This window comes from Episyrphus balteatus, chromosome 1, assembly GCF_945859705.1.
Source record: "Episyrphus balteatus chromosome 1, idEpiBalt1.1, whole genome shotgun sequence".
Classification (NCBI taxonomy): Eukaryota; Metazoa; Arthropoda; class Insecta; order Diptera; family Syrphidae; genus Episyrphus; species Episyrphus balteatus.
The window spans coordinates 31,044,179-31,116,267 of NC_079134.1; the positions used below are offsets into that span (position 1 = coordinate 31,044,179).

Sequence of the window (72,089 nt, forward strand, 5' to 3'; positions counted from 1 at the left end):
TGATATTTTTATTTGCTATGTTTTGATTCATACCTACCTAGGTACTTTACTTATGGTATCCGCGATCATCTCATCGCATATTTTGTCTGTGGAGATGTATGTATGTTGTACTTGGCACTTCTATAGGTACACAGACTCATCACTAAAGAAAACAAATCTTCCTACCTGCACCCTAAAAACAATTCGCGATTTGAACAAAAAGCTGCCATAAAAGTAAAAAGGGTACCTAATGTGTACTCGAGTGACACGCGACACAAGCAACGCACCCCTAAATTACTGATGAAAACGAAAACAAAACTCTCTTGCTACCTACACAAATAAAAAGGGCAATAAAGATGACCTAACGGGTTTACTTTCTTTATCTGCATGATATATTATATCACAACAACAAATCGATGCAAATAGATTTTGATATATTTTCTAAAAATAGATGTGTGCTGTGCATACATACGACCCATGTAGGTACCTGCATACAAAAGTTCGGTGGTTGATAAATCTAGAAATTGTTTGATTTCTAAACGAGCAATTTAAGGTATGCAATTTTTGTTTCTGTTCTTTTAACTTCAAAGTAATATAGGTATAGGTACATGTGTATGTACAAATGTAGATGCACGAACCATAATACATACTTTCGTTTATCATATTTTTTTTTTATAAAATCGGTTAGTAGGTCCTAGATAGGTCTGTAGCGTACCTACCTACTATAAAAAGAATTTTCATTTCTATATGTACCTATCGACTGTCTCCTTTTTAAAGACATTAATGCCAAATAACAATCATGCGTCCGCTCAATCATAATTAAATTTAGCATTGCTTTATAGGCATAGGCACCCAGAATCAGAGATACTCATCAGAATCATCAGTCATCACAAATAAAAATTTAGACGTATAGCTACTTAAAAAGAAAAAACAAAACGGCGCGAGATTATAGGCACCTAATACAAAACAACATTATCTAGACTTCTAAAAAGAAATACTAAGGATCCTGTGCGCCTCGCCTGTGCTGAATGGATGGATCACAAAGCTACCTGCGGCATAAAAACAATTCTCCATCTGAACGAACAACAACAAAAGGGGTAATGTGTAGTGACAAGCAACAAAAATAATGTACCACTAAATGACTGAAGAAAACAAAATTCTCACTACACACATAAAAAAAGGGCTATGAAGATGACCTAACGGGGTTTTCTTTTCCAACAGCTGCACCACCAAGTTGGTCGCATAAAAAATAGGAAAGGAAAAGATGGGATAGATTTCAAGCAAAATAGATCATTTGCGTACATACATAGCTAGTGCAAAAAATACTACCATCTACCTACATCGAATTATACATTTCGGTGGTTGATGTATGTGTACGCGGCCGCGACACCATTGGCCGATGTCTCTTGTTTTGTAGTTTGAGGTTGAATTGTATTTTTAATGTACCTAATCGAATTTGTACTGATTTTTTGCTTTTCCTTATTGGAAATATAATTGGGAAAATCTTTCATGTACCTATGATGAATCTGATTTGTAAATAGGATTTTAATTTATTTTAACGCAGAAATTGCTTGAGTTCTTGAGTGTAATATTAAAAAATTTTAATCTTATGCACGCATGCGGATACATAAAAGATAAATATGATTGCATCATAATAATTGCAAAGTATGTTATGTACGTAATATATAAGGTTTATTTTCATTAATTATTTCATATGAAACAATATGCGCCTAAGATGTGTCTTTTGAAAGGTAAAATTGATCGAAATGAACATATAACATGCCCTATGAATGCATTACATAATACATACATAGGTAGGTATTTGTACCTACTGCAAAATGGAATTATTTTTTTTATAATTAATTTTTTTTTTATTTTGTTTTTTGGCTTGAGAGTGGGTATTAATGTGCAAAGGTAAAAATATATATATTTTTTAATATTCGCAAAATCAAGCAAATAATAACATTTTTAAATGAAGAAAGAGCGACATTTTTGTAGGTAGGTACATAACAAAATGTAATGTGTACATACTGAAGTGTGTTTTTAAGTATGGTGTTTTGTACCTTTATAAATCGTTGGGAATTGATATTTCAAAATGTTGTTTTGTGTTTTATAGCTCAAGATATGTATATGTATGTAGTTTGAATATAATAAAATATGAAAATGGTTAATTGGAATTGATACATATTACTTACTTATATATTTTTATTTCGTAGCTGTTAGCTACTTATAATTTAAAATGTGCAGGTATGTAAAATGCTTTCACAGGAATTTGCCCAGTTGAAATCGTGTTGACTACGCACAGCCAGATCTGCTGCTGGATTTTCACTTTCGCTCAATTAACATAACAAACAAACAGGGAGTCCTTGGAGATCCATATGTGGCATAGTTGAATTACATTCATAAATTAAATGCATCTATTGATATTTTTTGTTTGATTTTATTTTACACTCGTAGGTATTTCTTTTATAGTTTGTTTCAATTTCTGTTATCCTTTTTGTTTCATGGTGGTATTTCGATTTTGTTTTATTATTGTTGTTTTTCTGTTTGTATCTTTTTTTTTTTGTACTCGCGAGGATTTTGTTTGTTTTTTTTTTATGAATTTTTGCACTCTCACTTAGACTAAAACGTAATTTTAATAGGTGCATAGCTCAATATTGGGCTACGAAGGACCGTGAACAATAATCTGTTCATAACTTTAGCGGACTGTATAATAAATTCGTAATTATAAATAAATAAAACACAAGTTTATATTTGCAATAGGACTGGACGTCCTCTTTATTGAGAGATCTTGTTAAGACTGACGAGAAGAGAGGGAGGGAAGAATAAGGAAACACACACGATCGTTGGTTGGTGTTGTTGGTTGGCATGTCATGCGTGTGTGTTGGTAGTCTTCTCCGTAGTAGGCACGGATTATTGAACAATAATAATTGATATTTAATGTTCATCTTTTTAACCGCGACACGATCTTGACTAAAATAAGACTGATCTTGAATGGCTATTTTCGAATTTTACTAACATTGGGTTTTGCAAGACCTTCCTACAGATATGCTCCTTAAACATTTCACTCGCAACTCGCTCTTTAAAAATTTTGCTTTCCGATTTATCGGAATTTGGTTCTTTTAATCTGGGACTTGATGGTGATCAGTGAGCATAAAATAAAATGAAAAACAATTAATAATTATACTTGAAGACTAATAACCAAAAATTTTATCTGAAAATTAAAAAAAAAAAAATCAAAAATCTTATTCCAAAAAAAAATTGTTTGCTTCTTTTTGCCATCTGAGACCTTTCTAAATAGAGAATATTTTACTCTGGAACCTATAAGAAAAGAAAACAAAAAACAGAATATTTTATTAAGAAACATATAAAAAATAGATAAGAAATCTGAATTTCTTCTGCAACGTAACTTTATAGCAATACAAAATTTTTCTTCTTAAGAAGTTGAAATATAAGAAGGGACTTTGAACACAGAGAACAAAAAGGACGTTCATTTAATATGATAAAAAAGTTACTTTTCCAAGAAATTATATGCAATATAAACGTCTTGTACATGAAAGTTGTACATCTCCTCAAATAATATTATGATATCAGCAATTTTCATAGAAAACATAATATTCTTTGTCTTTGAACCATTCTAAAGATAGGCTTGATTTCCAAGTTAGATAAAAAGAAACTGAAAACCGACCAGTGTTGTCGAAAACTAAAAATAATAATTAATAAATCAAATTGCTTATTTCTATGTACATCTTTGAAATGTATACATACCTAAAGGTGAACAGTAATAAGGTCTTGATAAAGGATTGGATTTTCTATATTCACTCTTCTGCTTATAAAGAAAAAACTTCAAGATTGCTCCCAGCTTCAAAAAATTCATTAACATTATCATTAAAGAAAATTTCGGTATGAGTATGAACTTAGCGAATTTTGATTTTATTGATCCGTTAATTTTTGTGTTTTGGGTATTTTGCTCAGCAAATCCAAAATGAGTATATATTTTGTTGCTGGATAACCGTAAAAAGGCCTATTTCGATAGGTTTTATTAATTGATGTAAAAATGTTAGAAAACATTTGTTTTAATAGAAAGTAAACTTGATTTCTTTAAAAAATAAATGAAGTTTTTAAATATATCCTTAAATTTCCTGTAAAGTGTAAAGTGATCCGTTTTTGAGGCCAAATGAAAGAAGTTTGAAACAAAAAGAAACTTAAAGTTTAATAAATAGCCGTTCTAAATAATAATAATTATTTTATCTTAAAAGAAAAATAAAAACAAAAAATTGAAAAATTTTGGTTTTTGGATGCAATGATTTGCTATTTCACAATTTGAAATAAAATATTGAAAACGCATATCGTAAAACAATAAGAATATAGCTTTCACATGATTTTTGTGATATTATGATACGATCATTTTTTACTGAGATATAGCCTATTACTCCAGTTGTTTTTTGACCAACGTTGATACTTACGACTGTACGTATTCGACGAAGGTTCAAAATTCATAAAAATAAGAAGTCGGAAGCGGTGATAATTTTATTAATAAATGTAAGTTTTATTATCCGTTTAATTTCTTAACAATTATTGGATAATGCTTAATTAATTAAATTTCATATAAATAACTATTTTCGAAAGATTTGTGCTTGACGTATATTGTCATCGAACACTTTCCAATCGAATTTTTAATTATAAATACTACTTTATGTTAATTAATTACTAACGATCACAATTAAAAAAGGGTTTTTCGAGATTATGTTCGAACGACGTATATTGTCATCGATCGATTTCAATTTCGAATTCCACCTTTTCTTTACTATTTAGTGTTAAACGTTAATGTTAAAAAATATATCAAATTATATTTGTTTTACGTATATATTCGTAAAACAATTTCAATTTGATTTACAACTTACAATTTTGTTAGAATTTTACAATTTTGGAATGTCGGGAAAAAGTGAGTTTCTTCAGAAAATGTTCGCCCTTTTATATTCTAATTCGAGCTTTGGTGCTGCCATTCAAATTTGTAGAAGTTTATTGAAAATAATGAGCCTTGGCAGCATTTTTCTTCCAGCTGCTTAGCTTGTTTGTTGTTGTCGGTATATATGTTTGTCTCTTTTTCACTTATTGGATCTATTGGGAATTATAAAATATTAAATTATTAATTAATTATTAATATTTTTTATAATTCATTACAAAATTATTGTTCCCCAACTAAATATTTGTATTGTGAATAAGTTTTTTAATCTCGGTTTATAAAGTTGTATCGTCAAAACAACTTTGTTTATTCGCGCATGTTTACAAGTGACGTTTAACTTTATTTGTTTATTTTATTCGTGAAATATTTGTGTTTTGTTTAATTTTTTATTGTAAAAATATTAAAAGATTGTTAAATTAATTAAATTTAATGTGTATTTGTTCAGGGACATAAATTTATAAGTGAAATTTTAGTAAAAATAATATGTGTACTTTGTAGGTTATGTTTTGATAAACCTTTTTGTTGTAAATTTGTTTATTTAATTGTTTATATACAATTAAACATTTTCGTTTAATCATTAAAGTGATTATATTTGTTTATTTTAATTGTTTATGTATATTTAATACAAAAAAAATAAACTTGTGACGTTGTGTGTTTTAATATAAGGGTTGCAAATTGCAACTTCAATGTAAATTGTTAATTTTGTGATTTATGTGTTGTTTTTTGTTTGTAATTTAGTGCTAATAGTTTACAAATATGAAACTAAGCAATTTAATTTAATTTTTCTTTCATTTGCAGGTTCCAACTCCCTTATTAGGCAATTGGATTTTGCTGGCGCTCCAATGGACATAAATTTGCAATTTTTTTTATTTACATTGCATTTATAAAATAGGGTAAATTGATGATATTTTACCTTTGCAACATATAATAAAAATTTTTTTTTTTCTTTTTCAGGATTGAAGCTGAATATTAAGAATTTTTATTAATTTTAAGCTTAGAATTAAGTTAGATTAAGAATTTAAAATGCGATATGTAATATGTGATCTTAAAAAAAATGAAAAACAAGATTTTTAATAAATTATTTAATCTTTTAATTCAGTGTCTAGTAAATTCATTTCTTTTATAAAATTATACAATATATTTTAATTTGTATTTAAATTCATTTTAATGTGTGGTTGAACATCTTCCCCCCGTTGAACGGTTACGTTCAAGTATTCTGGCCTTTATTTTTTCTATGCCCCGGCGATGGTGGTGATGAAAGACAACCTTTCCAGCCTTGTTTACGTTTACCTTGACTTGGTACCTGTCAGGTAGGTTTACCGAAAATTGCTTCCTCTTACTATGTATTTCGGATCCTTTCAAAATCAATCCTACTAAGAGTATCCCTGTTAATGAAGAGTTCTTCCCCTTCGCGGGTTATAAACTTCTGGTAATCATTATCTATCCTCATTTTTATTTCTTGGATAGTGGAGGATGGGCGTAATCTATCGAGGGAATGTATCGTCGACCCATTAATAGTAACCGGAATCGGTATGCCTTCGTTTCTATGGATTTGTATTTGGGGTTCGGTAAAGCCTTCATTATTTTGAATAAATTCGGATTCATTCTCCACTTCAGCCGACCACCTTAGGTTTTCCTGTATCAATTCTACCAATGGGGTTGAAATGTTAGGTGGTGAAAACCTTATATCCTCAAGAATGGTGATATAATCCATATCGTCCCAGTTGGATTGCATATTAAACTGTAAGAATATTTATTTGTAGAAATTTGTATGAAAGTTTTAAAAGAACGACACTACAAACAACACATGGACAAAGTATTAGTATAAATTGGTTTCATGTTGTCGTGATAGTTTCGACTTGGTCGATCGGCAAACGACAAATTTTTACAATGGGTCTTTGACAAGTACTAAATCTTGTTCGAACTGTTACAACTCGTACCAATCCATCCTTTCCAGGATGAATCATTTGTATTATCCCTAAAGGCCAAGCAGTCGGTGGAGTGTTTTCATCCTTTATTAGGACAACATCTCCAACCTTAAGGCTTTGTTCGTTGGTTAGCCATTTAGGGCGTTGTTGGAGACGGTTTAAATATTCCGTTGACCATCTTTTCCAAAAATGTTGATTCATTTGTTGGACATGTTTCCATCTTTGGTTGAACGAAGAGTTTGATGCTGTTAGGTCAGGTTCAGGGATTGCATTTAAAGCCTGACCGATGAGGAAGTGACCTGGGGTTAGAACCGCCAGATCATCAATATCATTTCTCAATGCACATAAGGGTCTTGAGTTTAGACATGCTTCAATTTGAGCAAGCAATGTCGCGAGTTCTTCAAATGTGCAAACCGTTATGCCTAGCACACGACGCAAATGATATTTGATGGATTTTACACCTGCTTCCCATAATCCTCCGTGATGTGGAGCGGCAGGTGGGTTGAAATGCCAGTTAATGTTTAAGGCTGGCAAATAATTTGCTATGTTTGGAGCTGCTTCCTTGATGGCTTGTTCTAGATCGCGATCCAATGTTACCTTTCCACCCTTGAAGTTTGTTCCGCAATCTGAATATATGTCCGAGCATAATCCTCGTCGAGACAGGAACCTTTTTAAAGCTGCTATGAAAGCCATTGAGGTCAAATCTGATACGACCTCTATATGTATAGCTTTGGTTGCCATGCATACTAAGATACAAAAATATCCTTTGTAATGTTTTGCGCTTCTGTGAGTGGACATTTTAAGTTGTATGGGTCCAGCGTAATCAATACCCACATGTGTAAAGGGTCTTGTGAGGTTAACTCTAGGTGCCGGCAAAGCTCCCATTAGTTGTTGCGTTGTTGCTGCTCGATGTTTTGCACATATAACGCATTTATGAATTTCCCGTGTTACGACTCGTTTTCCATCGAGGATCCAAAAATTATTGCGAAGAGTGTTAAGAACCAATGAAGTGCCTCCATGCAATGTTTCCTTATGGGCCTTATCAATAATCAAGTTACAGACGTGATGATCTCGGGATAAAATGATGGGGTGTTTCATATCATATGGAACATCTGCGTTTTCCAGTCTACCTTTAACTCGGATCAAACCATTTCCATCTAAAAATGGGCTGAGCGTCATAAGCTGACTTTTCTTGGATAGAGGTTTTTCTGCCTTAAATATATGTAACTCAGATTTAAAGGCTGAAATTTGTACCATTTTTAAGATCAACGTGCTTGATTCATTCAATTCCTTAACGGATAACGGACTTGTTCGTTTATTTTCACGGTCGCGACAATTTTCGACGAATCGCAATACCGTAGCTATTACTCTGACAAGTTTAGTGTATGATGAATACTTTGGCAACCAGTCGCTTGAAGACGTTGAAAGTAATGCATTTATAGATGGTGCCTTGGCTTCTAAGGTTGTTCCTTCGAGTTGAATTGGATTTCTTGGCCATTGGGTTTGATTTTGGCAAAGCCATTCAGGTCCATGCCACCATAGATCACAATCAAGGATTTGCCTGGTTGTTATTCCCCGCGAAGCTAAATCAGCTGGATTATCCTTTGTGGGAGCATGATGCCAATACTCAGTAGGTGTCACATCTTGAATTTCTGCAACTCTGTTTGCAACATAAGTTTTCCATTTCGATGGATGCTCTCGAATCCATTGTAAAACAATAGTAGCATCCGTCCATAGAAATACAGGAAAGGTTTCAAGTTGCATGTCTTGAATCGTAGCTTTTATAAGTTTAGCTAGCAATAATGCGCCGTTTAATTCCAAACGAGGTAAAGTTATTGGTTTTACTGGAGCAACCTTGGATTTTGCAGTTAATAAATTGACCTTGATGTTTCCATTTTCATCTTGGGTTCGAATATATAGAACTGCGGCATATGCTTTAATAGAAGCATCACAAAATCCATGAATTTGGTTTGTTTGGTTGGTTTTCGATATACCAATCCATCGTGGAATTTTTAGTTTATTCAGATTTTTTAAATCCTCTTTAAAATCGTACCATTGTTGTGTGATATCTTGAGAGACCTTGCTATCCCAAGAGTAACCGCCGATCCAAAGGGTTTGAATAAGTATTTTGGCTATTATGATGATAGGCGAGATCCATCCAACTGGATCGTACAATGATGCTATTTCCGAGAGTATGATACGTTTGGTTTTGGCCTGCGTATCTGATAAACCTTGAACATTAAAAGTGAAGTAATCTTATGCAGGATACCATCGAATTCCCAGAGTTTTTACAGATTCCGTTTCTTGTAGTTCGAGTGAACCTTGTAGCTCCTTATCTTCTGTTGGTAAGTGTGATATGACTTCTACTCGGTTACTTGCCCACTTTCGGAGTTTAAATCCACTCTTACTAAGCATATCTCGTAACTGCCTCTGTAATTTCAGGCATTCATCGATGGTTTCTGCTCCACTTAGTAAATCATCAAAGTAAAATTCTGATGAAGTTGCCTTCACTGCTAATGGATATGTTTCTTGTTCATCTAGTGCTGCTTGTTGTACTGTGCGAACGGATAAAAATTGTGCAGGGGACACGCCAAAGGTGACGGTCTTAAGTTGATAATCTTTAAGCATTTTTGTTTCTGGATCTCTCCATAGGATGCGCTGAAACGTGCGATGTTCTGGGTGCATCCAAATCATTCGATACATTTTTTTAACGTCTGCTGTGATCACTACCTTATGTTTTCTCCAATTGAGAACAGTAGAGAATAACTTCGGTTGTATAGTTGGACCGATCAATAATTGCTCGTTCAGTGATTTACCATTTGTAGTTTTAGCAGATGCGTCGAAAACTACCCGTAGTTTGGTAGTGGTGCTTTGTTTAAAAACCGCATGATGTGGTATGTAATAATGTGGTTCATTTGGTTTGGGTGGTTCATATTCTTCCATGTGACCCATGGTTATATATTCATCCAAACAGGCTTCATACTCGCGTTTAAGTTGTGCGTTCTTGGATAATTTCCTTTGTAAATATTCATAACGCCTCAGCGCGAGTTCCCTTGAGGAACCTAGACTTGGTCCATTTGGATCTGTGAATGGTAATTTTACCATATATTGATTATTTGGCAGCCGTTCATAGTTGGTTTTATATAACTCCTCACATTTTTGATCTTCTGGAGTTTGTGTGTTGAAGGTTTGCACTTCTTCCATCTCCCAGAATTTCTGAAGTAGAAATCCGAGTTCGTTGATGGGGTTTGTAGTTGCGATGAATACCTTCACTGAAGCGTTAGGTGAGATAAAATTATTTCCTAATATTATCCATCCAAATATAGTGTTGATGGCGACTACGGATCTACCTGGAGCGTAGCGTATGCCTTCGCGAATAATATGGCCATATACATCGGCTCCAAGTAAAATGTCTACTGGATTAGGTTTCCAGTTCAGTTTAAGATTTTTGAAATGTTTAAGACTTGACTTGATGTTTCTTTAGCTGGCAGTAGGTCAGTGATTGTTTCTAATACGAACATTTTCACTTCTACCGCCGTGTGGTTGTTTTTAGTAGATTTAAGTCTTAACTGCACCCTTTGTTTGGAACATGCAGTTTGGTTTTTGCTTAGACCATGAATTTGTATTGATGTGGGTGTTCCACGTATTTGCATCCTCTGACAGGCGTTTTCTGTGATGAATGAGGTTTGCGATCCTGTATCTATCAGGCATCGCAATATTGTTGAACGACCATTGCGGTCACATGCTGTTACCAATGTGGTTGGCAATAGAGCATTACAATTTTCCATTGACAGGAAAGTGTTTGTCCTTTCAGCATCATTACTGTTAAACCTTTCAGTATTTGAATCCTTTGATGAAGACTCATCGAAATGAAGTGTAGTGTGATGTGATTGATGACATTGTTTGCATTTAAACTTATTTCGACACTTTGCGTGCGAATGTTTGTTTGAAAAACAGTTAAGGCATCTATTCGATGCTTTAATTATTTTTTTGCGTGTAGGTACATCCATATTTAAATAAGTTTTACAGGTCCCGACGTAATGTTTTTCGTTGCAGGCGGGGCAATAAGAATTAACGAGGGTGTGATAGGTTTGAATGTTTTCCCTTTTGATGTTGGTGGTACTTGGTTTTGCACCAATAATACTACCGATGGATTCCAATACTCGAATCCTTTTGTTTAAAAATGCTAAAAATGTTGAGTATTTTGGAAGTTCTTGGTTATCTCCCAATTCCTCTTCCCAGAGGCGCAATGTCACAAATGGTAATTTTTGAACTATCAAAAATATCAACAATGCATCCCATTGACTGGTGTCTATTTTCAACACCTTGAGCTGCTGTAAGCACTCTTCGGTTGTATCGACTAACATTTTTAGGCTCTTTCCCGATTCAGCAGTAATTTTGATTTGGTTGACTAGGGTCTTGAGGTGAAAATTTGCTAAAGTTCTAGTATTTTCATATCGCTTTTTTAATTTACTCCAAGCCGGTTCATAATCTTGATTAGTGATGGGAGTATGTTTTAATAATTTTTCCGCATCACCACTAAGACATCCCTTTAAATAATGGAGTTTTTGTACCGGTTGCAGCTGGTTGTTATCATGAATTAATGATGTGAATAAATCGGAAAATGATCTCCATGAATTATAATCACCATCGAATTTTGGCAATGTAATTTTTGGCAATTGAGTATATTTGAACTGAGGTTCTGCTAAAACCGTTGAATTTGGGTTGGTATCTGTAGCTGTTCTATTGATACCATCTTCAAGCTCGCCCATATACTCACACTGAGCCAAAAAACAACGTAAAATCAATCGAAACCACTTTGAATCAATGGAAAATCACTACATTTTTAGCCTAAAGTGGAAAATGATTGAATCAAAGTAGCACACTTTAAATCAAAGTTGTTCACACATTAAAAAAAAATAAAAAAAAGTAAAACTGGCATCCGCTGGGGATCGAACCTGCTATACCTGGGTTGACAAGCTTGTGCTTTACCACTGTGCCATCTCACTTATAAAAATTGATGTGACAAACTGTAACTTAACCATAGGACGATTTTTAGAAAATTAATGAATATATTTTTCACCATTGATTCAATGTAGAACGGATTAAAAATTACTATGCGTTTTTTCTCTGGGTGCATCGTATTTGATTTCGATTTCATCGAATTGTTGCTTTTTTATATAAGCATTCTCGCACTCAGCCTTTGATATGATGATGGCTTCATTTATTTGTCGATCTTGTTTAACGAATTCATGCCAAAACTCACGCATATCGATCATTTTTTGTTTGTAAAAACCAGCCGTTCGTTTTTCCAATCTGGTTTTCTTGCCATTTTCGATTGTTTTTTCAATCTTCGTTTTCAAAACGAGTTGATTGACTAATAGCTTGTCAAGATCATTCATGATTGAATGGATATAAATGCGATTAATTTGTAACCCGGTCGTGTAATTGATTTTTTTTTGCTGTGATTAGCACAGAAAAAAAAAAACAAAGTGAACAAAAAAAAAATAATAAAAAAAAAGAAAAGTATTCGGTTTTAATAAACTAACAAATTATTAATATTTATCACCGTTCCTGGATGGAACCACCAATGTTTTTTGACCAACGTTGATACTTACGACTGTACGTATTCGACGAAGGTTCTAAATTCATAAAAATAAGAAGTCGGAAGCGGTGATAATTTTATTAATAAATGTAAGTTTTATTATCCGTTTAATTTCTTAACAATTATTGGATAATGCTTAATTAATTAAATTTCATATAAATAACTATTTTCGAAAGATTTGTGCTTGACGTATATTGTCATCGAACACTTTCCAATCGAATTTTTAATTATAAATACTACTTTATCCAATATATTATTATTTTAATAATTTTTTATTATTTTTGTTATTTTTTTTTTCTTCGTTAATACTACTTTATGTTAATTAATTACTAACGATCACAATTAAAAAAGGGTTTTTCGAGATTATGTTCGAACGACGTATATTGTCATCGATCGATTTCAATTTCGAATTCCACCTTTTCTTTACTATTTAGTGTTAAACGTTAATGTTAAAAAATATATCAAATTATATTTGTTTTACGTATATATTCGTGAAACAATTTCAATTTGATTTACAACTTACAATTTTGTTAGATCCTTCTCGCTTGGAATGTCGGGAAAAAGTGAGTTTCTTCAGAAAATTGTCGCCCTTTTATATTCTAATTCGAGCTTTGGTGCTGCCATTCAAATTTGTAGAAGTTTATTGAAAATAATGAGCCTTGGCAGCATTTTTCTTCCAGCTGCTTAGCTTTCATATGATTGTTTGTTGTTGTCGGTATATATGTTTGTCTCTTTTTCACTTATTGGATCTATTGGGAATTATAAAATATTAAATTATTAATAAATTATTAACATTTTTTATAATTCATTACAAAATTATTGTTCCCCAACTAAATATTTGTATTGTGAATAAGTTTTTTAATCTCGGTTTATAAAGTTGTATCGTCAAAACAACTTTGTTTATTCGCGCATGTTTACAAGTGACGTTTAACTTTATTTGTTTATTTTATTCGTGAAATATTTGTGTTTTGTTTAATTTTTTATTGTAAAAATATTAAAAGATTGTTAAATTAATTAAATTTAATGTGTATTTGTTCAGGGACATAAATTTATAAGTGACATTTTAGTAAAAATAATATGTGTACTTTGTAGGTTATGTTTTGATAAACCTTTTTGTTGTAAATTTGTTTATTTAATTGTTTATATACAATTAAATATTTTCGTTTAATCATTAAAGTGATTATATTTGTTTATTTTAATTGTTTATGTATATTTAATACAAAAAAAATAAACTTGTGACGTTGTGTGTTTTAATATAAGGGTTGCAAATTGCAACTTCAATGTAAATTGTTCATTTTGTGATTTAGGGGAAGGTTGCCTAAAATGGCCCCCCTAAGGAAAATGTTTTATATCTCGAAAAACAGTAGCATTCAAACTTAAATGCTATATACATTTCAAAGTTTAATATATTACTGTCACATTTTTTTCATTTGCGAGTTGAAAAAGTTCCAAAAAGTATTTAATTTTTTTAATTTTCAAGACGTCTACAAATTTCACTGATCAAATTTACCCGGGTAAAATGGCACACTGTCCAAACATACGTGATTTTAAATGCAAAATTGAGTCAAAGGGATTCTTTTCAATTTTCTTGGAACAAGTGGTGCTTAATCCCCCCAGATCTTTCATCGAGTCTATCAAAACCCAGTTCATGTTGGTTGCTCGTCTCGTTTTTGTAGTTTTTGCAACTTTGAGTGTTTTGGATGCTTTTTTCCAGGTTTTTGACGGAATCAAGGGCTTTCCTCAGTCCAGGACTTCCTCTCAGTACATCGTTCATAAATAGCAACTATTTTCACTTAAAAAAAAAATAAAATGTGAAAAAAAATTTAAAATGACATGTGAAATAGGTATGCCATTTTACCCGAGCACTAAGTAGGCCATTTTGCGTTTTTTCAATTTAATTTTTACATCAAAAAATTTAAAATCGTTTTAAACCAACTTATTTCAGTAAATTAATAAGAAATACTTCATGCGTACACACATTAACTTCTTTTTCCAAAAAACAATGTTTTTTATACTTTTTTTTGCAAAAAAAATTTCACAAAATTTTAACGAGTGTACTTTTTGATGTGGATAGAGACAGTTTGACCTGTCAAATTTCAAATAATAGCTTGAAGTTCCTGAAATTTCGTATATGTTGGTTTTGCCAAATAAACTAAAGAATCGCGTTCATAAAAGTTTCTTTCGAATCTACGATTTCTAGCAAGGGGGCCATTTTACCTTGGGGTGCCATTTTAGGCCACTTTCCCCTATGTGTTGTTTTTTGTTTGTAATTTAGTGCTAATATTTACAAATATGAAGCTAAAGCAATTTAATTTAATTTTTCTTTCATTTGCAGGTTCCAACTTATTTGTCTATTGTTTCAATGTTATCATTTGTGTGTATGGCTATTTTAGGTTTTAATACATACATATATGTGACACAGCTGTGCAATTCATTTTATTTAAGATCAAAAAATTTTAACAAAAAAAAACCATATGAAGTTAAAAAAAAATAGACAAATTAAGGCTAAAAAATTCACTTGATTAAAATTAAACAAAATTTGGAAAAAAATTCGATTCTTCAATTCTTTTTTTTTTTACTTGCGATATAGGTACTATACCTCAAGTTATGCATTCGTACAAAAAAAAAGTTGAGATAGCATTTTTCCAAAACATTACGATGGTAGAGAATGCCAAAAAAGTGGGTCCCGGAAGTCCGTCTGTCTGTCCGTCTGTCTGTCTATAAACGAAGCTAAAGCCTAAACGGATGGACTGATTGATGTCAAACTTGGTATGTAGCGTTATTTGGCGACTCTACAGAGGGGTTTTTGGAATTAATTTTTTTGGACCAAAAATGATTTTAGTAAAATTGAAATTGCTCGAAAACGGCTCCAACGATTTTGTTTAAAAAATTCTAATGTAAGTTTAAACACAAGGTCTATCTCCTAATAAAATTTTTTTTTTTTAAATCATTATTAACGGTACCTGCTATAGAACCGTTTTTTTTTTCAAATCCGATTATCTCGGAAAGTACTTATTCGATTTCAACGAAACTTTTTGTGAAGAAGCATTTATATAATTTTAATATAAGCCAGAAATATTTTGGAAAAAATAATTTTTGGATTTTTTAAAAAATTTTTGAAAATCTTTTTGAAAAATCAAATTTCCGAAAACGGGACATTGAATTTTTTTGAAATGTTGTTTTTAGATGTTAATTAGTGATTTCTACAAAATGGCATACCAATTTTATTTTAAAACTTTTTTCCGAAAAATCATTCATAAAAACTGCATAGGTACTTGTTTAAAAACGAATTTCATTTGTTTTATATTTTATTTTTTTTTTTGTACCTGACATTTCCCAAATTTCTATATAAAAAGTCTTAACAATTTAAGCAACTTGAACTCTAAGAGCAAGTTCGTGAGACCCAGTCGTGCATTTTATTTATTTTAAGTTTTATTTCTTGTGATTGTGCAATAGCGTAAAATTATTTCTAAAAATTGAAAACATAATATGAATAGTTTTGTTTTGACTAAACTGAAAATCTTACCCTTTTAACGTCTTAAAATAAATGCCAAGCCCTGTATAATTTTGTATATATTTATATTAAAAACTCGAATAAATTGATCTGCCAGCTGTAATTAAACTTAAAAAAATATGAATTATATATGTATAACTAAATGTTTGTACACATTTACAGATGAATAAAGGTGAACAAATTAAATACCAAGAAACAGTTTCTGCATATCAACTTTTATTTTTAAACATTTTGAGAGTAATTATGTATTCTTCGCCCCTCATCCAATTCGTATATCTATTTTCGGTTTTTCTGTTGTTATTTGATTTTGCTTAAGTTCATTGAGTTCTTTTTTTAGGTCTTTTATTTCTGTCAGTAGACTTAGAAACGTTTTGTTTGCTTTTTTTCTTGGAGCAATCGTCCTTGGGGAATCTGTGTTGGCTGAAATAGAAGAAGATACACGTAAATAAGCCATTAACTTATGAACTTGAATAACTTAAAAGGAAAAACCAAAAACATTGAATTCCGTAAAAAAAAAATCAAAAAGAAATGTTTGAAATTAAAAAAAACAGAAAAATCCTTTTTTTAATCAAATCGAACAATACAAAAAACAACAGTTGGATTTTAATGCAAAAGTCACAGTCACACTTCCTTTTTTCTGTTCTGATCTAGTCCTTATTTTGGTTTTCTCGACGTTGAGAAATTTGGAGGAATCAACACCTAAACACCAAAATTTCCAAAAAAAAATTCAAAGTCACGTTTTTCATTAAAAGATAAAAACTATTAGTCGGATTTTGTAATCAAAATCGTAGGAGCAGTTTTTGAGAGAATTAAAAATATGATTGGGTTTAGTCCGGACATGCATGTATTTTATATGTTTTATTTTATTTTTCATGCTACTCACATGCTCGTTTTGATAAAACATATTTGATTTAATTAACCAAAAAAAAAAAAAAAACATGAATACCCTGACTAAACGCCTGGTTCTAGAAAAATGGTTTATACTTTTTTGAAAACTGTGTTTAATGTAGACAAGAACCTCATTAAAAAATTTTACTTTCAGGCTGTAACGAAAAAAATGGCGTCATAAGTCAACATATACCTATTTCAAATAAGAAAAAAACTCAAATCCTCTTGGGGTGCCATCTAACGTCAAAATAAAAATTTGAAAAAATTACAAATTTTTTTTTATTTAGAAAGAGTTTTTCTACATAGCAACTTGATTCAAAAATAACGAACGCTTTAATGTTCCCTTATAATCTTATATGCACTCTCTCCCTGAGAGCGAGATCATTCATTTTGATATCCCGTTTAGTTAGTTTAACTTTGCAAATTTTTGTGAAAACTGTGAAACAAGTGCTTCTATTTTAGCTCAATTCAATAGCCCTTTTTTATTGGTTTTTGTGTGTAAATAAAAAAAAGAATACAAATGCAAAAATGTTCTTGAAATTGCATATTATCAAAGGATTTTACCTCTACTTTATACCATTTGTACAAAGTTTGATTTAGTAAAAAAAAAAAATAAAATCGTCAATTTTTTAACTTTTTTGTCTTTGATTTTAGGTTAGAATTTTAGTCAAAAATAATTTTTAAAATTTTTTAACCATCTTAACTTGACAGAAAATTTAATTTGCTATGAAAAGTGTCTTTGAACCATTTCAAAGTTGGGCTAAGTTTTCGAGTTAAATAAAAAAAAAAAAAACTGAAAACCGACCAGTGTTGCCGTTTTCTCAGAAATGCACCAATGGATTTAGTAGCACTTTTGGCTGGAGTATTCTTTTATGTCAAGGAATCATAATCAGCAATAAAAACTCTTGAACGAATTTGTTCCATTCAAAATTGTCTATTCAATAGACTATTATGTCTACCTAGGTAAAAATATTTTTTTTCTCGTACCTATCAAAAAAAAAAAAATTAGGTACTCAAACACAATAAATTACAGTAAAACCCGGATAAGTGCCTCTCGCTTAAGTGCCTAACCCGCATAAGTACCTTTGTTTTTTTAGAACCATAATTTTAAGGATTTTTTCATATACAACTCATCTCTTAAGTACCTTTCGCTTAACTACCTTCCCCGCTTAATTACCTGCTATTTCAAATACTTATAATTGAATTTACATGCAGAAATTTCTTTTAAGTACACATTTGAAACAAGTTTCAACAATAAGAAAAACTTCGTTTGCTATAGCGCTTCAAAAATTTTACTAAAGGTAGAAACTAACTTGTTTGCTATTTTAAACTTTCAAAGTAAATTTTGTTTGTGAAGATAATTTTTTTAGTTATCAAACATGTTATTTTTTATTATTGAATAAATAATGAGATAAGTGCCTATTAGCAATTAAGTGGGTTCTTGTAAGTACCTAACCCGCTTTAGTGCCTATCAAAACGAAGCATTTAAGGTGAAGTACTTATCCGGGTTTTACTGTACTACAAACACAAAGATCATATTAAAATCGGTATCACTCTTTACTCACAATATACATCCAATGGACAGTTGTAGAACCATTTAGCTGAATTTCCTCCATAAGTACCAAAGCTAAAATATTTTATATTCACGGGATTCATATCCAAATATTTTAAAAGGGGTACTCTATGCCCGGGTACATTTACAATAAGTTCCCCTTCTGAAAATAAAATCACACATTAGTTAAGTATACAAACTTTTTTATTTTAAGTCAATCACTTTTACCATTGGTTTGAATTATTTCAACTGGTATTGGATCCAAAGACGATAAGATGTTGGGAGAATTAACTTCAGTATTTCTAGAAATTCCTATAGACTTTCCAGTACTTATCCAAGAAAGCGTATTTCCATAACCACCAAGAACTGTAAAATTATAAAGAGGCAAATTAGCTTTAAGAATTTTTTTTAATGACAAAAAACTTCAATATGTTACCGATTTCATAACCACGACCATGTTTTGCAGCTACAGATAAATCAATACAACCGAAATGAAAATTAAAATAAACAGGGAATTCCCAATTGGGGCTATTATTTTCTGAAAGCAATATGTGGGCCTCCATCGAAGTCATTACGTAGAATTTCATATGTAATCGTTCATTGTGTTTTGGCAAATTTGTTTTTATTGAAGAAACTTCAATAAAATCTCTGTAACCATATGCTCTATGTTCTAAATTTTGCACATTACAAGATTCTAAATTTTTATTTGCATTACAAAACTGAATAAGAATAACAACAATCGGTATGAATTGGTATTTAAGATTCATGTTTTCAACCGTAGTCTTGGCTAAATCGCGAGTGACTGATCGTAAGTAGCTACTTTTGAATTGGACTAACATTGTTTTTTACTTTTGATAAGAAACATAATTTTGTAAGTTGATTTGAGCTTAAGTTGCGATATTCATTTATTTACCAAATTGATTATGATGTTTCGAATGATAGTCTTCATTATATTAACAAATAGGGTAAAATCGTTATTTTAGGTCTTTTTATAAATATAAAATTGAACAAATGAGAATGCCATGGCATAAACTATCAAAAAACCCAGCACTCTGACTGAATATAATCAGACATTATATGGGTTGAAAGGGCATCAATCGAAAATAACAAAAATTTGAAAAATTATTCTAATAAAACCATCACCGGAAGTTGTAATGACGATTGTTCAATTAAATTTAAAGTGGTTTTTTTGGTAATAAACAAAAAATAAAAACAAATTTTAATCAATATAATTTTTGAGACGATAGAATAAACCAAAATTAATAAATTTTATTATGTAGGTACCTACCTGATTAATAAATTTTAAATAATATCTAATTCACCTTTTTTTCTTTATTTTCCAGTTGTATACCTACCTACCTATCCATCTGTATTTTTTCGAAGTTTGATTTGTTATTTTGGTTTTGCCTTTGGATAATATTTTTTTGACATATTGGGGTATGTTGGTAGATTTGGTCAGTCGTCGTTCATGAAATTGCAGTTCCCATAGGTGGACCGTTTATATGGTGGGTTGAAAGATCGTAATTGAAATTCGTATAAGAAATGTGGAAGACTTTTGAAGTTTAATTTTGACCATAAAATAAACTAAAATTACTGCATGAGGTTGGAATTGGAATATATTAACAAATCACGTCAAAAAAAAAATTTCCTGTACGATTTGACATTCGAAATGAGTTAATTTGTGAAATTATCTCATTTGGGCTTTATTGAAAGCATAAGCTATAAATCGCGCGACGCGACGCACATAAGAGTATTTGCAGTAAAAACCTGGTCATAAGTCGATTTTGTGAAAATCAAAATTGACACCAAAAAGTTTGGCAAAGTGGGTGCAAAATAAACATGTGTCAATATGCTGCACTCATTTTTTTGTTTTTCGATCGTGTCTTGTAAAAAAATGAGTTCAAAGTGAACTGTTACATCTACCTCATTTTTATTTGAATGCGAAGTATTTTGATAAGTGTTATTCTACATGCGATATCGAAGTGTTGTGATAGAAATCTAAAAAAAAATTAAATGGAGAATTCTTCTTCAGTTATTTATATAAATTGAAAAAAAAACAAACAAAATAAAAATATAAAAAAAACAAACAAAAAAAAAAAAAAAAAAAAAAAAAACCTGAAAATAAAAAAAAAAACCGAAAAAAAAAGAAGAAAAAAAAAAAACAAACAAACTAATTTTTAAATTAAATTAATAATGTTTCTTTTTTTTATATAGATAGAATTTACGACGAGAGAGTTCTCGTCTACCGAAGAAAGAGGGGAATGTAACGAAGTTACAAAATCACCCCCAAACTAAGCCAACTAATAACAACTGAGAACAGTGTTGCCATGAAAATGTTTTGAAAAATCTGTAGAAACGACGAAAAAAAATCTGCAATGCAGATTTTTTAAAATTTGGGATACTCATACTCAATTTGAAAAAGTTTGCGAACAGGTGTCAGCAAAATTAATTATGGGAGTATTTTTTCTCGCTTAAATCGTTAAACTTTCTAAATAATTGTATTGTTAAGCTTTTTCCTCTATAAAATAAAAATCGTACTGAGTGTTTGTTAAAATTTGCATTTGAGAAAATGAAATCTAGATTTCAAGAAGGAAAATTATAGAATGTTATGAACAAACTCCAGCTGATTCGAAAACTAAAGTAATAAATAATAGGAAAAATTGATAGTTTTGGCAAAATAAATGGTGTCTTAATTCGTCCTTGGCCTTAATTAATTTACATTTACAAGATATTTTTAATGAAATCCATTTCTGTTTTTGAAACGTTAATACTACGTTTCCACCTACCCTAAATCCGAGATTTAGCTGAGTAGATTTAGCACAAATCTCGAGTTTTCTTCTATATCTCGGATTGAAAGTAGGTGAAAATCTTAGATTTAGAGCAGCTCAACCCAAATCTGAGATTTAGCGAAGTAGATTTAAAATAAATCTCGAGATTTATTCTAAATCTAGTTAGCTAAATCTCGGATTTAGCGTAGGTGGAAACATAGTATAAGTTTCAGTTGCAGATTAAATCTGTACTGCAGATTTATGGTTCTTAAAAGTCTGGGAATGGATTAAAAATCTGCAAAATGCAGATAAATCTGCACTAATGGCAACACTGACTGAGAACCCAGAAAACCCCTCAATGGATGCTACATCAAGATTCTACAGCTGCAGTCATATCCGAAAAATTGTTGCATACCGTGGGGCGCCCACGCAATTCTTGTTCTTGTTATAAGCCTGGTACGCTGCTCGCGCTAAATTTTAGCTCCCATACAAATTATCGAAAATTTTTAGCCAAGATAAAATGGATCCCATACAAGTTATCGATAACTTGTATGGAAATTTTATCTCAGCTAAATTTTAGCGCGAGCAGCGTACCAGGCTATACACAGAAATATGTTATTGTTATTAGTTTATTGCAATGCACAATAACAATACAAAAGAAAAATGTGTATCTGTTTCTATATTACTCCAGTCAAAGCGTCGGAAAAAAGGGCCTCACCTTGCGCTGAGAGGCTCTGTCTGTTTTTATTTCATGGATCGATAGGGGTATATTTAAAAGGCTTAAACCCAATTTCTCACCACCTGATCATTCTTTTTAGCGGAGTTATTCACAAAAATGCATTTTTTGGGATATTTTACTTCTAAGCTAATATCTTTGCTCCAGATTGTCGTAGACCAAAAAATAAACATACATTCTCTTTCTTATAATATTTTCTATTGTTGTATGTAATTTCATTGTATTTGAGTGAGTAAATATAAAATGGCAGCCATTTAAAGTCAAATTCTTGTTGTTAAAAAACACATTTTTGTCATTATTTCGAAAAAAGCTTATATCATGATTAACATTTTTCTAACCTATTTTGTAGCCCTGTTCATGTCCTGCATTTTAAAGAAAAAATGAGCTCTTTATCGCCAAAGATGGCTGAGCTATTGATAAATGAACGCATGCAAAACCGGTTCGAAAACACCCAAAAATATCGTTTTTTGGGAATAACTCGACTTCAGAATGTCCTACGGCATAATATAAAGCAATGAATTGTTCTTTACAACATTTTCTATCAATTTAATGAACAATCTTTTTGTTGAAACAAATAGAAAATAAGTAATATTAAGTCAAAGTCGTTTTTTTGTTTAGCAAACTCTTGCCTTATTATTTTGCAAACGGTGCGAGTATTGGCTAAGAAAATAAGATATTATTGTAGTCCTTTAAATTATCTACAATTTAAAAAAAATTAGCTCTCTACGACCCACACGAGCCGAGAAATTAATTTTTTAAAAAAGGTCCAAATGACCAACGAAAAAATATAAGACAAATTCTCTTATAACAAGAAACAATGAAAACAACCCCTCTCACTGAGAACTAGTATTCGAATCATAAACAAGGGAAATTTTTGAAGTTATACTTCTTATGGGAGGGTGGGTATGAAAATTTACTTTTTGACAAGAATGTCAAAGGGATTATGACGCGATCACCCTGGGTAGCAGGGCTGTCGTTTTACCTTTAGAGTAGGCAGTACTTTAGTATTTAAAAATGCAGTACGCCGCAGTACGGCAAACATAAAACACACAACACGTTGCAAGTTACATGTTTCATGTGGCAAGTTGCATGTGGCAAGTTGCATGTGGCAAGTTGCATGTGGCAAGTTGTATGTGGCAAGTTGCGTGTGGCAAGTTGCATGTGGCAAGCTGCATGTGGCAACATGTGACAAGTTGCATGTGGCAACATGTGACAAGTTGCATGTGGCAACATGTGACAAGTTGCATGTGGTAATTTTCATGTGGCAAGTTGCCAGGGTTGCAAAAAGCTCACATTTCAGTTTAGGTAGCTCACTTTTGAGTTAGGTACCATAGCTCAGCTCATTTGAGCTGAGTGAGCTGAGCTGAAAGTGAGCGCCCCAACTTCCAACGCCTTTATCTCGGAATTTTGAAGAAAATGAAAAAAAAAAAAATTTTTGATGCTAAAAGGTAGCGGGGACTCTAACCTACATTTGGGTACAACTCTCATCCCTGTAGGTCCACGCGTTCTCAAACCGGGAGAACTTAAAAGAAAAAAAAAAATAGGCATGATTCTGAAAAAATAGGCATGATGTGGCGGTTTAACATGGAAGGCGCTTTTTTAAAAATCTGACAATGTGCAAAGCGTAGGCCCATGACACAAGCTATCATTTGGCATCACTCCCAAAAATTGCTCTCAAGCGGTTTAGCTTCCAGGAGCGTTCAAAGATTTGGGGATTTTTCGAAAAAAAAAAATTTACCCCAACTTTCAAACGCGATTTTCTCGGAATTTTGAAAAAAGTCGAAAAACCGGATTGTACCGGAATGTTTTTTTATGATAAAAAAAGAAATATTTTACTAAAAAAAATAGAAATATATTTACTATTAAAAAAACCAAGAAAAAAGATCACGAAAAATTATCTGTTTTATTTATAAAAATATCCATGTGCTAAAATAATTCCATTAATAACTAGAACCAAACATCTTAAGCTATGGTGTTTTATAAAAGTTTAAAATATCTTCATATTTCATTATACTTTCCAAATAAAAATCAATGTATCCTCTCACCCATCACAGCTCAGCTCAGCTCACTTTACTTTAGCTCACCCAACAGCTCAGCTCAACCATCAGCTCAGCTCACTTTCAGCACAGCTCAAATGAGCTGAGCTATGGTACATAGCTCAAAAGTGAGATGGCTCAAAATTTGAGCTGAGCTGTGAGCTGAGCTCAGCTAACTTTTGAGCTTTGTAGCAACCCTGCAAGTTCCATATTGCTACTACTAGTGCTGAAGCACACACAATTCTTATAAAATTACATATCGCACATTTTATGAGCAATTCATTTACTTTCGTTAACCATATACCGTACTTTCTGAACCGCACAACATGAGTAAATTTCACAGAATAAATTGAAAACTACATGGACGCAAGGAGGATGAAAGAATTAATTTATTGTTCACTTGATAAAAATGTAAAAAAACGAAGTGTGGATTAATTAATTTAATAATAGAAATTAAAAATATCAAATGAAATTCATTTACATATACTGAATGAGAAGTATAACTTCAGTCGCGTGTACATGTGTACACACACTTTTTTTTGAATTTTCGTACGGATTAATGCTTTCTTAAAATTATAATAACTCGGCTCCCGTGGGTCGTAGAAAGCTAAATTTAAATTGTAGATAATTTAAAGGACTACAATAATATCTTATTTTCTTAGCCAATACTCGCACCGTTTGCAAAATAATAAGTCAAGAGTTTGCTAAACAAAAAAACGACTTTGACTTAATATTACTTATTTTCTATTTGTTTCAACAAAAAGATTGTTCATTAAATTGATAGAAAATGTTGTAAAGAACAATTCATTGCTTTATATTATGCCGTAGGACATTCTGAAGTCGAGTTATTCCCAAAAAACGATATTTTTGGGTGTTTTCGAACCGGTTTTGCATGCGTTCATTTATCAATAGCTCAGCCATCTTTGGTGATAAAGAGCTCATTTTTTCTTTAAAATGCAGGACATGAACAGGGCTACAAAATCCAATCAAGAAGGAAGCTTTTTTCGAAATAATGACAAAAATGTGTTTTTTAACAACAAGAATTTGACTTTAAATGGCTGCCATTTTATATTTACTCACTCAAATACAATGAAATTACATACAACAATAGAAAATATTATAAGAAAGAGAATGTATGTTTATTTTTTGGTCTACGACAATCTGGAGCAAAGATATTAGCTTAGAAGTAAAATATCCCAAAAAATGCATTTTTGTGAATAACTCCGCTAAAAAGAATGATCAGGTGGTGAGAAATTGGGTTTAAGCCTTTTAAATATACCCCTATCGATCCATGAAATAAAAACAGACAGTGCCTCTCAGCGCAAGGTCAAATGACGCTTTGACTGGAGTATATGTATGTAGTTTTAAGTTTTGAGCGGTAGAGTTTATATTTAGTTACTACCAATAGTATTATAAGTAAATGTAAGAAATGCATTGAAATTTGTCTTCTATCTCGCTACCGATTTTTGTTAATAAAAGCATATAAAAGATAAAGACCTGAAATTAGCCGAAGGTTGTGCAGTGCAATAAAGGCATTTTCAAAAGGAATTTTTGAAGTAAATATTTTGTCTGAAGCGAAAAGCTGACGGCGGGAAATTAATTTCCATTTAATTAGCAAAAGGCTATTTGTCTGAAGCATAGTCGGATCCAGGGAGGGGGGGGGGGGGCAGGGGGGCACGTGCCCCCCCCAGAACTTAAAGTTCATACTTAAAGGAAATCAAACTATAAGAGTTTTAAAAATATACACAGAGAAAAATAGACCACATAAAATAGAACAAAAACAATAAGATTTCTCTATGGTTTTCATCCAAGAAGGAAACCTTATTAAAACAATCGGGTTTTCCTTATTGTTTTAAAATCTGCAAAAAAATAAAAAAAACGATGGCCAGGCTGGGAATCGAACTGGAGACTTCAAATCATTAGTCGCCCACCTTACCACCTGAACCAAGCTGCCATGAATATATTGATCGCGATTTTTGTTCTAGTGCTAAGTTGCAAAAAAAAATCAACTTTTCAGTCAAATTTTAATAAGATTTTCTTTATAAAAATAATAAGAAATCTTCTTAAAAAAACCTTATTAATCGTTGATTTTAATAAGATTTCCTTATGAAATGTATGGACGGTAAAACAATATGGCAATCTGTTAGTTTTTAGCGGGTCATATTTTTCTCTGTGTATGAATAATAACAGAAAGAACTTGAGTGAAACTCTTGTCTATTTCTGGCTGAAAATGCGAATTTTGTTGATATTTGCATCCCTTTCCCATGAAAAGCTCCACCTCACAAATAAATAAACGGCTATTTGTTGGGTACACACGAATTTTTTTTTCGATTTAAAAAAAAAGTGAATTTTCAAAGTGATTTTGGTGAAAAATTTTGATATGGACATCGAATGACATTGAATGATATAAAAAAAATAATTGTAGGTATATGCAACTCTATTTTTTCATACAGAGGGGTTAAAAAATTTGCACTTTTTTCGTTGTTTTTTTTTTTAACATTAGTGTTTTTAAAATAGCATAAACATAAACAAAATTGCATAAACCATATATTATAGAACTGCTGGATATGTAGAACAAACTTGCATTTCAGAAGTTTGCTCAAGTTTGCACCCCGAAAATAAAGACCAATTGAAAAAAAAACTCCTCAAAAGCGACCCTTATACTTTTAGATTTTTATAAATATTATTTTATTGAGAAAATTTCTCCAGGGATACCTCTAAAAATATGTAAAAAAAATAGTGTTCCAAATTTCAAAAGATTCGGTGCAGTAGTTTTGAAGTTATGAGGAGCACCGGCGTTGAAAACATTAGTTGTGGGGATAACGATTTAAAGTTTTGAACTCTGGACTAAAAGACTAAAACGTTCCTAAGGGAAGTATTAAAATACTCATAACTTGGTCAATTTGGCTGCAAGAGACCTACAATTTGAACACAATATTCTTGAGGTATAAAACAATTTAACCCCTTGTAGCCCCATGTGACATTTCTGTAATCAACCGAAAAAGATTGCATAAAAGCTCTACAAACTATTTTTTTTTTTTTTTTTGAAGCTTCTAATATTATAATCTTTAAGTATTGCTTTATCGAAATAGTACTTCAAATTTCTAATAAATAGCACCAATAGTTTTTAATTGACAGTTAATGTTGAAAGTTGGGCTTTTTTTGAAAATAAGCAAATTTGTGTAAAAACAACGAAATTCAGAAAAAAAATAGTTTTTGTTAGTAAACCCCACGGGGTTTTATTTTTGGATTTTAGGAAAGTGCCTAAAAATTAATATTAGATAGTTTTTTGCTTGAATTTTTGCATTTTTATATAAAAATAAATTATTTGAACTTTTTTTTTACTCCCAAAATATCGAAATAACTAAGTAAATAATAACTTTATTGAATTTTTAAAAAATACGTGTTTTATTAAAGATAAAGGCCAATCGATTGACTTATTAATTTTTAAATTAACGACCTTGGGTTACAAAAGGTTAATGCAAATAAAAAAAAAAACAAAACTGGGTTTCCCGGCAAAAAAGTATGATTCAGTTTTTTTTGTTATTCTTAGGAACTTTAATATTTATTAGAATGAAGTCTTTAGTATTTGACTAAAAACTACTAGGTCATTAACTAATGCTATAATTATGTCCATAATATTGCAAAATTTTATACAAAATCAATTAAAAAACGTAAACATTTTTTTTTTCAAAATTTCATCTTTAAAACTTAATTTCTCAAAAACTATTTGGTGAAACAACTTAAGTCAAAAAATTAAATAAAGAATTGTACGTGCATTTTCTGATTTTTTATATTTTTTTTCTTCCGGCTAATCCAGGAGTAAGAGGGTTAGCACTTAAGTGGCTTTTACTGTAACAAGAAAATGAAAATTTTTCCTTCCGAATAACTTTTTGGTCATTTGGTACCTATTTGATGTGGGAAATGTGCCTAAATATTTTTGGCCAGGTTTTAGACCACTGTGGGTCGTTAAAATTTTCTGCTTGTTAGTCAGTCGTATGGTACTTCACTTTATTTCTAACTGTTATTGCTGTTTTTTTTTTTTGCCAATCCAATCCCTTGTGCCCCCCCCCCCCCCCCCCCGAAAAAAATCCTGGATCCGCCCCTGGTCTGAAGCGAAAGCTGACGGCGGGGACTTAAGTTCCATTATAGGGTAATTTGCCTGAAGCAGTAGCTGACGGTGGGAGTATTATCTCCATTCATTTTGCCTGAAGCGTAAGCGGACGGTTTAGGGTTATTTGCCTAAAACGAAAGTGGACGGCGGGAAATTAATTTCCATTCTAGGGTTATTTGCCTGAAGTGCAAACAGACGGCGGGAATATTATTTCCATTGTAGGCAGCGTTACCACTTGCAGAAAAAAAGTCGAAGTAGATTTGAAGAAAAAATTGAAGTAGATTGAGAAAAATCGAAGTAGATTTCAAAATATCCTTTTTTAATAAAAATCAATCTTAAATTTATTTATTTAAGTTAAATAATTTAATTAGTTAAAACAACTCAAAAATTTGAATTCCTTCAAACTCCATATTTTTGGTATGAATATATATTATTTTATAACAATTTTTAGTCAAATATTTGGTTTTCTGCAAAAAGAAGTAGAATTGGCTTATATTTTGATAATTTGAAGTATATTGTAACAGAGATTTTAAAATGAAGTAGATTTCATTATTTTTGTGATGGTGCGAAGTAGGAAGTAGATTTAATTTTTTTTTGAAAAAAAGAAGTAGATCTACTTCAATTGAAGTAAAGTGGTAGGTACCACTGATTGTAGGTTATACGAAATACTCTGTTAGTGTGAGGTCAATTAATAATATTTGTATTAAAAATTGTAAATAATTAAAGAATTTTTAAGAATAAAAATATTTATTTTTTTAAAATAAAAATCTTGTCTTTTGGTGTTATTTGGACTTTGATAACCGAATTTTTGCTGCTTTCTTCGGGTTCACCCTGGCCCCGCTGAGTCCTACCCCAGCTGAAAAGAAAAAGCATCACAAACGATATTAATAAAGTTTTGAAAATGTTAGATGGTTTTTTCTATTTTAATTCGGGCTAAGAAGTAGTATCTAAAAACTTGATATTTTTGGTAAGTTATTATTTGAACTTTAATGATTTTGTTTTAATATACCACTTTATTCTGCAATGAATTGAAACTTATGAGTTAGTTTATATATTCTTTAACACAATGCAACAAAAATTGGGTGCTCTTAGGTGCTCTTTAGAGCATCGAGGGTCAATTAGTTTTTTACTTTCTGATAGAAAATACTCCTTACTTTATGCAACGTGTTTTATTTTTAAATTAAATTTACTGATGTTATTAGTGTATTTTATTTTGGGTGATCTTAATTAAGTTTGGGGAAGAGAGAAAAGAAACTGGGAATTGCGTATTAGGGATGAGGAAAAAAATTTGAGAAAAATAATGTCGACAGCCGGAGTACATGCCATTAATCAATTTTTTTAGTTTTTGGTAAAAAAATAAAAATAACAAAAACTAGGTTTATATTGTATTTTCTTGTAGGAATACTCATTTTAAACAGAAATAATAACAAAAACCACGAAAAATAATTATGGCCAGGTTTTTGATGACAATACTCCTATGTGCGACGTGTCGTTGACCACACTTGTCCAAGTTGATTTTAAGGGCGTTCATGAAAGTGTTTGGAAAATTCTTCTTTGCGATGCGGTGAAGTTTCCGTCGTTTCATAAAAAGGTAGGTACTACTGAAATGACTAAAGAGGATGGCATTATATTAAAAAAATAAAAAGTAAAAAATAGCACAACGAAATTTTGAACGAAAAATTTCGATATGTTTTTCGTTTTTTCCGTCGCTTGTTAATTTTTGTGATATTGATGACAAACGAAATGAGATGGTTTGCAATGAAAACACTTTTTGGGTATTTCTGAAATTATCTCAATTTGGGTATAAATATGCATTAAAAAATGTGTGAACCCCAGGGTTGTTAAAATATCAATTGAAAAACAATGAACTTGCAATTTAAAAAATCTTTATTGCAACTGTAAAAAAAATTTAATCAAAAAATAACCGTTTTATTGCAACTGAAAAATATTTGCATTAAGAAAAAAGAGGTTGTCTGTAAAGCCGGTTTACGGACGATGTTTTAACGTGATAACGTCGCACACTGGGGCCTACTATATGGGGAGGATACCCAAAAGTCCATTTCTTAAATTATAACTTTTACGTTTTTTTTTATTTCATAAGTATATGTTCTTCCCTATCTATTTCGAAGCTTTATATCATGAATTAAGCACAACAGCTGAAAAAGTGAAGCATCAAAGTGCAAAGTCTGATACCATTGATTTCATCAAGTTTTAGTGGTTAATCATGGATATAATTTTTTCTTCGTATTAAGTGAAAATAAAAATAACTAAAGATTATCAGCTATGGGCCAAGGTAAGTAGAGTTCACTGAAGTGTTTTTTACAATTATACTTTTGAAAATATCAGAGATATTTGAGGCTAAAGTCGGAGGTCTTTTTTCGAGAAATTGTTGATTTTCCTGGAAATGCGCAAGGTTCTTTTAAAACTATTGCCTGTTTATAATGCATAGGGGTGCTCTTAACACTCTTATATCAAATGAATGGTAATATTATCAGGATGCTTATTAAAATCAAATTTGTATTTGCTCCAGATCAAAAGATATAATCAGTTTAAAAATAAAACTTTATTTTACCGTTATCTCAAAATTGTGACTTTAAAATTGTATGAAATTTTGCAAAGATATAGTCCTGTCTATTATCTATTTACAGTATAAATTTAATTCATTTATCTGTTGGAGAAAAAAAACATGAAAATAATAAAACTGTTAAAAATGGTCAAAAAACTTGGGACAAAAAAAATTGTTTTTCCCGTTATTCGGTCAAAAATCATTTTAAAATACCAATTTTTTGCATATGTATGCGCATGATCATAGACTACATGATCTCTACGAAAAATTAAAAAAAAATAAAAACTCACCCAAAAATACCCCAAAATAAGTAGGTGTGTGTCAAATTGTCAAAAAAAATTTCCCCAACCTATAATCACTAATTCGTCAAAGTTCTACCTCATGTTTTAGTTTTAAAAAAACATTTATTACTTGGTTTTGAAATTTTTTAGAATTTTTTACAATACCCGTGTCAGTCTTGCAATGAATTTATCTATCGATTATAAAAAATTCAACTCTTTAGAAAATAGCCAATTTTTTGCAATTTTGTTTTACCTCTATTTATCCTATTAAATGACGTTATTTTAAAAAATCCTTCATTTGTCTTCAACTTTAGGTTATTATCTTTCAAATAAGCTATAAAAGATATTTGTATCTCTAATAGTTTTTTTTTTTAATTTTATTTTTTTGGTTAAGTATAATAATGGCAGAATTTTGAAAAGCAGAATTTTAAAAAGCAGAATTTTGAAAAGCAGAATAGAAAAAAAAACAGAATTTTGAAAAACAGAATTTTCGTTAAAAAAGCAGAATTTTGACCCGATCCCGATTTTTGCTCTTCAAAATTAAAAACTTTTATAATAAAAGAACTTGATTATTATGATCACGCCTTAAAATTCTTCGAAGTAGAACTAAACTTCTTTGAAGATCAGTTCATTTAAATCAAGGGGCACGGTAGTGCCCAGCCAAGTTCTCTAGCAACTTTGGCACTACACCCTTATTTACAGGAAACAACTCAGGCCATTTTCGACCCCCCTCTAACTTCCACACCAAAGATGATAGAAATTTCAAACTCGCTACATTTGTTGAGCTGGTCAAAACCAAACACCTCGCTTCCTTTCAGCCTCCTACGATGAGTAGTTTCTGAGATATAGGGCTTTAAAAATCGCAAAAACCGTAACTGACTCACTGACTCACTGATTCACTGACTCACTGACTCACTGACAGATCATCAAAATTATGGAGAACTTCCCGATATCGTAGAAACTTGAAATTTTACACGGTGATAGGACTTGTGGTGTATACAAACGAAAAAATCGAGAACTTGAGATTTTCAATTCAGGGGGCGTGGCATCCGCCCATTTCCGCTGAATTTTCATAAAATATTATAGAGCACTTCTGATTATCGTAGAACCTTGAAATTTGGTAGAATGGTAGAGGTGATAGTTTATACAAAGGAAAATAGCTTTAAAAATCGGTAATTTAAAGAAAAATTGTCAAGAGAACAATCAACATTTTATGTATACAAATTTAAAGCCAAGCTTTAGAACTTGGTACACTTTTACATTTCAGTACTTTTTGTGCTAGCATAACTTCAACATAGGAGAACTTGGCTCTTTTTTTAACAGTAATGTTAATGTTGTGATTTGGTTTCCTCAGGTGGGGTCATTACTCTATAACTGAGAAAAACAGAAAGTACTGAACAAAGAATGATTTTTAGTATCGTCTTAATATTCCTTTTTCTTCGAGTATTGTTGTTACTTTCAACAAGTTTATTTTTACAAGTTTTATTTTTAATACCTACAAATATATTTTAAAACCTTAAATTAAATAAATTTGTTTTCATAGCCTTTAAAGAAGAACCCAGAAATTCGTTTTTTGACTGAGTACCAGTATTGCCACTTCGAAAAAAAATTTACACGATAGATCCATAAAAAAATGCAGTAGATTAAAAAAATTCGCAGTAGATTTTAACAAGCAAAATTGCCGTATGTTGAACTTACAGTCAGAATACCTTTCTTTTTACAACCAAACTCATGTACTAAATTTAAATTAAGCATTTGTACTTCCCTTTAGATTTTTTTTTCACAAATCTAGACTCTATCTTTTTATGTTAATCTTGGTGTTTTGCTGCTTTTTTAGAGCTGGTTTTGAGTTAAGAGCAGATTTTGTACATTTCAATACCATTTATTACAAAGAAATTGGTTTATTATTTCCTTAAAACGCTTGGAATTTGATTTGAAGAAATGCAGTAGATTTGATTAAGTGGCAGTAGATTTATTTTTTGTTAGAAATGCAGTAGATCTACTGCGATTGCAGCAAAGTGGCAACGCTGCATGAGTACTTTCTGTTGTAGATATCTACAAACAATGATTTTGAGATTTTCCTCAACTACACCATTCAAACGATTTTCGATCATGGTTGATCTTAGCAATACGTTTTGACTCTATTCAACGTTCTTTCAACCGAGCTTGTGGTACACGGTAAGGAAAGGGCAATATGGAGATGGAGAGTAAGTTTCGTTGTCGGGAAAAGTCGTCTGCTTCTTGTACGATATCGTATAAATCAAGCTTTTGGAGATCTTCGGTAATTAATTTTTTATCTTTCCAAGGAGTGTACCACAGTTAAGTCTCTCCAGCAATTTTTTTAATCCGGGGTAAAAGTCGACAAAATTTTTTTGATTTTAACTTATAATTATTTAAGCTTAACTTAAACATAGGTATTCACTGGATGCAAAATATGTAAATAGAGAATATGTTGGTATGTTGTCATCTGGAAATCTTGATTGATGTAAATAGAGAATATGCTGGTATGTTGTCATCTGGAAATCTTCGTTCAAGAGAAGATATCACGAATCTAAAAAACTCAAACTCAACGGCGGCGGCGGGCGTTAAATGAATGATGGTTTGAGCGATGTGGTTGGCGTTTGACTATTCTTGGTGTTTGCAGTTCTACTTCAACTTCTTCAGTCATAAGTTCTTCTACTCCCGAGTCCGTTGCCATATTAATAACACTGGTCTGCAAAATTTAACTTTTTTTTTCTCCTTCAAATAATGTTTTGATATTATGAAAGATTAGACTTTCCTGAATCTAAATCTGGTTTAAGAAAAATTCTATCAGGTACCATTGTTGTAAAAATGATTTTTGAAAAATGTGGGTAGTTTCTAAAAAATCACCCTTTTAGATTAATTTGAACTTGTATAAAGTTAAAACTACTGTCGCATTGAGCTCAAATTTGAAGAACTTATTCCTCATAATATGATCTATCGATTGACACCAAATTATGTCCTTTTACATTAATGTTTACTCATATTTTATTAAAATACTGATTGACAAAAAAAAGCAGAAATATCGAATGCCTTCACTTTTTAGTAAATCCTACATGAACAAAAACACCTTAATTAAAGAAAATGTAAATATCAACACCAATTATATTTAAAAAGTTAAATATGTAAAGAAAACCATAATAAAATACATTAAAAAAAATTTTTACGTGTTTTGTAATTTTATATACAATTTTTCTATTTAGAAATATCGTATTTGTAATAAACCATTCGATAAACTGCCTTGTAAAGCTTCAGATTTGTTTCTCCTAGTAACAATAGTACACTTTTCTTATAGTTTTTCATGTGCTGAGTTAGAATCCGAAGTCAAAAAAATTCTATCACGTCACGATTTTAAGATATTCGCATTAAAGTATCACAAAATCAAGTTTTTTTTTTAGAAAATCTCAAAAAAAGTACTATATCGCAAAAATCAGAGCTGACCGAAATTTTTTGAGTTCGGATTCAAAGGAGAAAGATATATTAATTTTAAGAGATCAGTTTTTTTTTATGGTAAGATATGCCAAACCTACTAAACTTACTTAAATTAAAATATCTCGGAGATGAAAATAGATATTGAGAAGATTGAAATTGAATTTGAAAGAAAAAAATAAGTTCTTTCATAAACCGTTACAATTTTAATTGAAAAAGATTACATTATGCCAAAATATTTCTTAGAAAACAGCAAAAAAATGGGGTTTCAGATTTTCTAACGGGAATATCTAAAAAAAACGTGACGTGCTAGATCAATTCTGACTTCAGATTCGGAATCAGCATACAAAAATCCTTTAGAAAAGTATAGTTTTATTTGAAGGAGGATTTCCTTGCAGACCAGTATAATTGTATGAATACCTAACCTATGCTTGGTGTATGCAAGGAGGCCTAATTTTTTGGATTGCAAAATGTTCACAACTCGTCCAAGACAATCTGAATAATATTTTTCTATATGAGGATTAGGCATTTTAATAGTAATAGGAATATTAATAGTATGTAGTAATAAAATATTTTGTTTCTAATTATAACGGACTTGGAGAAACCCACTGCCCTAAAAAAGGCTAATTAAAATCATTTTAGGTAATCATTTTTTTTTTTTTTCAATGGGGTCAAACATTTCTAGGGGGTCATTATATTTACTAAAAAAGAGGTACAAGTCGTTCTGATTGCTTCGTCTATATTATGTAGATACTTCTCCATGAATCCTCGGATACTGTGTCATAACGTTCGAGAAGTCATTTTTCATTAAGTGGCTTTGCCTATTGTTTCAATGTTATCATTTTTGTGTATATCTATTTTAGGTTTAGTCTAAGAGCCCAGAGCAGATTTTGGGAGTTTTTGGATAACCGAAAATGGGTCATATGTATGTGTAGGTAATAGCGTCCTGATGAAGAATTCGAGAGTCTGGCAGGTTTATTTCACGGCATTCTATGGTTTATGGGGAGTTGAAAAATGCATTTTTTCCGATTTTTGTGTCGAGTATATAACCACTTAAATTCATATAGAGCCCATAGAGGGCGATACCTTGATTGCAATAAATTCGGTCCCAGACGTTTTATTCGCGGCATTACCATTGCCAGACGTCCTTGAAGATTAGCGAAATAGCGATTTTCATACAAAAGTCAGAAAATTATTTTTTGCAAGATATATAACCGACTGGTGGTACCTTTTAAAAAATCACCACTACCCCCTGATAGGAAATAAATTAGTGTCAGACGTTTTAACCACGGCATTACCCCCGCCAGACGTCTTTGAAGAGGTACCACCAGACGGTTATACATCTTGCAAAAAATAATATTCTGACTTTTGTATGAAAATCGCCATTTCGCGACTCTTCAAGGACGTCTGGCAATGGTAATGCCGCGAATAAAACGTCTGGGACCGAATTTTTTGCAATCAAGATATGAATTTAAGTGGTTATATACTCGACACAAAAATAGGAAAAAATGCATTTTTCAACTCTCCATAAACTATAGAATGCCGTGAAATAAACCTGCCAGACTTTCGAATTCTTCATCAGGACGCTATTACCTACACATACATATGACCAATGCCGTCTTTACCATAAGGGCACACGGGGCCCGTGCCCAGGGCCTCCATTCTCAGGGGGGCCCCGAAGGAACGAATATTATATTCTCAAAACATTTTTGTCGGTCAGACCATCTACCAAAAAATTTTAAACAATCAAATAAATTTTTTTCTACACCTATACGGAAAATATATGTTTTCAAAAATAAAACAAACTGTGTGACGTTGTATGCGGACAAAATTTTAAATCCAAATCACCAAACCCAAATTCAATTTTCAAAAAAAAAAAAAAAATAAGACAATAATATTTTCAAAAAACAAGAAAAATACTTTTTTTTCCACTATAGGTAAGATTACACTGGTTAACAAGGGTTCTGTTGCCGAAACAAAAATATACTTTTCTGAAGGTTTTCAGTGTGCTGAACTCGAATCCGAAGTCAGAAAAAATTGATCAGCTCCCGTTTTTGAAATATTACCGTTAGAAAATGCAAAAAAAACTTTTTTTTGACTACTTCGGACCTTATTCTTTAACATAAGGAAAATTGTTGGAAGATATTTAGTAACGGTTTCTATAAGAACTATTTTCCTTCTTTCAAGAACTTTTTAAATCTTTCCGATATCTTTGTTATTGCACGAGATATCTTAAAATGAAGTTAGTGGCTTTGGCTTTATACAGGGTGTCCCAAAAGTAATGGATCAAACGAAATATGCTGATAGGCCAACTTTAGGGCTCTCAGAATTTGGTAACTTGTTTATCCCAAATCCTTACGGTTTTCGATTTAATGCAGTTTTTGTGAAATTTCGAAAAATCCTGACTTGGCAATAGTATTTTGCTTCCTCTGCCCATAATTGATTTTTGTTTTTTACAATTCTTTCACTAAAACATTGCCTAATAATAAGAAATAACTAATTAATCAAAATATTTTTTATTTCATATGCCATTTTGCTGCAAATTAATTAACAGTTCCATGTTTAATAAAAACTCAATTTCTTACTTTTATTTCAGACCATCATCCCAAAAAAAATTTGTATGGTGTGACACTGGTTTATTATTTTAAAAACTTGCCGTGTTATTGCAGTTTTCAAAAATGTAAAAAAGTTTATAAAGTTGAAATTAGAACGAAAGATATTACAATTTGAATACAACAAAACAGGGCTTTTCAGAGAAAAATAACAAAGAAAAATAAACAAATTTTCTCGACTGTTGTTTGTTTATTTATTTTTGAATAAAAGACTCGATTTTTGTTTGTTATTTTGCTCTGAAAACCCCTGTTTTGTTGCATTCAAATTGTAATATCTTTCGTTCTAATTTCAACTTTATAAACTTTTTTACATTTTTGAAAACTGCAATAACACGGCAAGTTTTTAAAATAATAAACCAGTGTCACACCATACAAATTTTGTTCGGGATGATGCTCTGAAATAAAAGTAAGAAATTGAGTTTTTATTAAACATGGAACTGTTAATTAATTTGCAGCAAAATGGCATATGAAATAAAAAATATTTTGATTAATTAGTTATTTCTTATTATTAGGCAATGTTTTAGTGAAAGAATTGTAAAAAACAAAAATCAATTATGGGCAGAGGAACAAAATACTATTGCCAAGTCGGGATTTTTCGAAATTTCACAAAAACTGCATTAAATCGAAAACCGTAAGGATTTGGGATGAACAAGTTACCAAATTCTGAGAGCCCTTAAGTTGGCCTATCAGCATATTTCGTTCGATCCATTACTTTTGGGACACCCTGTATATCATAAAGGATATAATGACGTTATAATTTCTATTTTAGATATAATGAGCCAAACAACCGAAGATATCTCGGGCAGTAAAAAAGATATCGGAAAGATTTAAACAGGTCTTGAAAGAAGGAAAACAGTTTTTATAGAAACCGTTACTAAATATGTTCTAAAAATTTCCTTATATAAAAGAATAAGGTCCGAAGTAGTCCGAAGTAGGATTTTTTAACGGTAATAATATTTCAAAAACGGGGGCTTATCAATTTTTTCTGACTTCGGATTCAAATTCAGCACACCGAAAACCTTCAGAAAAGTATATTTTTGTTCTGGCAACAAAAAAAAATTTAATTTTATTAACCAGTGTTATTTATTATTTATTAATAAAAACAACGAATTCTCTTCCATTATCTTTTTCCTTAAATAATAATTTCGTTTGAAGTTTCCAAAACTGTCAATTTTGTAGTGCGTGTTGAAATCAGTGTAAAAATATGAGTAGATTCGTATTAAAAGACGAAAAAGAATCAATTCGTCGGCAAAAAACATCAATACTTTTTCCGTTGGAAAACGTTTGAGAAAAAAGTATTGCCGGCTCGTCGACGGTACATCAATGTTTTGGTTCAATGGAAAACGCCATGGTACAATGGTTTTAATTTGAATTGCGAATTGCTCTCGTATTTAAAGATTGACACATAAAATTCATTGAATAACTTTAAAAAAAATTGTTTTTCAAAAAAAAAAAATTAATTTTTTTTGTTTAATCCAAAATAATTTTTTTTTTAATTTTTTTAGTTTTAATATCAGTATAAACCTTTTTATGTAAAAATTTTCATTAAAATCGGTTTTGTCGTTTTCATTAAGAAATCGGTTCTATGGCAAGTACATAGGTACCGTTAATAACGGTCCAAAAAATATTTTTCTTCTTTCAAAAGTGCGGCCTTATTTTTAGCAAAACATATTTTTTTTTTCAAAGCAAAATCGTTATCCGTTTTTGAGAAAATTGCAATATCTCGAAAACTTTATACTGGAGATATCCTTTGAAAAAGAGACATTAAAAGAAAAAGGCAAAAAATAAAAAAAAACGGCTCTTGAAAATTACGTAGAAATCGTCTGTACCGAGTTTTTAGCAAATCTATCAATCCGTTTGAGCTCTTTTTTCCAATTCTTCAAACTGAAACCTATAACGGATACAGGGTACAATTATTGGTAGTGGAAACGATGTATGTCTCGATGCATGTATTATTGGCACCCCCTTTACTTTATATGAAACGATATATTGGCATCCCTTTTTATCCATAACCATTGCCTTTAAGCCAACCATTGTACTTATTTTACGTTCCAAAAGGGCCCCCAAATTCTTGTGTGCCCAAGGGCTCCAGGATAGTTAAAGACGGCCCTGCATATGACCCATTTTCGGTTATCCAAAAACTCCCAAAATCTGCTCTGGGCTCTCGGTCTAGTTTTAATACATGGTTTTTTAATACGCCCGCCACCCTGGTTATATGGCAAGTCTGATAGTCGTAACAAAAATATTATGTCAAGAAAAATAATATTTAAAAATTTAGATACCTATTCAGGATTTTTTTTATTTTAAATTTTAGTAGGGTAAACTGAGGTGAATTTAGAAAAAAGTTAATAAGCTTTACACCTTAAAAGATGAATAAATGTAAAAAAAAAAACTAAATATCAAGAAACAATTCCAGCATATTAACTTTTATCTTTAAACAATTTGAAAGTAATTATTGTATTCTCTGGCCCTTTTCCGCCTCTGATCCAATCCGTATATCTATTTTCGGTTTTTCTTTTTTTATTTGATTTTGCCTAAGTTCATCAAGTTGTTTTTGCAGCTCCTTTATTTCTGCAAGAAGACTTAGCAACGTTTTGTCTGCAGTTGCTCTTGGATCAATCGTCCAATCTGTGTTGGCTGAAATAGAAGAACACACATGTATGTAAGCTATTAGTTTATAGAACAAAGAACTTGAATAACTTAAAAGGAAATACGTTGAAAAAGTTTCCGTAAAAAATTGATAGGTATAGTATCCTTGGCATAAAAGTACCTATACTTGAGTTAAAAATGCTACTAAATAAATTGGTGCATTTCTGAGAAAAGGCAACACTGGTCGGTTTTCATTTTTTTTTTTATTTAATTCGAAAGCCAAGCCTAATTTTCAAATAGTACAAAGACACTTTTCATAGCAAATTAAATGTTCTATCAAGTTAAGGTGGTTAAAAAAATTTTAAAATTAGTTATGACCAAAGTTCTAACCTAAAATCAATGAAAAAAAAGTTCAAAAATTGAGGATTTTATTTTTACTAAATTAGGGGGCATTTAGTGTATAAACTCGGTACCTACGTTCAAATTTTGTTCTTATAAAATAAAGTAGAGGTAAAATTAATTAATTAATGCTAATTTTTAAAAAGGTACATTTTTGTCGTTTCTTAACAAAAAAAAAAAAAATATTAAAAATTGCATATTATCAAAAGATTATACCCCTACTTTATTTTATTAGAACAAAGTTTGAACGTATCGGGTTCAAACACTTAATGCCCCCTGATTTAGTGAAAAAGAAATAAAATCCTCAATTTTTGAGCGTTTTTTTTTTTTTTTTCATTGATTTTAGGTTAGAATTTAAGTCAAAACTAATTTAAAAATTTTTTAACCACCTTAACTTGATAGAACATTTAATTTTCTAATCGACCAGTGTTGCCGTTTTAACAAAATATGCTGGTGGTTTTCATGCTAAAATTTTACATTTTACAGTTTTTTTTTTTTTTTTTTTCAAAAACTACGAACTACATACACAAAAATATCATGTTAAAATCGAAATCACTCTTTACTCACAATAAACATTGAGTGGACAGTTGTAAAACCATTTAGCTGAATTTCTTTCAGAAGTACCAAAGCTAAAATAGTTTATATTCACGGGATTCGGATCAAAATATTTCAAAAGGGGTACTGAATAGCCGGGTATATTTACAATAAGTTCCCCTTCTGAAAATAAAATCACAAATATAGTTAAGTTCAAATATTTGTATTTAAGTCAATCACTTTTACCGTTGTTTTGAATTATTTCAACTGCTATTGGATCCGAAGACGATAAGATGTTGGGAGAATTAACTTCAGTATTTCTAGAAATTCCTATAGACTTTCCAGCACTTATCCAAGAAAGCGTATTTCGATAACCACCAAGAACTGTAAAATTATAGAAGTAAATTTGCTTTAAGAAATTTTTAATCACGAAAAAAAAAAGACATCAATATGCTACCGATCTCATAACCACGACCAGGATGCATAATTAAGGAACTCTCAAGAAAACCGATTTGAAATTTTAAAACAGGGAATTCCCAATTGGGGTGATTATTTTCAGAAAGCAATATGTGGGCCTCCATCGAAGCCATTACGTAGAATTTCAAATGTAATCGTTCATTGTGTTTTTTCAAATTTGTTTTTACTGAACTAACTTCAAAAAAATCTCTATAACCATATTTTCTATCTCCTAAATTATGCACATTACAAGATTCTAAATTTTTATTTGCATTACAAAACTGAATAAGAATAACAACAATTGGTATGACATAATTAGATCCAGCAAAAAAAAAAAAAAGAACTTGTTATTCATGCGTAATACATATTATTTATGTTCATAAGTAAAGGATAATATAAAAAAAAAATCACTGTTCTGCGTCTGCCTGCCTAGCATTTTTTTTTCACACATCCCATGAATGAAACAACAAAAATGTATCTCCTTTGCCGTCTGGTTTTTTGCGTCGTATTCTTGTGCATAGAGGTATTTCTTTTCTCTATCTTCTTGTGTGGCTTTCCATTTTGTTTTTGTTTTTGTTTTCTTTTTTTGCTTCACTTTGAGGGAAAAAAGAGTCGAAGAGCAAAAATGTTATTCAAAGCTGTGAAATCATGGCAAAGAGAAGTGCACTAATACATTCAAATTCATTTACATGAGATTTAAGTTGGCTGCTTGGGTAGACCTGCCCTTAAGATTCATGTTTTCAACCGTAGTCTTGACTAAATCGCGAGCGACTGATCTTAAATGGCTGCTTTTGAATTGAACTTTTTTGACTGTTTTCGTGATAAGAAACATAATTCTATAGGTTGATATGTGCTGAAGTTGCGATATAAATAAACGTAGGGTCAACCAAATTGATTATGATGTTTCGAATGATAGTCTTATTTGTCTTCCAATTAAAATAATTTTAAGAAGATTTTTGGGATCAAGTTCAACAGACAATTCTAATAAAAAATAATTTTTTAATCTTAATCTCATTTGTTTTAATATTTGATTCGTTAAATCAGAAATCCCCGTTTTGTTTTTTTTTTTTTACATAGTAGGTACAAATTTTATTATGTTGCTTATTTAATCATTATAAATAAAATATATTTTCGAGAGTAATATACATAGTTGATTACAACAAATTGATGGGGCTCTCCCAAACCAATGGCGACAAAAAAGCGTTCCACGACATTCAGTTACACTTACCGAGCGTCTCATGGGATTCCCCCACAACAAAAAAAGGCGGTAGATATTTGAAGTCGGCGAGTTGTAAATGTAATAATCTTAATCACACTTCATAAAGGTCAACTGATTATATTATTCATAAGAAAATGAGTCAACCATGACTTTTAAAACAATCTCGTAAAAGACAATTATATACCAACAAGCTATAAGTATACTAGTAAATATTTATTCGGTATTCTATGAACAGAAATTCTCAAAAACTCTCCACTAACCGATAAAAACACAATTTCTTTGGTATGGGAGTATTTCAGAATATATGCATCACATTATTTATTCTTAATTAATCAAAAACTGGAAAATCAAGTGGTGAGATATAATTTGTTATAAAAATAGATTTAATAATGTTAACAATAGAAGCAGTGCCGTATGCAGGGGGATTATTATAGAACAGTGCAAATAGTTGTTGACAAAAAAAAAAATTGATTAGATAATTGAAAAAATCGATTGGATGAAATCATATTGTCGTAGGTAAGTATTGTGGGCGGAGGTAAGAAAAGAAGCGCGATTGTAACTTTTTTTTACATATACCTCAAAAATATTGAGAATAATATACAAAAATAATAAATATATACAGCCTTATTTATTAGATTTCGCTAAACAGCTCTAAAGGGCTGCATAGTTATACAATGCATAAAGTTTTACGTAGCCTCCAGGGGCGGACTGGGAGTCAAAGGGCCTTCCGGGACTTTTAGGAAAAGGGCCACAAAATACTTACATAATTATTTACTTACTCGAAATATTTAAAAATAAAAGTTGATATGCAGAAATTGTTTTTTTATATACAGTGGTCGAAAAATAATTAGAAACAAGCTCTTTTTTTTCAAAATGTATGTATGTTCTTAATATAAATAAAAAATATTAGAAATATTTTTTAACAGAGACATTTGAAAAGCTTGATGTTTTATTAACGATCTCGTCTTTATTGCACCTTCTTTTTCTAAAATATAAGGGGTTGGTCTGTCAGGAATATTTGTTAAGGACGTTTTATCTATTTTTTTGGAACATGTGGCATTTTACGAGGACTGCAACCACATTAACTGACTTATAGAAATTAGTCGGTGATAGTCCTTTTTATTAATTGTAGGTACCTACTTTTAATTAATTGACCAAGTTTGGAAAATGTAAATGCTAAAAATCATTTATTTTTTCAAATAAAAGCATTTATTTTTAAAAGTTTTCGTGAATTTATCCAGTGCTTTTGTTTGTCATGTTAAAGCTTCACAAGAAAAAGTTTTTTGAATATTGAACCCTTTAAAATTTCAAAACTTTTAATAATTACATGTTACAAAAAAAAAAAAATAATATTTTTAACAGTTACTAACAGTACCTTTTACTGAACCGGTAAATTAGGTACTTCGACAAATTAATTAAATTTTATATCATTTTTTAAATTGATATTAAAATTCTTATAAAATTAAATTAAAAATATTTTTGTGAGTTATCAGGTACATAAAAAGCTTTGATATTCTAAGCAACTTTATCTATGCATTCTATTACGATTTTATAATGTTTTTTGTCCCGGATTTTGCTCCCAGAAATATGGTCACCGACGGTGACTCACCGTAATTATACCACAACTCGTGTTTGCTAAAAATTTGTTAAATATTTTGTATACAAAGGGTGTCCCAAAAGTAATGGATCAAACGAAATATGCTGATAGGCTAACTTTAGGACTCTCAGAATTTGGTAACTTGTTCATCTCAAATTCTTTTTTTCGATTCGATTTTCGATTTAATGCAGTTTTTGCGTAATTTCGAAAAGTCCCGACTTTGCAACTGTATTTTGCTCCCTCCACTCATAATAGATTTTTGTTTTTTACAATTCTTTCACTAAAACATTTCTTAATAATAAGAAATAATTAATAAATCAAAATATTTTTTGCTGCAAATCAATTAAGAATTCAATATTTTTTAAAAACTCAATTTGTTACTTTTATTTCAAAATTTTGTCACCTAAATCTCTAATTAGGGGAGATTAGGTACTGTTGAAGCAAAGGACGGTTGAAACAATACAAGTAGCTCGAGAATCGTTAGTGATACAGTATGACTTATAGGGAATCGAATGTATTTGAAATTTCAATTGTTTGTCAAAAGAGCTTTTTTTTCGGAAAATGAGAGGAACTATGTGATCGAAGAGCTACCTTACGGAAAGGGTATGAAATATTGTTACAGTGTATGTATTTGTTTTTAAAACATTGTGAAAATCGAAAGCTTGGTCTTGTTCAAGCTTTTTTAAAATGAAAGAGAGATATACAAACAAGCTACTAGGGGGAAGAAGAAAAAACATCGTGTTTACTTTTTTGTACTTTTTTGACTTTGTGTTTTGATAGTTCAGGCTTAACACAACAAATAAAGTACCTTGGCACCACTGTTTTTATCGAGAGAAAGTAAAATCTGGATAATTATCTGGATTTTTCAAAAATCTATACAGATAAAGTTTTTGTTGTTTTTTGCCTCGAAAGATTCATATAGGGCCCCCAAACAGAATTCGGTAGGCCTCCAAAGATTCATAGGAGGCCCACAAACAGAATTAGGTAGGCCCCTAAAGATCCATAGGAGGCCTTCTATAAACATGATTCTGTGGGCCTCGAAAGATCCATATGGGGCCCCCTGAAAATCCATAGGGGGCCCACAAACAGAATTCGGTAGGCCCCTAAAGATCCATAGGAGGCCTTCATTGACTTAAACGCCATAAACATGATTCTATGGGCCTCGACAGATCCATATGGGGCCCCCTGAAAATCCATAGGGGGCCCACAAACAGAATTCGGTAGGCCCCTAAAGATCCATAGGAGGCCTTCATTGACTTAAACGCCATAAACATGATTCTGTGAGCTTCGAAAGATCCATATGGGGCCCCCTGAAAATCCATAAAGGGCCCAGAAACAGAATTCGGTAGGCCCCTAAAGATCCATAGGAGGCCTTCATTGACTTAAACGCCATAAACATGATTCTGTGGGCTTCGAAAGATCCATATAAGGCCCCCTGAAAATCCATAGGGGGCCCACAAACAGAATTCGGTAGGCCCCTAAAGATCCATAGGAGGCCTTCATTGACTTAAACGCCATAAACATGATTCTATGGGCCTCGACAGATCCATATGGGGCCCCCTGAAAATCCATAGGGGGCCCACAAACAGAATTCGGTAGGCCTTTAAAGATCCATAGGAGGCCTTCATTGACTTAAAGGCCACAAAGATAATTCTGTGGGCCTCGAAATATCCATATGGGGCCCCCTGAAAATCCATAGGGGGCCCACAAATAGAATTCGGTAGGCCCCTAAAGATCCACAGGAGGCCTAAGTTGACTTAAATGCCGCAAACATAATTCTGTGGTCCTCGAAACATACATAGGGGGCTCACAAGCATAATTCTATAGGTCTTGAAAGATCCATAAGGGGCACAATAGATTTATACTGACTAAAAAGGCCAGAAACCGACTTGAAGCATGACGTGAGTGAATTTAAAAATTGAATTTCAAGTGCTTTTAAGAAATGTTTTCTTGCCCGAGGGCCTACCGGGAAAAATCCAGAATGCCCGGTGGGCCAGTCCGCCCCTGGTAGCCTCTATGCGACGTTACATATATTTCTATTTATTAAAACATTTTCTAAGCCATTATAATTATGCTAGGTTTGTGTCCAAATAAGTACTAAAAAAGCAAAATAAGTACTTTTTATAACGACAAACAACTCCATCTGTCGATACAATAACTACATCTGATTCGAAAATAAACAAAAAACAAAAACAAAAACGTGAGCAAAAGTTCTCGTCATATTGAAGGAAGAAAAATTCTAAAAGAAAATACGATTTTTTTGTTGACAATTAAGAAATATTATACATTAATCATTTCTGTGTAAAAAAAACAAAAGGCTTAAAAAGAGAAAGATGAAAAATGAAAACACACATTTGGCTACTGCGGGCAAAAGTTCTCGTAAAGAATTCATACCAGGGAAAAATCTCTAAAAAACACAATTTATTATTTATTATTTTAGTTCATTACAAATTGTTCACTTCGATTATGAAATAAAGAAAGAAAGAGAAAACTAAATTCGTCAATAAAAATTATACAAATCATTGTTGTGTTTTTTTTTTGTGACAATGATGTGATGTTCAACTGACATTTGAGCAAAATATATTCTTATTCAGGCTCTAAACAACCTGAAAACGCGTTTAGCTTATACAACCTCTATTAAACGTTGCATAAATATTATAAATCACAATTTTTTGTTTAAAGACATTATAAAGAGTACATAATGCTATGCACTCTCTATGACGAGTTTATAAATAGGGCTGATAATATATACAGCCTTATTTATTAGATTTCACTAAACAGCTCTAAACGGCTACATAGTTATACAATGAATAAAGTTTTATGTAGCCTTTATGCAACGTTACATAAATTTCTATTTATAAAATATTTTTTTAGCAATTATAGTTATGCTAGGTTTGTGTCCAAATAAGTACTAAAAATGAAAAATCTGTCGATAAAATAACTCCATCTGATTTGAAAATAAACAAAAACGTGAGCGAAAGTTCTTGATGTCATATAAAGAAGAAAATCTAAAAAAAACACATTTCATTTGTTCTTCTTGCTTACAAATTGTTCACATGCTCCAAAAAAATTATATCAATTAAAAAGAAACATACATAAATCATTTTTTCTATGTAAAAAGAAAAAGATGAAAAGAAAACCCACATTTGTATATGTACATATGTAGGTACTGCGGCCAAAAGTTCTCACATCTTATATCAGGAAAAAATCTCGAAAAAACACAATTTCTTATATTTTGTTTCAGTTGATTACAAAATTATAAATATAATTCGAAAAATAAATTCTTCAATGACATAAAAAAAAATATAAATGATTGCTGTGTTTTCTTTTTCTGAAAATTATTTGATGTTCAACTGACATTTAAGCAAAATATATTCTTATTCAAGCTCTAAACAACCTAAAAACGCGTTTAGCTTATACAAGCTCTATTAAACGTTGCATAAAGTTTATAAATGACAATTTTCTGTTTAAAGACATTATAAAGAGTACATAATGCTATGTACTGTCTATGATGAGTTTATAAATAAGGCTGATAATATATAATATATAATAAATAATAAGAATAAACTTGAATTTTGTTTTTTTTTATGCAGGTGGCCATGGTAAAGAGGAATAGTAAGTTGACTGCAGAGCCCGGCATCGTGGGTTCGAGCCCAGCGGTCGGCTCAGTAGTTTTTCTAAAATCGCCAGCTTAACTGAACAGCGTTACCGTTGAAAATTTTTGAAAGGTTGCTAAAAAAGTCGCTTTCATAAAAAAAGGTCTCTAATCTAAAAAATTGAAAAAAAGTCGTTTTTTTGTCGAAGAAGTCGCTATATGAAAAAAAAAGGTCACTAAACCGTTTTCATATGTTTTTACATAGAAAAATGAACACATGTTGTCTTGAAACAAAGTTTTTATTAACAACAAAAAATTAACAAAATTAGAAACTAAAAAGTGGTAATAAATAACGAAGGTACTTGTGATGACGATATCAATCATCGCGTAAGCGTAGGGTGGATGAAGTGGCGGGAAAATTCTGCTATCTTCTGTGATCGAAAAATGCCCCCTAAGCTGAAAGGAAGGCTCTACACCGCAGTTGTGCGTCCAGCACTCACATACGGTTCACAATGTTGGACAATGTACAAAAATTATGAGAGTAAGTTAACGGCAGCTGAGATGAAGATGCTTCGCAGGACAGCAGGAGTAACAAAGCTTGATAGAATTAGAAGTACAAAGATCCGAGGAAGCCTTCATGTTAAAAACACCATCTCCCAAAAAATTGAACACGACCGACTCAGTTGGTATTGCCATGTTCAAAGGAGAGATCCTGAGAACCCCGTCAAAAAAGCAATATCATATAACGTTCCAACACGAAATAAAAAGAAAGGTAGGCCTAAAAACTCCTGGTACAAGCAAATGCAAAAACACCAGCATTCAGTTGGCCTCAGAAACGGAACAATACAAAACCGGGAGGCTTGCCGCCGATTTCTGAGGTCAACCCGGCGAACCCCACAGGCGGATCACTAGTGTGAAGCAGTAACGTGGGAAGGTTATGATCCCCTCGACATCGAGATCATAACAGCGCCGAGAAAAAGGAAGAAGAAGAAACTAAAAAGTGGTTGTCTGTAAAGCCGGTTTTTGTATATGAAAAACTTATAAAAAAGTTACGCCATTAAATATTTTTTCTAAAGAATAAAGCCATACTTAGATTTTTACAATGCGTGAAAGGTAAAAAATCCATTTTAGTTATATAAATTTGATTGTTTTCGCTGTAAATATTGATATAAATTATGTCTGCACGTGTATACAAAAAGAGCTAGAATTTTTTTGAACCCAATCAGTTTTTATCAAAAAAAGTAAAAATATCAATCTTTTTTATTTTCTCACGCCATTAAATCAATTTTTTTAAATTAAAATAAAAAACTAGACCGACTACTGCACTCTTGCACCATTATTTTATTTGTCTGAAATTTTTTTTTAATTTTTATTGCTATATGCTTATTCAGCATTCAACTCGGTCTGCTCATAGCGCGATCGATGGACTCAGAATAAAATAACTTATTCTGAGTCCATCGATCGTGCTTTGAACAAGCTCAGAATACTTTCAGAACGAAAAAAGAAATTGTAGCTCTAAATGTTGAGAGGTAAAAACGAAATACAATTTTTAGAAAAAAAAAGTCGCTATAATGAAATTGGTGAAAAGGTCGCTTTGAACAAAAAGTTGTCGCTTGGTCGCTAAGGCCTCAAAAAGGTCGCTAATAGCGACTAAAGTCGCTTAGCGGTAACGCTGAACTGAAGCCACCACGAGACAATATTCATCGATGTCTCCTTCCTCTGTACCAAGTAGTTCTATGTTATATGTTCTTTCTTTGATTCTATCATCTGTCTTTCTCTTTGTCATTGTCTGGTGTTCTCTCAGCCAAATGGCTTCATTTGCCGCGCTGTTAAGTGTCAGTACTTCGTACATTTATGTAATTTGTACTATGAATGTAATAATAATAATATAATATAATTTTGTTTTAATCAAAATATTAATTTTTCGATAATTTTTTTTTTTACATTTTACTTCTTTTTCAATAAAAAATTATTTAAACAGAATTTTTGAATTTTTAAAATTTTAATACATACCTATAATATATTAGGGTGGGTCAAAAAAATCGTAAATTTTTTTTTTGATTTGGTACTCCGAAAAATCGATTGCTAGACCCCTCTAGAATATACACACCAAATATGAGCTCTTTATATTAATGGGAAGGTCCTCCGCTTTGCAATTTTCCATTTTTACATCAAGCTTCCACTAAAAAAAAATAATTTTTTTATTAATTGACTTTTTAGCAAATTTCTTTTAATATTCTTGTAGGAAATTGAACGTTCTACAAAAAAGGCTTTATACACTTTTTTCGTTTATCTAACCGTTGAATAGATATTTGAGGTCCAAAAATCGAGAAAATCTTTAAAAATTCGTTTTTTGTTCTTAATTTTGTAACAAATTGAAAAATTATAATGATCAAACGCGCAAGACATATTCTTGTTGGAAATTGATTGCTCCACAAAAAAGGTCTTAGTAACTTTTTTCATTAATCTAACCATTTTAAAGATATTCGAGGCCAAAGTTTAAAAAAAATATAAAAACATTTTATGATTTTAAAAAATTTCTAATTCACTGAAACTTCATTATTTTCAAATTAGCAAGATATATTCTTGTAGGGGCTTAAACGTTCTACAAAAAATTCCTGGGAATGAAATTGATTGCTTTAACCGTTTAGAAGATATTCGTATCCAAATCGCAATGCATACGGGTCATAAGAAAATTATTGAAATCAGTGAGCATTGGTTTGGATACGAATATCTTCTAAACGGTTAAAGCAATCAATTTCATTCCAAGGAATTTTTTGTAGAACGTTTAAGCCCCTACAAGAATATATCTTGCTAATTTGAAAATAATGAAGGTTCAGTGAATTAGAAATTTTTTAAAATCATAAAATGTTTTTATATTTTTTTTAAACTTTGGCCTCGAATATCTTTAAAATGGTTAGATTAATGAAAAAAGTTAACAAGACCTTTTTTGTGGAGCAATCAATTTCCAACAAGAATATGTCTTGCGCGTTTGATCATTATAATTTTTCAATTTGTTACAAAATTAAGAACAAAAAACGAATTTTTAAAGATTTTCTCGATTTTTGGACCTCAAATATCTATTCAACGGTTAGATAAACGAAAAAAGTGTATAAAGCCTTTTTTGTAGAACGTTCAATTACCTACAAGAATATTAAAAGAAATTTGCTAAAAAAGTCAATTAATAAAAAAATTATTTTTTTTTAGTGGAAGCTTGATGTAAAAATGGAAAATTGGACCTTCCCATTAATATAAAGAGCTCATATTTGGTGTGTATATTCTAGAGGGGTCTAGCAATCGATTTTTCGGAGTACCAAATCAAAAAAAAAATTTTCGATTTTTTTGACCCACCCTACTATATATATTATATTATTTAAAACTATTACTTTAAGATGGCATAGAATGGAGAACAAAAACTTGTCTGAAATAAGATTTTTGTATTAAAGTCCTACAACAATAATTTTGTGAAAAAATTAAGGAAATATTATAAGTAGGTAAGTATTAAGAGCGATACATAAAATTTTTTTTAAAATTTTTTTTTTTAAATTATAGTGTCTTCAATTTTGAACCGATTTTTGTTCTTTTACTTTTTTTAAAACAAAATATTCAGACCTTATTAATATAACATAATAACGAACCTAAAACTTATAAACTCAAAAAAAAATCAAAAATTTTCATTTTGACACTTTGATTTTAGGCATACACTTAATCTATCGATATTATAATCGATAAATGTACTCGTATTTCTGAGAATCGGTTGAAAATTGGTTTAGAAAAAAAAATTATTTTTTTTTTTTTTTTGTGTAGGTACCCAAATGTTCAAATTTCATCGTTGAAATAAAAACTTAACAAATTTTAAATCAACTATTTTTATTGAAAATTTGGACATTTTTTAAGAAAAAAAAAATAATTTAATGTAAAAATTAAAATTTTGTATATTTCCCTAAAATTTTGTCAAAATTCAACTATTATTTTTTGTTAAATATCAAAATAAATAAAATGCACGACTGGGCCGAACGTATTTGCTCTTATGGAATATTTTTAATGTAATTTAATTTTACGAGAAATTTATATACCTATATAATCCGTTAAAAAAGAACTTAAAAAATAAAGTTAAACTTGTTTTTAAAAGTAAAAAAATTATAAAAATTTTAGAAAATAACGATTTATTTATTTTATATAAATTTTGTATTTTTGGTTATATTTGTGGACTATATGAATAAAACGAAACGAATTTTTTTTTTTTTTTTTGGTTTAATATAATATTGCTAAAGGTGCTTTTTTTTAATACATTATAAAAACTTAGTTATAGTTATATTCCAGTTTTTTTTTTTAACCATTAAATACACAAAGTAAGAAGGCACAAATAAAAGCTTATACACTTATCTTTTCAATATGTATACCTTCATTAAAAAATATTATTTATACCCCCACTAAAAAAATGTATACGCAACTGTTTTTTTATTTCATTCGAACTACCTAATAAGCTTTGTAAATTTTGTATAGTATTTGCAGCTGATCTGAACATCGCTGCAAGTAACTTAAATTTAGTATTTTGTATTTATTCAAGATGTTTTCTTCACCTGTGTCAAGTGTTTTTCTTATTCTAGCATCTTTTGTTTCAATATCATTTGCATTTTTTGATGATTATCCAACTCTTCATTATACAATTTATAATACAGACGAATTTCAACACCTTCCACAAGGAGTTGAATTGATTCCTCTTAATCGAGAACTAACAACAACATCAGGTGGATTAACTCGCTACACATACGGTCAACGTGTTCCAAGTAAGAATATTAATGTTAATTTTTTTTATAAAATATTGATTGATCTATAATAATAAAAGTAATATTTTAGACGATGAAATTAAAAGAGAAATAGGAGGCTCAGTTGGTCCAACAGAAAATACAACAAATATTCAGTTGAGATTCAAAGTTCCAATCACAACAACATTTCTTCAAATTGATATAACGCAAAATTCAACTTCTAGCAGCGAAGCATATTATTCTTTATCAAATGGAAGTGAAAAGAAAGGAATTTATGTAATAGTTGTAGCAAATAATTCTTATTATGTTGGCGATCATGTTTCAATATATGGATTAAAAGACGGATTGAAAAACGAAAGTGTGGGTAATCAGTTACAGGGGCTAGGAGTTACAATATTGTTTTGCATGTTGTTTGTGTTTATAGTCAATTTGAGCTCCGAACAAAATTGCGTTACTTGATTTCTTTAATGTTTAATGTTTATTTTAAGACAAAAAAAAATCAATATTATTGGAGAAATTTAATATTAATTGCAAAACTTTTTTTTTTTTGTAGTAGCAAGCTCTTTTAAAAAAATGTTAATAAGCACCTGAAACCAAAATTAAAAAAACAACATTTTGTTTTCATTTTTTTTTTTTAAGCTAAAAGAAGTTTTTTTTTTTGAAAATTTACAGAGATTTGATGAAGTAAGTCATTGCCAGAGTTTTAAAACTTAATATTTGTTGCAACTGAAGAAAAATGCATTAAAAAATTTTTTTATTGCAAAAGAAAGATATTGGCATTAAACAAAATACTCAAATAAAAAATTTTCTGCATTGAACAAAAATTCATCAAATTTTTTAAAATGTTGGCTGTTTGTAAAAACTATCGAATGATTTGAACTATCGAATAGTTCATTCATTCATTCGTTTATTCATTCAAATAAAAACTATCGAATAAAACTATCGAATAAAAACTATCGAACAAACTATCGAATAAACTATGGAATACAAAATATCGAATTAAAAAAACTATTCAAGTGAAAAAACTATCGAATAAAAAACTATTTCAATAAAAAAACTATCGTATAAAAATACTATCGAATAAAAAAAGGACTTGCATGAAAAAACTATTGTTTAAGAAAACTATTCGAATGAGAAAACTATCGAATAAAAAAAAACTATTCGAATGAAAAAAGTAACTAAATGCATGATTGAGTGATTTAAAACTATCTATTGAATGAATATTTTACAACTATCGATAGTTTGATAGTTTTTATTTGATAGTTCCCATCACTAGCCCTTACATTAGGTTCAATATTATAGTTAAAATAGATTATGTATGGTCAAATAGCCAAAATATGAAGAAATTTGACGAATATTAAAAAAAAATATTAAATGCTCATATTGATTTTTTTCTCAATGTATTTTTATTTGAAATAAAAAAATTTATTTTCAACGCAAATACTTTTCAGTGGCTGCAGAACTCACGAAGAAATTTTTTTAAAGCTCTTTATTAGATGTTTTTATTGTTAATAAATGTTAAAATTGTAAAAAAAAAAATGGGAAGCAAAAATTTTGATTAGGGAGTTTGAAAAAAATGTTTATTTTTTTCAATTTTCGAAAAATTTGGATTTTGATGACAACGAACATTTTTAAATCGTGTCTTGGCCAATATGCATAAAAGATAGTATGTAAATATTTTAAATTAATAAGTATAAACTAGTTTTGATATGCACAAAATGTGAATAGAAAAAGTTCATATTTACTTTACTTTCTAGTAAATGCATTTACTATTTTTTATGCATATCACCCAATGAGTTAAAACTAAAATTTTTTGTATTAGGGTAACTTATAAAAATGTTTTCTTCTACATTTGCTTGTTAAATTTAAAAAAAATCAACAAATATATTATTCTAGTGAAATTAGGTATCAAAAAAAAAAATATTTCTCATTAGGGTGATGCAAACAAAATTTTTTTTTCTTTTACAATTTCATTGAAATAATATCCTTATGAATTTTCTTTACATAATTTTTTGATATTATATCACATAATATATCACAGGAGTACATTAAAAATGTAGATACTCTTGTATACAGAAAAGAAAAAAAAAAAACCGCCTAATACATACAACAAATGTACCCATTGTTTCATTCGAATTGGGACTTTTACTTTTTTCCCATTCTGTCACTTCACTCAGATTACTTCTGTAAATTGATTTTTGACGATTTTATATTTAAATATATTTATATGTTTATCACTCTAGTTAAAACTTATTATTTTAACACCCTGTTATTTTTGTTTAACTCCGAACTTTCATAGCTTTGGATTTCCTTCAAAGATAAACAACTGAAGATATGATTTTTGTAACAAAAAAAGTCAAAAACGTTCCACTGTGCTCCGTATATTAATATTACAATATTAATAATATAACAATATTAAAAATTATTTACAAACAATTTGGTTGCGTAGCCAAAATGATCGACGTTATTAATAGCTATGAGGAATTCAAGTTGTTGTTGGGTTCCATTAAATACAGCATAAGCTTGGCTATCCTTGGATTGATGATCTATATCAATATAAGCAGCAGTTATTGTTGATCCAAATTTAATACCCATTTGATAGTTAACTGGTTCTTTTCCGGATGCTCCTCCTTTTGTTGTCTCAATAAGAAGTCTATCATCTATTAAACATTGAATTTTCATTATGAATATAATAATGTTTTTTTTTTTTTGGTTATTCTTTATTTTCTTACTTGGTTCTCGACGGCCTACTTTATATCGAATTAATCCTTTGTCGGTTATAACTGCAGTCAAAGGAGTCAATTTAACTCCTTGTGGAAGATCAGTTGTAACGTTTAATTCAGTTGCAATAATGTTTACGGAAATGTATGGATATTCAGAAAGTGGATAAGCAAGTGTTCTTGAAGAAGCAAATGCTAAGGCAATGCAAACACTAAACGAGACTGAAGAAAACATTTTGATAAATAATTTTAAAAATTTGAAGTTCAATCTATTTATACTTACCTATAGTATTTGTATGATATCGTGAAATAACTGTTAAGATAAGGGGTTTATTATTGCACCTTTTTTACTTGCTCTACAGGGCAAGTATTGGTTTCGTGTAAAAAAAAAAAAATTTGAGGTTTTAATCAAAACCAAAATTACGATGATATAGAAGATCAAAAAAGTGGTTTTCGTCATGCCGTCCGTCGGTCTGTGCGTCTGTGCGTCCATCTGTACATGGAGCTAGGGCCTAAACGGATGGATGGATTTGCTTGAAACTTGGTACAGATATTTTTTTTAATATCTCCTTTTTAACGCATATCTCCCATATAACATTTTCGAGGTATTGCAATTTTCTCGAAAACGGCTCTAACGATTTTGAATTAATTTGGTATACGTTATAGACTTATTGATTCCAACAGAACTGCGTTTTTAGTTTTTCTCAAAAAATGCGGAGAACGGAAATATGGCGTTGCCGTTTTTCAAAAATTGACATATTTTTTAAGTTTATATATTTCATCAAAGCATAAGTCAATTTTATTAAAAATTTACAGATATCATTTTGAAGTTTAAAATGTAAAAAAAAAATTTTTTAAAACATTTTTGAAAAAAAAAAAAATGTTTTAATTTAATTTTTAAAATTTTTATTTTTTTTTTTATTTTTTTTTCGCGACACTAAACAAAATCTTAAATTTCCAATAGATATTTAAGATAAAGATACTGTGAACTACAAGACTAAGTACGTGCGACCCAGTCGTGCATTTTATTTATGTGAAAATTGATAACAAATTGTTATGAAGTGGAATTTATTATTAATGAATGTCTCATGAATAAAGGTAAATCTAGAGCAAATCATGTGTCACAACTTTTTTTTATCCTCAAGTAACGGAAATGATTAACATTTTGTTTAGGTAGGTATGTTTATGATTTTTTGATAATCCAAAAAACAGAAAATTTCAATCGAAACCAAAGACATAAATCATTTAATCTGTTTTTTAGTAGTTTTGTTTTTATTTTCAAAATTTTTGCAAAGCTTTAAAATTACAAATAGCACATTTGAAATACAAATGTATTAAATGAAACAAAAAAAATACATCTTCCATAATAGATTTTTACATGTGACGTAGAAAAATTGGTTTACATATAGTTAAACACTGGTAATAGATATCTACTTGCATATAATGCAGCATGCAATGGGGTAAAGATACGATACCCCAATGAACAAATTTTCATGTTGCTTTCCTCTTCACCTATCATTTTTCATTCAATTTTAAAGGTGCACCTACACCATCCAGTCGATAGTACCTATACTATCAGGAATACATTACATTTTCACCCGCTTCTTTAGCTTAATCGCTTTACATATCCTATTTGGGAAAAAAGGTAAAACAGAACAAAAAAAAAAAAAAATACATACAAGAAATAAAAGAAAAATGAAGCAGCAAAGCAAAAGACATAAATATTTTCATATGGTTACCATTTGTTTGAAAATTTTAATAATTTCTACTTTTCAAAATTTTTGAGTGCAAAAATTAAAAGTTATCTGGGATAAATTACAGTGTGATGAATTCCGTTACTTAAGGAAAAATACGAAATTATAATTTAATAACATTTCTTTTTATCACATTTAGAGCTAATCGAGGGAAGTTGGCCTAAGGGGCAAATAGACTACTCCCAATAGCTTTGTATTCATAGACAGAGGCGGCGCTAGACCAAAATGAGGAGTGTGCTAGAGTAAATTTTCGGGGCCCCTAAGAAAATGATTTTGGACTATCATTTTGAAAAAAAGTATCAAATCTTCCGTCCAAGCTCAAGTTCAAAATTCTAATACCAAACTTAAGACAAAACGTTTCATTTCAATGTAAGCCCTGTTCCTTTGGGAGGTGGCAAAGTACCTACTACTAGTAGTTTACTAGCGATTTCCAAGACAGTAAATGATAGTACTAGATTAACCAAAACATCTACTATTAGAAGACTACCACTTCCAATGGAACAGGGCTGTAGATGAAAAACAAAATGCACGACTCGATCTCACGAACTTTTTCTTAAGTTTCAGATTGCTTTAATTTTTAAAACTTTTTATATAAATAAGATTTTTTGTTAAATGTTCCCATGATTATGAAAGTGGACTAAGTCACTTTTTGCATTGTTTAAAGAAAAACTTATGGCGTTTTTAATTGGCAATCCGGAATTGTTCTTCGATTGGGAATCCCAATTGAACAGTTTTTTTTTATTCCGAAGAATCTGATGTTTAGTGTGAATGTATTGGTTGAGTTTGACTTGTGTCACATATATGTGTATTCGCGCTAAATTTCATTTGTTTTTGTGCTGCAAACATTTTGTGCTGCTGACATTTAAATTTATGAATGTGTGAGTGATTCTGCTTCTGATTCTGTTTTTAAAACCAGAAGAGAAATTCTATTTTTTTCAGAATCAGAACTGTCAGTTTTGTTCAATTGAACGCTTTCAGATTGCTTTTTTTTTGCTTCCAGATTGCCAATTAAAAACGCCATTACATAATCATTTTCTTATAACGATTTAATTATATTTCTTTTATGAAATCACTAGAGGAGCAATAAAGAAGTTTATTTACTGCGATTTTGCTTTCAAAAAAAATTTACCCCTTAAATAATAATTATTTTAAGGCAAGATTTGAGGCCATTTTTAGGAGTGACTTAGTCCACTTTCATAATTAAGGGCACAAATGTTCTAAAACGTACATATCAAAAAAAAAATTAATTCGTCCTTCAAATCAAACAAAATAACAACATCTAGAATGAATTTCAGCAATTTGATTTCTTTTATTAGGGCGCGTTTTTAGAAAAAATCAAAATCGTTAGAAATCGCCATAAACATTTTTCGGAAAAAAAAAACTATTTTAAGTAAAATTGATATGAAATTTTGCAGAAATTTTGTATCTACATTCCAAATTTCAGAAAAATCAAATGCAAAATTTTCTAAAATTTGACTATTCAAATAAAAAATAAAAATCAAACTTTCTTCATCAAAATATAGAAACTAACAAAAACTAACACTTGATTGCATTTTTTTCATAAAATTGTTAAAGTCATTTTTGTGTAAATTGTACTTTTCTAAAATTGGTATAATATAATATAGCTATTTATTTTAATGTAGAAATTCTTGTTTTCGTCAGTTTCTCGGTGTCTTTTTTAGAATATAAAAATATCAATTGAATTACCAATTGGAAAAAGGGAATAAATCCATCTCATCTTATTGTTGGCAAAACGCAAATAACTGCACAACTTCTTTATTTGATGGTTCTAAGAATGTGGTTAGGCTAGTCTCACGTTAGTCTTAAAATTTGAAAATTTACACTTTTCAAACAACCTGTAATATAGCTGAGTGCCATTGCTATTGCTATATTAAAATAAAAAATTTAAAATGTATCAGTAGGAAGAAGGAAATAAGGCCGAGATTTGTTTCTTTCTTTAAACTATTATTTTTTAAATCTCTTGTATATATGATTTCTATTAGAAAATCGTTTTTTTTTTCTTTCTTTTGTATGGATTTGGTGGATTGTAAATCCTTCCGTATTTTGAAACATCAATGAATCCGCAAAATGTGTTCGAATACGGAATTTCGAACAGCGAAAATTCGAAAATTCCACTGAATAAAATGGTCCTTTTTAATCATTAAATTGGCGTCGGAAAACAGAAATGTTCTTAAGTCCTAAGTAACAAAGTGTTTAAATTGGTAGAAAGTGTGAAAAATCAGTTTATATAAATTGCGAGCGTAAGCAAGCAAAGAATTATTTTTAAGGGAAATAAAGTTTACCCATTCTTAACCTTTACAAAAAATTATTTCATACAAGTTTAAATACATATACAAAATTGAAAAATAGAAAAAAGAAAAAAAAAACTGTTTTTATCACTGAGATTTTGTAACAAAAAATGTATTCATTTCATTGAGTTTTAAATTTAATTGGAAATTTTAAAAGCAAAATTTTACATAATCCAAGTTGCTTGGCAAACTAATTATCTGCTTCACTTAAGAAAAAAAAAAACAAACAATAATCTTAAATTGTTTAATTTATTTTTTCTTTCCTACTTTTGCAAAAAGTGGCCAATGTATACTTCGACTCATCTCAATGCAATTATGGAAATCGAGTGGATACAAGCCAATTTCAATTATTTGTTATTTGAATAAAGAGAACAGACATGGTTTTTCGGATTTTATTATTTCTGAGACATTTTCATTTAGCGCACGCGGGGCCCGTCTAAGCGCGGGGCCGTGTGCGGGGGCACACTCCGCACACCCCTTCCGCCGCCTCTGTTCATAGAACCTTGTAGCGACTGATAAAAATTTTTGAATCGTGTGGTGTAAAAAAAATTAAGCAGAAGAAAAATGAATAATGTCAACCGAAACAATGGCCTAAGCTGACTTACACCGGTCCTGGGGTTAGAGTCAGTTGGGGTAAGTGCGCTCACTGTTAACTTTAAGGTAAAATTGTGAAGATTCTGTAAGAGATATCAGCATAAAGTATTTTACATTTGATAAACCTATATTTTGGGAACAAGAAAACACAAAAAAAAGTTAGGTATTTAGTTTAAATATTTCATATGATTGAAAAGAAAAACCAAATGAAGTCGAAGTGCGCATTCTTGCCACACAGTCAGGGTAAGATCGTACAAAATCTTTGGTAAGATAGGGGCCAAAAACAAAAAAGTTCTAGCCCCCCTTTTTTCGATTTTTTAAGTTTTTATATTTTTTTTTTTTACTTTAAAAAAGTGTTCTAACATTGTTCTACAGTAGGAATATCAACTCGAAAATGATTACAGAATCGAATTCAGCACACCGAAAACCTACAGAAAAGTATATCAAAGTCTCGGCACCAAAAACCTTGTAGACCTGCGTAATAATTGAATCGTTTATTTCAGAAACGACATAAGTCCATTAGCATAAACTTTTCAGGAGCAACAAAAAACTGTTTTTTACTTAAAATTCCACAACACTTCAAATTTAGAGTATGCCGAGTTATAATCTAGCCTAAGATGCATTTAGAAACCTTTAAAATATAAACTTTTTTTTAGGTCTTTGCGGGTTTTTAAGCCTTTAAAGCCGGTTGACTTATGTCGTTTCTGAAATAAACGAAATTTTTATGGTAAAACTTTTGTTTTTATTTAGCTATAGTTTTTGAACCCTACTTTCGATTTTAATAAATTAAATAGCAGTAGATAGAGTAAATCTTTACCTTTTTATAGATGTATAACTTAAAGGCTTGCGTGTCATGATGTTTGCCAAAAAAATTTAAAACTGGTAAAATGTCATATTATTCAAGAGTAAAAAATGCTGCCACCACCAGAAATCTGGCTATAACTTTTGAATCCTGAGTACAATTTTAATGAATTTAATAGATATAGATAAAGTAATTCTTTACCTTACCTTTTGTTATAGATATGTAACAAAAGGGGGTGCGTGTCAAGATTGCTGCCAAAATAATTTAAAACTGGTAAAAAGTCATGTATTTAACAGTCAAAAATGTTGTCACCGGGTGAAAATTTTCCATATATTTTGAACCCTTTTCTTTCAGTTTTCGTATTTTGCGGGGTGTGACATACTTAATTTTTTTTCAGAAGATGAATAACTATACATAAATGAGAAATTTCCAAAAAAAAAAAATTTGGAAAAAGTGGACTTATGCTGTTTCTGAAATAAACGATTCAATTGGAAAGGTTGTTTTTTAGTTTTTTGAAAAAAAGTTTCCAAATCGATATCTTTAAAAATAAAAATTTTAGGACCTCAATTATTTGGAACAATGTTTAGAACACTTTTTTGAAGTTAAAAAAAAATATAAAACTTTAAAAATCGAAAAAAGTGGGGCTAGAATTTTTTGTTTTTGGCCCCTATAACTTTCGAAATATTGAACTTAGAAGTCCAAAAATTTTCAAAATTTCAATTTTCGAAAAAAGGGGGGCTAGGTCAAAAACGGTTTTTTGGCTCTAAAACAACATTGGAACATTCCGGAACAAATCGGGAACAACCTGGAACAACTTTCAAAAATAAATTTCTTTGATCTTTTCCCAAATGACTCTATTTGACCAATTTGAGGTCGCTATGTAAATCTAAGAAAAAATGGCCTAAATATTAACTAACTAATTGAGGATGTCTAATCAAACTTAATATATATCTATAACTCATTGGAAGCTCAATATTGTGGAAAGAGTAAAAAACAATTGAGGGTATCAGAACCATAGTGCCGTAACACTTTTTTTCCAAAATGAGTTTTTCATAAAAATGGGTCTCTTAATATATCTATTTTAATACAAAAAAATAGATTTATGCAGCTACATAGGTATGCTCTAAAAAAAAGTGTTGTTTTAAAAAACCCGGTATCTTAAATCTCTCATAGCTCAAAACTTAATTTTATGGCCTCAATCTCATAGCCTCAATTAAATCTTTGCCTTTTGTGTAACTGCGAGGTCAATCACGGTCCTAAACTCTCAAACATCTCTAAGGGAAATGACTGAATTATTCAGCATTTACATATCTTGGATGTCGGGTCACAGAGCCCTAAGCCCTTCCGAGCAACTGTTAGGTGGGCGAACTCCCCAAAAAAAAGGAAACAACACTCGTCTAAGACCAGAAGGGAACATAAAAGATATATCTATCGCCTTATGAAGTATACCTACCCCATAAAAGTCATGAATGTACAGCGGGCCTTATCATCTAACTATTTCCTACAGTAAGTAAAAAAAAAAAAAAGTTTAAAAACTGAAACAGGGCTTCTTTATAAAATCCCTTTGTAAAGGGTCTCCGATATTGATGTTATACTAGGTATATTGAAATTAATTAAAATTAATATTAGCGGACGAAAAAATTAAAAAATGCTTTACATGGGTTCTTTGGGTTGTTTCAATTAAAAAAAAATTGTTTAAATTTATTAATTAAAAAAATTTGTTTATAAGCCAAATTTGGCTTCGTATACATTAAGGGGTAAGAAATTTTACTAATTTTATTTATTCAGATTATGTGAAGAATAAAATTAAAATTATAAAAAGATATATATTTATCATTTAAAAACAAAATAAAGTAAAATAAATACTTTGCATTACAAAAGGTTAAGAATTACTTCAAATTTGGCTCATTTTAAGCCATGGAACCGAGAAAAGCAATTTGTTTTATCAGTTACCTATATTTTTTCTGGTTCACATTCTTTCCACTGTAGAAGTAAGTCTTGCTCCAACATTTTCACCCACTCCCAGATCTTAAAAAAACTAAAAAGTAATAAAATGATTTTAAAAAAATTATAGGTGAGCCTCCCTCCTCCTAAATTTTTTGTGGTTATGCCCCTGGAAATGGGGTTAACATAAAAAAAATGTCTCTAAAAGCAAAGGGGCTCCATTACTGAAGTAAAACATAGCTTCCAAGCAAAGTAAGAATGTAAGGGAACAAAATTTGCCAACAAAAAAATTTAACAAATTTTGTAGATTTAAAACCCCTTAATGCATACGAAGCCAAATATGGCTCCCGTACTTTTTCCCCTCCCAAGACCAGGCCAATAATTTTTTTTCAATAAAAATTGGTTCATAGCATACATAATAATACAATCGATCAAAAATAAATTTTTAATTCCACTTTTCTTTCCAAACAAACGCAGTAATTAACACTTAAAGTATGAAAATATTCTACACTTCCGATTTCAATGCACATGACTGATCGACTCACCTGTGATCATAAAATACACCTTTATTTTGTGTCGGACACACGAAAAAACTATCTTTATGGGTTCTCAGAAACACAAAGAAGAGGATTGTATTGAATCTCTTTACCATTTTTTTGTGACAGAGAAGAGAAAAGTGCATACAAATAGACAAAACCATATTTGGCTTCGTATGCAGTAGAGGGTTAAATATTCCTCCTTTTCCCTGATCTTCAGGACCTACCCTTGCTGTTTTTATTGTGTGTTGAAGATCTTTTTACTTTTTACTATAGGGCAAGCATTGGTTTTGTGCAAAAAAAATTCGAGGTTTTAATCAAAACCAACATTACGATCGTCATGCCGTCGTTATCCGTGCGTCTGTACATTTTCTGTATGTTTAAAAATGAGCTCCAAAGAATAGGTATGGTAACCATAGTTGTAAACACAACATTCTTGCATATTCCTTTCGAACATGTGTACATTAATTTTCTTTAAAATTGAAGTTAACATGCATCGAAGGATTGCATATGCATACATCAAACTCCCCCCCAAAACCCATCGCCATCGCCCTCTATACTTATATCCTTATATAAATGTTTGGGGGAATAAGAAATTTCCCGTATCAGCGATCTGTGAAATTGCTATTTTATACCTTACTGCTTCCGCACTGAAACACACCGCACCCGCACCGATACTAAAGGATTCGAAATCATCACATGCACACAACATGTCCATATATACATATATCTACTGCAATGCAAAAAAAAAAAAATAGAGCACACGAAGACTACACCTTAACAATTTTACGTACAAAATTGTATAAGGATATGACTTCATTTTTATTTTTTTTTTATTTTTGTTCTTTGTGTAAAAATATCTCTCGAGAAAATTAATTCACCCCGAAGGAACATCATGCTCGGATGTTGTGGATAAAAAAGTTTAAAGATTTCCGAAGATATCCCAATGGGAAATGTTTTATGTAAAATTTAATCTGACGCATTTCTGCACTAAGTACCTAAGCTAAGTAAGGTTAAAAGACAAATCTTAAAAATAAAAAAATAAAATGCTGCATACTTCTTATAAAAAAGTCACTGGAATACAATAACATTTTTTTCACGCTAGAAAAAAAATTTATTCCTATGTTTATAATAAACACTTGATAATGTCCTTTCACAATTAAAATCGACCTCGATGCGATTTACATTTCGTAAGCAATGTGTTATTGAACAAAAAATCGCTTCTGGAATCCTTTTTTTTTAAGGAATATTAAATAAGAATAATTAAATAATCTAATTTAACTCAGCTTTGAGCTTCAGAATTTGTTAAAATGGTCATTAATCCTTAAAAAAATTGTAAAAAAATTTTAAAAAAAAAGTTACACATACACCACAGTGACCGTTGAAATTCAAGTTGGTATCGCAATAGATTTAGAATTAAACTAATTGACTTTTATAATACGTACTTAAAAAAATAACTATGCTTTATCTATATCACCTGAAAAAAATGTAAAACCAATCAATTGAATAACAATTTTTTATTTTATTAAGAACGACGAGAAACATTCTAACCGGTTCACAGTGGGTCCCGCCATAGGTCAAAAATAAAAAAAGTAAATATCAATTTTTTAAAATCCAATGATTAAACAACGTTCTACAATCTCCCATCGAACCAAAACCAAAAAAAAATTTGACGGTTACCCTTTTTTTCATTTCTTAATACCCATTCAAAGTCGGTATATAAAAAAAGGTACAGTTTTTTAATCGCTGCAGTTATAAGGTGTGAACTTGCGATAGTGATAACGGGTGTTAAAAATTGTGAACAGTATTAAATTGTTATGGATATTAAACGAGAAGGTTAATACTTTCTAAAAACATAAATTATATTGTTAAATAACATTAAGGCTAATTGTAATGGGGCTCGTTAGCGAAGCAATTTTAACCATTTTTATTTAGCTCAATTTTCATTAAATTAGAGATTTAGTTGGTTTGCCTTCGAGTGCCCTCTACAATTTAAGTTCTCAAATGAAGAATACCGTCCTACCTTTCGAAATAAAAGCGCCGTTTTTTTCCCCTTTTCGAGTAATACGAGTTTAAATGACGATACACGGAGAAAAAAAAATTACAACGTAAAACTAAAAAAATTCCTTTTTGGTACTTTTATTTTTATAAAAGACTGAACTAGAGGGTAAGGGTAAAGTGCTCGACTGACAGGCGGGTCCATTTCCGGCATTAAGCATTTTTTTTTATATTTTCAAAAAAAAAATTTTTTACCTTTTTTTATTTTTCTTGAAAATAACCAAAATTTTAAAAAACTGACTTGATGCATTTTTTTGCAATAATAAATCATATAAAATGATAATACAGGTGTTTCATTAACAAAAAAATGGTCATTATATTTTTGACCGCACTTTGTATGGGAGGTGACCCACTGTGCGGTTGGTGTGTTTGCGGTCGTTATCATGTGAATCGTTTATTTCAGAAACAAAATAAGTCCATTTTCCTCAAAAAATTCAAAACCAAAAAATAAAAGTTCTTATCTGACATTTTTTGAGGATATCTCAAAAACCTGACGTGATATGGAAATATAGACTTCGGATTCGGTTTTAGCGATCCAAAAACTTCAGCCTTGGCCAAAAGTATTAGGCACCCCAAAAAAATTCTTTTTTGAATACTGGAAGTAACTGAAGCAAATTGTAAAAAAAACTTTAAGTATTCACAGTTAGAAGGCTTTATTTATTTATTTATTTATTTCGTCAATCAAGTTACAAACTTTTTATAGACTACATTAATAACAATATAATATATTAGCCCAGTAATTTTAGTCATTTTTAAGCCCAATCTGCTGAAAAATTCCTACTTAGCTGAATTTTGGTATACAGCTTAATGACGGCTTTGTAATGAAGATGTGAAAAATCGACATTGATATCGTGTCCGCGTTAAGAGTTATAGGGGTCAAAAGGTCACGAAAAGTTTTTTGAAAATATCTCGCGACCTATTGATCGGAGGTCATCAGAGGTCATATAAAAATTGATGGTCGTGAAATTATTTACAACATATGCCTAACACATTTTTCTGTGAAATGAACCGTTTCGCGAGTAGAGCGCAGAGAAGGTGACTAGATTGCACTCACATACGAAAAAATACATATTTTTGGTTTATTTTGCTCGATTTTTGAGGTTTTTATCGAAGTAGCTTAAATTTTTTTAGTTTTATTAACTTATCTTAATACGTAAATACGGTTAATGGCAATTTAAGGTTTATACCAAGCTCAAAACCAAAATTGAACCATGTTTAAAAAGTGTGTTCTTAATAATGAAGGCACTTATTGTACAAAAAAGGGAAACATACAACATTTCCAAAAAACGTGGTTCCCCCTTTTGCATAATATTTTTTATACCAATGTTTACATTTTTATTTTTTTTAGTAAATCCGTATTTACGTATTAAGATAAGTTAATAAAACTAAAAAAATTTAAGCTACTTCGATAAAAACCTCAAAAATCGAGCAAAATAAACCAAAAATATGTATTTTTTCGTATGTGAGTGCAATCTAGTCACCTTCTCTGCGCTCTACTCGCGAAACGGTTCATTTCACAGAAAAATGTGTTGGGCATATGTTGTAGATAATTTCACGACCATCAATTTTTATATGACCTCTGATGACCTCCGATCAATAGGTCGCGAGATATTTGCAAAAAACTTTTCGTGACCTTTTGACCCCTATAACTCTTAACGCGGACACGATATCAATGTCGATTTTTCACATCTTCATAACAAAGCCGTCATTAAGCTGTATACCAAAATTCAGCCCAGTAGGAATTTTTCCGCAGATAAAACCTAAAATTACTGGACTATATACATAAATCTTCGATATTTGAATAATAAAAAAAAAAATAAATAACTGTTACAATAGACTCAATACCTTTTTCTTAATTACATTTCTATTTACATTAAAGTCAATAGCTGAGTCAAATTCATTGAAATTTATACAAGCATTTGTGATTGGATTATGTCTAGTGTAACTTGTACTATAGTAGGGGAGCCCAGGAAGGGATTTCGCGCGTTACTCGAGCGCGTCAGAAAATCATATGGGGAGAAAGCTTGTACTCAGTAATGTACTCCTACCAAATATAAAAGCTTGATACAGTGGTCTGCACTGAAAATAATAAATTTCGTAAAATTACGAAAATCGTTTCATACACTACATTTTCGTTGGCCCAACGAAACTTTCGTTGGCTCAACGAAAATATGTAATTTTTCGTAATATGAAAACCTTCATCAATTAATGAAAAAGTTTCATACACTTTTTCTCCCTTTTTAGTGCCAAAAAATCCAATTCAATGAAAAGATTCATCAATTAACGAAAAATTTCATACTCATTTTAAAGAATAAAATCAAGAATTTACTCCTTACTTTATCAAAGTTTTAATTAAGTAACGAAAAAATTCATTAACTTATGAAATTCAACATTAACTAACGAAAACCTTCATAAGCTTATGAAAATTCTTCATATGCTAATGAAATATTACATTGGCTTATGAAAAAATACATCAGTTAACGAAAAAAAATCGTTGCCTTACAAAAAAAAAAAAAAAAAAACGTAGACTTGGGTGCATTTCTGTTTTATGGATTAAAAATTGAATCTTGCTGGATATAGTTCACATTAGGTTTTTGTTTAAAAATCTATGTAAGTTGAGCTGAATATAAAAAATATTTGCGTATTGACAAGGTGTCTCACGGATAAGTCAACTGATGAGTCCAAGTGAGCTCCACCGGGTCGAAACGCCAATTTTTTTGTTTTGGACTGTATTAAATTAATAATAATTTAACAAGTCCAATAAATATATATTATAAAATAATCTATTAAAAAAAAAAAAATTAATACAACGAAAAGTTTCGTTACCTAACGAATATTTTTTCGTAATTTAATTAAACTATTCATAAAATTTACGAAAAAATTCGTTAGCTAACGAAAGTTCTTTCATAAATTAATCAAAAAATACATTGACTAACGAAAAATATCACCGTGGTTAATTAAATTTTACATTAATCGATGAAAAAATTTCGTAAAGTGAAGTAAAAATTCATTAATTCTCGATCAAAAATTTTTATGAAAAATTTCATTAAAATACGAAAGTTTTCGTTAATTGATGAAGTTTTTCATTAACGTATGAAAGCCATTTCGTTGAGCCAATTAAATTTTTCATCGGCTGAAAATTAATTAAATTTTCGTTGGCTCAACGAATTTTTCGTTGTATTTACGTAAGGATTTGGTTCAGTGTGCGTTGTGGGCAGCCCGTCAGATTAGTAAAAAAAAATCGATCCTCGGAAATACTCGAGCGCGTCAGATTAAGAAATGGTAGGTTAAGTACATCTAGAAAAGTGTATATTTCAATAATCTGACAATTTGAGCGTGGCATAAGAAAATGGGAGAGGCACAAAGTTGTAAAAAAAACGTCACCTCGAAATACTCGAGCGCGATTAACTTTTTTTTTATTCTGAAGGGAATTTTATCAGGAACACGAAAAACATATAATCTGACGGTTTTCATGGGGCAATATAGTCATTTTCGATAAAGCATGAACGTACAGTAAAAAAAAATACTTTTTTTTGGTTCGTGTTGCTGAGTTTTTAACGTTTTTGTCGAAATATCTTAATTTTGTTTGTCTTATTTATTTACACTTATTATGTGGATACGGATTGACTTAAAAAAATCTAAAGAATTCATTGAATTGGATAAAAAATAACGTGTCAAAGGGAATAAGAACCAAAAGACGTTTTATATGGAATTTACTATCGGAGAATATCCAGTCCAACACTCAAATTTTTGTGTCGAGGTTTAACGTGACATTCTTAACTTTATAGCAAAAGCCCCATCTTTAATAAATATAGAAGCTCTGATCGTCTGGTCATTACGTAATGTTCTTAGATTTGGGGTATTTTTTCTTTCGTTAAAGACCAGACGAGCAAAACTTATGACTTTAGGTACGTTTACTTTTTAATAATATAATATCATACGAAAGAAAGATTATCAAGTAAGTATCATAACCATTTTTGCTTACAGAAACACGAGATGACGACAAAGCTGAACAAGTGGAAACCAACCTGGAAGACGAATCTAGTTATTATGAATATTAAATTATTATTGATTGACCTTTGTATATAATATGTATATAATGTAAATTTTGTATTACATCCAGTAGGTAATAACCAGAAGAAACGAAAAATATTGTTTTATTCAAAAACTGTCTAATTTTTTTTTAAATTGTCAGATTAGCAATACACCTTAACATAATTGTCAGATTATCATTTAGGGTGACTCCGACATCGAGCTGAACCTACAGTAGAAAAATCTGACGCGCTCGAGTAACTTAAGTTAACAATTTTTTTTTACATTTTCAAAAATGATTTATAAGTGTAGGCCACGTCCAAATCATCAGTTATTCAAATTGAACACTATTAGGAGTTCATTGAACGTACCCTCGCAAAATCTGACACGCTCGAATAACTTTTTTTTTGTATTTTTTCTACCGCTTTTTGTAGCCACCCACCACTGTCTTATAGTCAGATTAATATTTATCGGTTATCACAAAGTCAATGCGAGTATACCCTATTAATATCTGACGCGCTCGAGTATTTCAATGTGGCAGTTTTTTTTACATTTTCTTAACGTGTTTATAAGCTCTTATCCCCACTTAAATGGAAAACTTCCATATAATACAGTAAAATAAGGAAAAAAAAGGGGTAAATCTCGGAATGAATGTTAGTTGAAATTTTTTTTGCTCAATATCTTCCTTTTGCCATTCTATAACATATCTCAAAAGTCTAGAAAAATCTCATGTCCGCTTGTCGCGATTTCAAGGTCAAATCGAGAAATGGAGATTTTCAAAATTAGCAAAAATAGGCAATGGTATTATATACACATATGATACATGATTTCAATGTATTTTTTAATGCTGATTCCAAAAAATCTAAAATCAAGACAATCTGACCTCTCTGAAAAAAGTTATACCTGTTTTTCATCTGTCAACTCATATTATTATAACAGTTGCAAACTTACTGCCGAAAAACCCTTAAATGTTATGGTAGATGAACCAAATTTTGCATGAAGATTTTAGAATCCATCATTATTAAAAATCAAAACAATCCATTACAAAAAATATATATACCTACGAAATAATGGTATTTTTTGATGGAGGGGCAAATTTTAGGATATGCACTAAAGAAGATTCTTGTTCATCTTAGGAATAAGTTCTAATAGGCTAATTTTTTCATTTTAATCTTTGTTTGGATATTCTTTAACTACCCTCAAAAATCTAAAAAAATCTCATGTCCGCAAGTCCTAATTTTCTTGGTTTGAAGATAAGGTGCAGATTTAAAAAAATTGAAAAACTACTCTTCAGATATTTGTGTAAGATCAACATGAATAAGGTATATTACTTTTCAGGGATGGTCATATTGATTTGTTTGTGGGTTTTGTTGGAATCAGCGTTAAAAAATACCTTGAAATGATATTGGTTATGTTGGTATACATATAAGAATCTAAAGTTTTCTTATTATATTATTTTTTAAATCTGCACCTAACTTAGTTTAACCTGGAAAATTAGAACTTGCGGACATGAGATTTTTTTTAGATTTTTGATATAAAATATAAAATATCCAAACAAACATAGAAACCAAAAAATTAGCCTATTAGCACTAATTCCAAGATTGTACCTGGATGTTTTTTAGTGCACATCCAAAAATTTTCCCTTTTCTCAAAAAATACCATTTTGTCATAGATGTGAATGTTTTTTGCATTGCATTGTTTTGATTCTGAATGATAATGTATCTTAAAACCTTCATGCAAAATTTGGTTCCGCTACCATAACTTTTAAGGGTTTTTCGGTAGTAAGTTAGCAACTGTTATAATAATATGGGTTGGCAGATGAAAAACAGGTATAACTTTTTTCAGAGACGTCAGATTGCCTTGATTTTAGATTTTTTGGAATCAGCATTAAAAAATACATTGAAATCATGTATTATATGTGTTTATAATACCATAGCCTATTTTTGCTAATTTTGAAAATCTCCATTTCGCGATTTGACCTTGAAATCGCGACAAGCGGACATGAGATTTTTCTAGACTTTTGAGATATGTTATAGAATGGCAAAAGGAAGATATTGAGCAAAAAAAAAATGTCTACTAACATTCATTCCGAGGTTAAACCCTTATTTGACTGGATTTATATACTTTTTTTCGTTTTAGAACCTAATCTTCGCAATCCAATAGGTCCCCATGGCGCTCGAGTAACTGCAAATTTAGCATCTCGGGCTCCCCTACTACTATGGTAAGGAACATGTAAAAAATCGCCATCTCTAGGGCGCAAGCTACGAGCTAGAGCGTAAATATTGAACATTGATAACAACATTGGACAATCAATATTAGAACTGAGGACATCATAAGCAAAAAGGACAGAATACAATTTTCTTCTCAAAACTAAAGGTCTTAAGTCTATAAGAGTACATCTAGTCTCATAACATGGAACATCTGAATTTTTATAAATTTTACGCAAAGCAAACTTTGTAAATTTTTTTTGAACCTTTTCAATACGATAAATGCTCGATTGAGTGTTGGGATTCCATATAACGCAACAATATTCTAACAGCGGTCTAACAAGAGATGAGTATAGTGTTTTTAGTGTGTTAAAAAGTTTTGAATTTCGAATTATGAAGCCCAACATTGAGTTGGCTTTTTATGAAGTGAAAAACTCATTTTAGAGTCAAAAATCACTCCTAAGTCTTTCTGACTATCAAGTCTCTGCAAAGAATCAAAACCAAGTTTGTATTCAAAACACAAAGGATTTAAAGATTTTTAAGTAAGTATCAACACTACATTTACCGTTGTTAAAATAAAGCCCATTTAATTTACACCAAAAAAGTACATTATTTAGATCATTCTGGACATTTTCAGCATCTTCAAGACATCTTTTGCTGCTGAAGAGTTTAAAATCATCAGCATACAAAAGAAGATATTGCTGTAGGTCGTTAATAAAAATAATGAAGAGGAGCGGTCCAAGATGGCTACCTTGTGGAACGCCGGAAAAGTTCATTATTTCTTTAGAAAACACATTACCAATTTTAACATATTGTTTTCGCCCAACCAAGTAACTTTGAATCCATTTAAGAAGCACCGAGTGAAATCCAAACAATTCAAGTTTTCTTATTAGAATATTATGTTGAACACTATCAAATGCCTTTGAAAAATCGGTATAGATAGTGTCAACTTGTAATCGTTTTTTCCATACAGTCAAGGC

At 30.5% G+C, this 72,089-nt stretch overlaps 5 protein-coding genes across 6 annotated transcripts; 1 reads left to right on the forward strand and 4 right to left on the reverse strand.

Annotated features, from left to right (window-relative positions):
- Nucleotides 1-6,780: 6,780 nt before the first annotated feature.
- LOC129912408 (uncharacterized) lies at nt 6,781-11,645 on the reverse strand. Its single transcript, XM_055990663.1, has 3 exons — nt 10,343-11,645; nt 9,195-10,286; nt 6,781-9,128 (listed from the first exon to the last, which is right to left on the reverse strand). The coding sequence occupies exons 1-3, from the start codon at nt 11,643-11,645 to the stop codon at nt 6,781-6,783; spliced, it is 4,743 nt and encodes a 1,580-aa protein (XP_055846638.1).
- Nucleotides 11,646-16,191: 4,546 nt separating this feature from the next.
- On the reverse strand, nt 16,192-19,246 carry LOC129905904 (uncharacterized). Its single transcript, XM_055981531.1, has 4 exons — nt 18,869-19,246; nt 18,661-18,798; nt 18,446-18,595; nt 16,192-16,412 (listed from the first exon to the last, which is right to left on the reverse strand). The coding sequence occupies exons 1-4, from the start codon at nt 19,197-19,199 to the stop codon at nt 16,252-16,254; spliced, it is 780 nt and encodes a 259-aa protein (XP_055837506.1). The 5' UTR covers nt 19,200-19,246; the 3' UTR covers nt 16,192-16,251.
- A 20,045-nt stretch (nt 19,247-39,291) lies between these two features.
- LOC129905688 (uncharacterized) lies at nt 39,292-41,784 on the reverse strand. 2 transcript variants are annotated; one of them, XR_008770634.1, is made up of 4 exons: nt 41,663-41,784; nt 40,764-40,901; nt 40,551-40,700; nt 39,292-39,632 (listed from the first exon to the last, which is right to left on the reverse strand). XR_008770634.1 is itself a non-coding variant. In XM_055981227.1 (4 exons), exons 1-4 carry the CDS (start codon nt 41,105-41,107, stop codon nt 39,448-39,450), a joined length of 606 nt encoding a protein of 201 aa, XP_055837202.1. In that variant the 5' UTR covers nt 41,108-41,745; the 3' UTR covers nt 39,292-39,447. The 2 variants fall into 2 exon arrangements, 1 of the variants encoding a protein (XP_055837202.1); XM_055981227.1 differs by having other exon boundaries at nt 40,975-41,745.
- Nucleotides 41,785-51,905: 10,121 nt separating this feature from the next.
- LOC129906197 (uncharacterized) lies at nt 51,906-52,728 on the forward strand. The gene is made up of 2 exons (XM_055981873.1): nt 51,906-52,174; nt 52,245-52,728. The coding sequence occupies exons 1-2, from the start codon at nt 51,955-51,957 to the stop codon at nt 52,610-52,612; spliced, it is 588 nt and encodes a 195-aa protein (XP_055837848.1). The 5' UTR covers nt 51,906-51,954; the 3' UTR covers nt 52,613-52,728.
- Nucleotides 52,729-54,514: 1,786 nt separating this feature from the next.
- Nucleotides 54,515-55,127, reverse strand: LOC129906540 (uncharacterized). The gene is made up of 2 exons (XM_055982328.1): nt 54,886-55,127; nt 54,515-54,813 (listed from the first exon to the last, which is right to left on the reverse strand). Exons 1-2 carry the CDS (start codon nt 55,106-55,108, stop codon nt 54,569-54,571), a joined length of 468 nt encoding a protein of 155 aa, XP_055838303.1. The 5' UTR covers nt 55,109-55,127; the 3' UTR covers nt 54,515-54,568.
- Nucleotides 55,128-72,089: the final 16,962 nt, after the last annotated feature.

Bases quoted from the DNA above. Each gene is read 5' to 3' on its own strand.
- LOC129912408 (XM_055990663.1), bottom strand. From the start codon at position 11,645: ATGGGCGAGCTTGAAGATGGTATCAATAGAACAGCTACAGATACCAAC. The intron at 10,287-10,342 runs GTCAAGTCTTAA...CTAATCCAGTAG, and splicing joins GCCAGCTAAAGAAACATCAA to ACATTTTACTTGGAGCCGAT. The intron at 9,129-9,194 runs GTTCACTCGAAC...ATCCTGCATAAG, and splicing joins AGAAGATAAGGAGCTACAAG to ATTACTTCACTTTTAATGTT.
- LOC129905904 (XM_055981531.1), bottom strand. From the start codon at position 19,199: ATGAATCTTAAATACCAATTCATACCGATTGTTGTTATTCTTATTCAG. The intron at 18,799-18,868 runs GTAACATATTGA...ATAATTTTACAG, and splicing joins TGGTCGTGGTTATGAAATCG to TTCTTGGTGGTTATGGAAAT. The intron at 16,413-18,445 runs GTGAGTAAAGAG...CTTCTATTTCAG, and splicing joins CTGTCCATTGGATGTATATT to CCAACACAGATTCCCCAAGG.
- LOC129905688 (XM_055981227.1), bottom strand. From the start codon at position 41,107: ATGGCTTCGATGGAGGCCCACATATTGCTTTCTGAAAATAATCACCCC. The intron at 40,902-40,974 runs GTAGCATATTGA...ATAATTTTACAG, and splicing joins TGGTCGTGGTTATGAGATCG to TTCTTGGTGGTTATCGAAAT. The intron at 40,701-40,763 runs GTAAAAGTGATT...TTTTATTTTCAG, and splicing joins TGAAATAATTCAAAACAACG to AAGGGGAACTTATTGTAAAT.
- LOC129906197 (XM_055981873.1), top strand. From the start codon at position 51,955: ATGTTTTCTTCACCTGTGTCAAGTGTTTTTCTTATTCTAGCATCTTTT. The intron at 52,175-52,244 runs GTAAGAATATTA...GTAATATTTTAG, and splicing joins ATACGGTCAACGTGTTCCAA to ACGATGAAATTAAAAGAGAA.
- LOC129906540 (XM_055982328.1), bottom strand. From the start codon at position 55,108: ATGTTTTCTTCAGTCTCGTTTAGTGTTTGCATTGCCTTAGCATTTGCT. The intron at 54,814-54,885 runs GTAAGAAAATAA...AATGTTTAATAG, and splicing joins AGTAGGCCGTCGAGAACCAA to ATGATAGACTTCTTATTGAG.